The sequence below is a fragment of the Mesoplodon bidens genome (genome assembly GCF_964165515.1).
Source record: "Mesoplodon bidens genome assembly, chromosome: 8".
NCBI classification, from domain to species: domain Eukaryota; kingdom Metazoa; phylum Chordata; class Mammalia; order Artiodactyla; family Ziphiidae; genus Mesoplodon; species Mesoplodon bidens.
In genome coordinates this window covers 104,756,555-104,813,666 of record NC_138165.1, presented here as the reverse complement: position 1 = coordinate 104,813,666, position 57,112 = coordinate 104,756,555, and the positions used below count along the sequence as shown (strand labels likewise).

At 42.7% G+C, this 57,112-nt stretch overlaps 1 protein-coding gene across 2 annotated transcripts; it reads left to right on the top strand.

Moving 5' to 3' along the window:
* Positions 1-20,888: 20,888 nt before the first annotated feature.
* On the top strand, positions 20,889-47,241 carry SLC16A14 (solute carrier family 16 member 14). Of its 2 annotated transcripts, none has more exons than XM_081243333.1 (5): positions 20,889-21,040; positions 27,760-28,031; positions 33,137-33,280; positions 39,645-40,622; positions 47,053-47,241. In XM_081243333.1, the coding sequence occupies exons 2-5, from the start codon at positions 27,773-27,775 to the stop codon at positions 47,202-47,204; spliced, it is 1,533 nt and encodes a 510-aa protein (XP_081099459.1). In that variant the 5' UTR covers positions 20,889-21,040; positions 27,760-27,772; the 3' UTR covers positions 47,205-47,241. The 2 variants fall into 2 exon arrangements, with proteins under 2 accessions (XP_081099459.1, XP_081099458.1); XM_081243332.1 differs by having other exon boundaries at positions 20,889-21,336.
* The last annotated feature ends 9,871 nt before the right edge of the window (positions 47,242-57,112 follow it).

The following is a 57,112-nucleotide window of genomic DNA, read 5'->3' as shown; positions in this document are numbered from 1 at the left end:
ATCAAAAACTTCTGCTCTTTGAATTCTCACAACTTAACAATAAAAAGACAAGTTTTTTTAACATAAATTTGTTTATATTTTTGTTTATTTATTTTTGGCTGTGTTGGGTCTTCGTTGCTGTGCACAGGCTTTCTCTAGTTGCAGTGAGCGGGAGCTACTCTGTTGTGGTGCATGAGCTTCTCATTGCGGTGGCTTCTCTTGTTGTGGAGCACAGGCTCTAGGCATGCGGGCTTCAGTAGTTGTGGCGCACGGGCTTCATTGCTCTGTGGCATGTGGGATCTTCCCAGACCAGGGCTTGAACCCTTGTCCCCTGCATTGGCAGGCAGATTCTTAACCACTGCACCACCAGGGAAGCCCAAGACAAGTTTTTTTAAGGGCACAGGATTTGAATAGACATTTCTCCAAAGAAGACATACACATGGCCAAGAAGACATGAAAAGATGCTCATTGTCACCAGTCATTAGGGAAACATAAACTAAAACCACAATCAAATACCACTTCATACCCACTAGAAGAGCTAGAGTCAAAAGGCAGACAATAACTAGTGTTGGAATGATGTGACGAAATCGGAACCCTCATACAACGTTGGTGCAAATGTTGGTGTAAAATGATGCAGCTGCTTTAGAAAACAATTTAGCAGTTCCTCAAAAGGTTAAACATAGAATTACCATATGACCTAGCAATTTCATTCAAAGGTATAACCCAAGAGAAATGAAAACATATGCCCACACAAAAACTTGGACACAAATGTTCACAGCAGCATTATGCATAATAGCCAAAAAGTGAAAACAACGCAAGTGTCCATCAACTGATGAACAAATAAACAAAGTGGGGTATAACCATACAACAGAGTGTTATTCAGCTGTAAAAGGAATGATACATGCTACAACATGTATGAATCTTGAGCACATTATGCTAAATAAAAGAAGCCAGAAACCAAAGGCCACATATAGTGTGATTCTGTTTACATGAAATAACCCGAATAGGCAAATCTATAGAGACAGAAAGTAGATTAGTGGTTTCCAGGATCTAGGGGGAGGAGGGCATGAAGAGTGACTGCTAGTAGGTGTGAGGTTTCTTTTTGGATGAAAATGTTCTGGTTAGATAGTGGTGGTGGTTGCATGATTTTGTTTATATACTAAAAACAACTGAAGGGTATACTTTAAAAAGGAGAATTTTGTAGTATGTGAACTATAGCAGCTAAAGCTCCATTTTTTTTTTTTTTTTTTTTGGTGGTACGCGGGCCTCTCACTGTTGTGGCCTCTCCCATTGCAGAGCACAGGCTCCGGACGCGCAGGCCCAGCAGCCATGGCTCACGGGCCCAGCCGCTCCCCGGCATGTGGGAGCTTCCTGGACCGGGGCACGAACCCGTGTCCCCTGCATTGGCAGGCGGACTCCCAACCACTGCGCCAACAGGGAAGCCCCTAAAGCTCCATTTTTTAAAAAAAGAAACAGATTAAAGAAAAAATGTTCTGCTCTTTCAAAGAAAGACAATTAAGAAAATGGAAAGACAATCCAGAGACTGGGAGAAAATATTTTCAAAACATAGATCTTATATTTGTAAATCAACTGTACTCCAATAAAAATTTAAAAACATAGATCTGATAAAAGAAAAGTAACCAGAATATAAAAGATCTCTCAGAGTTCAGAATAAAATAAGAAAACAAACAATTCCATCTTTATTTTATTTTTTAAAATTTTATTTATTTATTTATTTATTATTTTTGGCTGCGTTAGGTCTTCGTTGCTGCACACGGGCTTTCTCTAGTTGCGGTGAGCGGGGGCTACTCTCTGTTGCGGTGCACGGGTTTCTCACTGCGGTGGCTTCTCTTGTTGCAGAGCATGGGCTCTAGGCGTGTGAGCTTCAGTAGTTGTGGCACGCAGGCTCAGTAGTTGTGGCTCACGGGCTCCAGAGCGCAGGCTCAGTAGTTGTGGCACCTGGGCTTAGTTGCTCTGCGGCATGTGGGATCTTGCCAGACGAGGGATCGAAACCATGTTCTCCGCATTGGCAGGCGGATTCTTAACCACTGCGCCACCAGGGAAGTCCCAGAACTCTATTTTTAAAATCACTTGAATACTTTACCAAAGAGATAGAGGAAAGGCCAATATGCATATGAAAAGATGCCCAACACCATTAGTCATTAGGAAACCATAAACTAAACTACCATGAGAGACCTCTACACACCTATTAGAATGTCTAAGTTTGCAGCGGGAAACTGACAATACCAAAAACTAGAAAATATGTGAGTCATCTGAAACTGTCATCCTCTGCTGGTGGCAATGTGATGTAGTACAATCAGTTTGGAAAACAGTTGGGCAGTTTCTTAGTTTCCTTAAAAGTTCATGCAGTTACCATACAGCCCAGCCTTTTTATTCCTAGATATTTACCCATGAGAAATGAAAACATGTGTTCACAGAAAAACCTATACACAAATGTTCATAGAATTTGCCTAATAGCCAAAAAATGGAAACAGTACAGATGTCCATTGACTGGTGAATGGATAAACAAGCCTTGGTACATTCATACCAAGAATACAACTCAGCAGTGAAAAGGAATAGTTAAGCTATATACACACTGACACACACAATGTGGGTAAATCTCAAAAGCATTATGCCAAGTGAAAGAAACAAGACACAAAAAGCTACCGAGTGCATAATTCCATTTTTGTGATATACTGGAAAAGCCCAAACTGTAGAGACAGAAGTCAGATCAGCGATTGCCAAGAGTTAGGGGTGAAGAAAAGGACGGCTACAAAGGGGCAGAAGAGAACCTTTTGGTTTTGATGAAATTGTACTGTTCTTTGTGCTGGTGATCATAAAATTGTAAACATTTGTTAAAATACAGAGAACTGTATGTTTCAAAGGGTGATTTTTTTTTACTGAATGTAAATTATACCTCCATAAATCCAAGTTGTTAAAAAACTAAGTATATCATCTTAATCCACCTCCTCTGTCTAAAAAACTATATTGAAATTTATTTTTTTTTAACATAGGGAGAGTCCCATGAATAAGAAGGAATGCCAGGTAGTTTTACTTTCTCAAAAACTTACACTCTTCATTTTCTAAGACACAATTAAGCACCAGTGATCATTCACACATCACCAGCTTTGTTAAAGTTTTTAGCAGTAGACTACTTACTTTCTTGAGAAAGAAATTAGCTTTGCTACGACCGTCTCTCCCTGTTCCTCCCAACTGGCCACACTTGTTTTAAGGCTGGCAGCCCAGCTGTCAGTTGGGAGGATGTTTTCTTTCAAGTGTTTCCACTTCCTCTCAGAGGAGGTAACTGTGGGCAAAAGTGGATAAAATCAGGAGCGAGAAAATTGGATCCAATCTGCTCCTATGAGAGGTGTGGCAAACAAAGTCCATGCTCTGTTCACACTCTCTTAGATCTTTTTTTTTTTATTTCCCCTAGTTATATGCTCTCCCTCCCAGCAACCAGCATCTGCTTCTGTGTTGGAGGACCACCCTCAGGCTGCCCACGTCCACCTGCCTGCTGCACTTTGTAAACCAGATGCCCTCGGAAAGGATTCACTCCCCTTGACTGGCAGATGACAGGACCTCCTCTGCACCTGGTGAGGACAACTCCAATGTACATTTTATACCAGTGCTTCTCACACTTCTAGGCTCAGCTGAATTGGCTGGGGATTGAATCACATGCAGATTCTGATGCAGGAGGTCTTTGAGTCTTCAGTTCTCATAAGCTCCCAGGCCATGCCAAGGCTGCCCTCCAATGGATCCCACTTTAAGCAGCAAGGGTCTCTTTTCAGAGCTCCCTACAGGATCTAGCCAAAGATGACAGGTGTCTTGACGACTTGGTCTACTTGAGTAAGAGTAAATAAATACCCAGGGACAAAATGTGGATGAGATGGATAATATGTGGTTCCACAGGCAGGCTATAGGAGAATCATCTCCAGAAGTTTCCAAAGCATCCCAGGATTTAGGAATTTAGTGGGGTTCTTGAGACGAAGGTATATTCGTGGGCTGAAAAGCTTATGAAATTCCTGCCACCTCCTGCAACTACTGAAAGGCAATGATCTGCAAGATGTCTTTGAGCTGTGGGCAAGGGGAGCTGGGGCCATGCACACACGGGTGAGGCTACATAGGGTTCAGCTCTGTCTGACAGCAGGAAGCCAAGGTGCATTTCAGACCATTTCAAAAATTTTAAAAAGGATTCTGGTGGCAACTAGCAATGGATAGTTCTTGGTGGGCAGACTGGTGTGCCTTTAGGCTCTGTCAGGAGATTACTTTGTTAGACCACGTCACAGAGTACATAGAGCTATTCATCAATCTAGTCCATGGGACAGCTCCACGAAGCAATGACCTGATAAGGTGTCAAGGTTATGAGGCTAAAAGAAGTCCTCTCTTCTGTGCTCCCCTGACACTCTTTAAAACTACTGTTAGGGCTTGCCTGGTGGCACAGTGGTTGAGAGTCGGCCTGCCAATGCAGGGGACATGGATTCGTGCCCCAGTCCGGGAAGCTCCCACATGCCGGGGAGCGGCTGGGCCCGTGAGCCGTGGCCGCTGAGCCTGCGCGTCCGGAGCCTGTGCTCCGCAACGGGAGAGGCCACAACAGTGACAGGCCTGCATACCGCAAAAAACAAAAACAAAAACAAAAAAAACTATTGCTAGAACACTTATTTCTCCCCTTCATTTCATTCAACAAATATTCACTGAGTGCAAATATGTGCTTATTTTAACCTGTTTCCACCCTTGGCCAGATGACCTTCAGGCTAAAAAGTCAGGTTTATGCTCAACTACATGAAGGCAGAAGGGTTTATATCTTTGCCCCTCAGGTGTCTCTGTCTGTCTCTGTCTCTCTCAAGCTTTCTTTATTATTTTTTTAATGTTTTTTTTTTTTTTGATGTCGACCATTTTCAAAGTTTTTACTGAATTTGTTACAATATTGCTTCTGTTTCATGTTTTGGTTTTTTGGCCCTGAGCCATGTGGGATCTTAGCTCCCCAAACAGGGATTGAACCCACACCCCCTGCATTGGAAGGGGACCACCAGGGAAGTTCCTGGACCACCAGGGAAGTTCCCTCAAGCTTTCTTTAAAACACTCAGGACATAACCCAGCAGAAAGTAGAAGCTCACTTGAGGGTCACTGTAGCAGAAGATACAGAAGCTGAAATGGGCAAAATGCTTGGCAAAGTGGGGTTTGCAGTTGATGGTGAGTGATCCCTGCCCCACCACAGACCTACCAAATCAGACTCTTCAGGGATGAGGCTCAGGAAGCTGTGTTTTAACACTTGCAGTGATTTTAATGCAAATAAAGTTTGGGTGCCTTTGTAGCATAAGAAAATGGCTCTAACTCTAGGATGGAAAAATTAGATATTGGGCATGACAGGTCCCCAGTTACATCTTCCACCTGCTGCCCAGATTGTCTGAAGGGCAAGGACCGGCCAGGACTAGCACACAGCTGCAAGGGAAGGGGTCCCACTGTATGAAAACCAAATAGAAGTGGACTCGGTGACATAGCAACACACATGATAACTCACAATGAGTTCCTGACAGCAAGGGGGATGGAAATTGTTCAGCATCAATCACACACACACACACACACACACACACTTGACTAGTACCTTTGTTTAATACTGCAAAATTTTTTTTGGCTGTGTGGCGTGGCATGCAGGATCACAGTTCCCCGACCAGGGATCGAACCCGTGCCCCCTGCAGTGGAAGCGTGGAGACTTAACCACTGGACCACCAGGAAGTCCCAATACTGCAAATTTTATTTCTCTTTGATAAGTTCTCCCTTTGACACAGACTTGAATTATGTCAAGTTATAAAATGGCTCAGTCATATACAAATGATAAATAAGACACTTAGTAGATAATCCACTTTTTCTCCCACAAGTTCTTACCTTCTTCTCGTAAACAGCTTGCCGAGCCCTCAGACTGCTGGTACTAGTTAGGAATATTTAAAAGTGATGGTTCCCATGTTTATATATTTCACATAATAAGTTTTTTATTCCCAAAGCAACTACTCAACAACTCTCAGAGCCAATAGGATATTTGTTGGCCAGGGAAAAGCAAGAGAGAGGAGGAAAGGCAGGTGTAGGGCTCATGGCCCGTATCAGGGGCCATGCAGAGCAAGAGGCCACCATGGCTGTGCTCTCCTGATTCCCAGGGACAGACAGCCTTCCTGAAGCAGATGGACAATCTCCTACAGAAGGGTAGTGAGGACAGAGGTGGAAAATGGATCCTCTCACCCTGCTGGAAATTTTCCAAAAGACCTTCCAGAAAAGATCAAATATCCTCTATCGTCATCTAACACTGATTCAACATCGGGAAAGCAAAGCTGTTAAGTACCATGCAATAGAGAAAATGACTGTGCAAAGCCATAAATTTAGTGTCAAAGCACAGAGGAACCAAATGACACGGCCATCAATGTCCAAACTGAAATCAATCCAGGGTGTGCCAGATAGTTCACCTGCACCATTGTTGTGCAGAGGCCAGGAAGCAACTGAGAGAGGCGGAGCTACAGAGTCAAAAGTGGAGAAAACTTCTTCTTAAAGCTCCTCCCACATGGATCATCTTTTGGATGTGGCTCCTGGAAAAGCAGGGGATACAATTTCAGGACAATATCCCTGGCAGATTACATTTTCCAAGGATAGTTAGGGCAATATCTTCCACCACCACCACCCCTCCGCTCCTCTACAATGTAACTTTGCCACTTCTACCCTTGAGAGGCGGGGTCCCTGTCCCCCCACCTCAAATCAGGGTGGGCTTGTGACTGTGTCAACCGAGAAAGAAACTTCTGAGTGTTCTGGAACACTGGCACTCAGAGCCCTGAGCCACCACGTACATCGTCCAATTAAGCCAAGGCTGCCATGCTGGAGAAGCCACACGCAGGAGCACCAGTCCACGTCCCAGCTGAGTGGCAGCTATCAGCACCGTGACAGCTCAGGTGTCAGAAGGACTGAGCCACAGGGCACGTCCAGCCCGGCCGACATCTGACTGTGTCCACATGAGAAGCCTCAAACCAGAACTGCTGGGCTTCCCTGGTGGTGCAGTGGTTGGGAGTCCGCCTGCCGATGCAGGGGACACGGGTTCGTGCCCCGGTACGGGAAGATCCCACATGCCGCGGAGCGGCTGGGCCCGTGAGCCATGGCCGCTGAGCTTGCGCGTCCGGAGCCTGTGCTCCGCAGCGGAAGAGGCCACAACAGTGAGAGGCCCGCGTACAGAAAAAAAAAAAACAGAACTGCTCATCTGAGCCCTTTCTGAGTTCCTGATCCACTAAATCGTGGGCAAAATTGAAGGACTCTTTTAAGCCGCTAAGTTTGGGGGTGATTTATTACACAGCGATAGTAAAGAGAATATGTGTGTATGCAAGTGAAATCCTCAAGTTGCACAATCTCAGACTTTTCATCCTTGGCATAATTATTTCTCTTCTGCTATTTCATACGCCGTGCATGTGGAGGACAGACCACGAGGTCATGAGCTGACCGCCTTCAGGAGGCTGAAAAGGGAGCATTGGTGGGAACTCCATCTCCCAAGGCTGATTTGGCTCAGCCTGCAACACGACTGAATGCCCTGATTTTCGAGGGTGGACCTCATAAGTGAGCAGAAAAGAGGCAAGTACCCAGGTCATGTGGTTTGAAAGGTAATTACCTCTAAAGCCCTTTACCTCCACACCAACTATCTCTTCCACCAAACTATAAAAGTGTGTGGGATTCTACCATCAGAAATTAGGTCCTTGGGGTTATCTGAATTTTCACTTTTCCGATAAAGTGGTAGACAAAAGAAAACCAAGAAAGCGAATGCAGCTTAACATAAAAAGGAACATTCTAGAATTAAAGAGCTGGTGAGTATTAGGAAGCGAGCTCTCTGTCATACAAGATGTTCAAGAACTGGTCACCTACAGGGGACGTAAACAGGGTTAGGTTGGATCAGGAATTGGCAAGCTTCATCTGTAAAGGAGTAAATAGTAAATATTTTTGGTTTTGTGGGTCATATGGTCTCTGTCACAACTGGTCAGCTCTGCCGTTCTTGCTTTTTTGTAGCGTGTGCACACACACACGCACAGACATACACAATGTACAAACGAATGGGTGTTGTAGTCTAACAAAACTTGATTTCCCAAAAATGGGTGTCAAGCTTGGATTTTGCCCCGTTTGCTGACCCCTGGGTTTTTTTTTTTTTCATTTTTGGGCCATGCCACACAGCATGTTCCCTGACCAGGGATCGAACCCATGCCCCCTGCATTGGAAGCATGGAGTCATAACCACTGGATTGCCAGGGAAGTCCTGACCCCTGGCTTAGATTAATCTCCAACATCTTTTTCAACCCTGAGAGTCTCTGATACATTAACTTTCAAAATGCCAACACCCCCAGTAGTGATCTCTTAACACTCTGAACTTGACCCTGGAATTAGTTCTCGATCTAGGCCCATGAGAATGGACACGGGTGGGCCCCAGGGATGGTCGGGGAGAGGTCAGTATGCAGAGGAGGGGAAAGGGCAAAGAAAACTCTGGTCCTGCTTGACCTGCAGAGTACAGATGATGTAAAATCAGAGAGGGTCCCTACATGGCCAGCTTCTGTTGGAGCCCGTCTGCCCACAACCTCACCCCCGCCAGCAGAAGGAGATCAGGGACAAGCAGGGGGCTACTTGCTTTAATCACTCACATGTTGAAATGAATGACATTGATGTGTGCTCGTAGCAGGAGTGGGAAAAAGGCCAATTTCATCACTCCAGTGGGAAGCCAGGTTGAAAGCCGAAGCCCAGTCCCCAGAGTCGGGCCTCCACTCAACCAAGAGAACCTGCTCTCTAAGAGCAACCGAGAGGGAAGAGTAAAACAAGCCCTCAAAGCCTTAACAACAAGGAAAAAAATGAAGAGACTTCCAGAATTTTTTCCTTTGCCTTTTTTTATTCTTTCTATCTACTGCCTGCATTTTATGCCATTCTGAACTGAGTACATTTCATAGAAATTATCCAAGGAGAACTTGTACCTTTTAAGAAAAACAGAGCGTTCAGGATAACTGCAAGGATATTATTCACTTGTTAGAAATTAGAGGCAAAACCCTGTTCCCAGATGCCCAGGTGTCGGGAGGCTCCTCCTGAGCTGTGTTGGCCCCTCCTCTGCTGCCACTTAAGGCGCCACCTGAAGATGCTAACACGCATCGCAAAGGCTTGGCCGCACAGCCACCCACCCACCAAAGGCTCCGTCGTCACTCAGACCCCAAGAAATCAGTCCCAGTGGCCTCTCCCGTGGGTTCCCGCCTTTGACGGTTTTATTCTTCCACTGCAGTGGCTCCAGACTTCCAGATCTCCACATGGGGGGGACCGCCCGGCGTCTGCTCCCAGCTCCCTGCCTCGTGGCCCTGTGAGACCAGGGCCCTGCGTGGGCCCCCGAGAGGGAGGGACGCAGAAGAGAGCTTGTCTGGGCTTGGTTAATCATCACATTCACTTTTTTGCCTTCCCCTTTCTTGCTTGTCCTCACTGCGGGATGCAGAAGACTGAGGCATGCAAGCAGCCGGGCTTTTGTGGGGTGCAGGGTGTCCATGTGAGGGTACATGGGCCTCTCCTGCCTTGTCTAGTCCAGCATGCAGATCTCACCAGGACCTTAACACACAGCAGATGCTCAAAACTTGTGGATTTGTAGCAAATGGTCTAACTCAGTACTTTTAAATGTCTAAATGCAGGATAATGAATAATAGCTAATTTGTGTAGCAAGCTTAGGTATCCCAGGAGTGCTTTTCAAAATATGTCATATCTGATAAGACAAGGTTACCTACCTTGAGGCGGGGTGGGGGGAGGAATGTTGTAGTGAAGGGCCAGGAAGCAGCTGGTTTTCCTATTTGTCAACCATGATAGAAATATGCCAGCATTTTAATTCCCTATATGGCCATAGTGGGATTATTAGCTGAATACTAGCCTTGCTGTCCCCAAAATGAACTAGAAGGCAGTCTGGGACAGATGTGCCCTTGAGACTCATAATTTAGTATTATCTTCCCAATGTATGAAGAACTACTTCAGAAGGGCAAACGGTACCAAGTTCTCAGTCTCAGGACCTGGCTCACTCTGGAGCTTCTGATCGCAGGAACCTCAGGCTGAGTGCTCCTGGCACGGTAGCCCCTTTATCTCACCCACTCCCTGCAGCTCAGGCTTTCCTGGCCTTGAGGCTTCCCTAGCTGTGAGTCCTCCATGGCTCCCAGCAGCATTCCATGCTCCTGATACACTCATCTGATATCAAAACACCTGCCCTGGGCCTCATCCCCTCAGTTCTCTGTTCTGGAGGGGAAAAGGGGGAAGGGAGAGCTGGGCCACTGCATTGAGAACCGGTGGGCTCCAAAGACATTTGCTTGGTAACTTTGCCCTGGACTGTCCCTGTTCACAGGTGTCATTTCAATTCTGAACCTCAGGTCTTGGTGCTGAGACTTCCTTTCCTTTCTTCTTCTCCACAGTTCAAGAAACTTTCCTTGCAAGTCTCATCCCCTCTACGTTTTTCACACCTTTGGGTTCTCCGTTAAATTTAAACAGAACATAGAGAGGACATTTTGCTGATCTGTGATGCTGTTTAAAATGCCCTGAGGCAAACTTCCTGACGGGAGTACACCCTTCTAATCCCCAAAACAGAGTTTTTCAAAGAAAAGGGGAGCAGAGAAGCCATGATTCTGGACTGAACAAGTAAAAAATGTTTTCCCTCGGCAACTGTTTTGCTGTCGGCAATTAGAGGAAGTTTGACTTCCACAGAAGAAGCAGGACAAGATCAGCAAAGAGAGGAGAGCTTCTGACTCATCCAAGCTTTCCTCGTGCCTTAGAAAGGCCCACTCTGTGCCTGGGGCCACCTGGAATCCACCACACAGGAGAGCCACGGAATCAATCACTGCAAGGCACACAGGCCACGTGTGAGTCAGGATCCTCGAACTTGCAAGGCATGGGTCTCAACTCAAACTGGCTCAAGAGCACAAGTGGTTCATGTAATAGAAAAACACAGAAGATTCTGGAAAGCATGGCTGGGCCCAGCTGCTCAAATGAGGGCATCTTTTCTTTGTTTCTCAACTCTTGACTCTGTTCTCTTTGTGCGGACTTTAACCTTAAGTCATGTACACACGCATTCCCCAATAATTCCACAAGTTAGGAAAAGTTTCCCCGAGTAGTGTGAGGCTTGGGTCCTACCAGCTCCATGAGTCCAGCAGAGACCACCTCTTTCTAAACAAAGTGCTGGGATTGGGGGTGATTGGCTTGGTTTGGGTCACAAGTTCATTCCTAAACCAATTTCTATGATCAGAGAGAAAGAATGCCCCAATAGGCTGGGCCTGGATCCTGGAAGTGCAGCAGAACTCTCACCGGCAACAGCCCCCCAAGGGAACACCAGGCTGCTGATGGCAGGAGAAGGAAGAACAGACGCTGGGCAGGTGGCAACGGCAGAGGTGCCCTCCAGAGGACCAGAGGTGTACAAACCCGTGGGCACACAGAACAGGTCCTGGTCATTTGGATCTGAAGGAACTAGGTTGAGTGGAGTCAGGAAAAAGAGTAAAGAATTAGGGCTTCCCTGGTGGTGCAGTGGTTGAGAGTCCGCCTGCTGATGCAGGGGACACGGGTTCGAGCCCCGGTCCGGGAAGATCCCACATGCCGTGGAGAGGCTGGGCCAGTGAGCCATGGCCGCTGAGCCTGAGTGTCCAGAGCGTGTGCTCCATAACGGGAGAGGCCACAACAGTGAGAGGCCCCCGTACCGCCAATAAATAAATAAATAAATAAATAAAATAAAGAATTAGAAGGGATTCCAGGCTAAGGAAGGAAAAAGCACATGGAAACACGGAGGCATGAACTGAGGAAAATCCACTTTGCCTGGATCACTGATGGCACAGAGATGTAGTAGGAGGTGACACCAGAAAAGTGAGCTGGGCTCAGATCAAGGTCTTTAAACAGCCAGTTAGGGAGTTGGAATGCCTGTTCTTCAAGGCAGCTGTAGCCTGCAGGAACCAGGGGGTGCATCCCTGAGTTTTGTTTTGTTTTGTTTTTGTCTAGAAATATATACGCAACCGGAGGCTGCGTGACGTAGTGGTGAAGTGCAGGGACTCTGGAGCCAAACTCCCTTGATCCAAATCCCAAGCTGTGTGTACCTGGCAAGTTCCTTAACTTGTTCGTGCCCCTGTTTACTCACCTATAATTGGGGGAATAAAAGCATCTCCATTATGGAGGTGGTGTGAGGATTGCGTTAACAGAGTACGTAGCGTGGTGATTACCCTCACTATCCAGCACACACCAGGGGTCGACCAGTTGAGTGGCACCACCTACCAGCCACACTGCCGTGTGACCTACTTGATTCATGATGGGACCGTCCCTCCAGTTCCACTGCTGTAACCAACTTCTTCAATCTCCGTTAACTTAGCGTGCGTAGATTTCACTTCCTTCCTGTAGCCCTTTGTTGGAAAGCTGATTAGAAGCTCTGCGTTCGTGGGCAGGAAAGGATGTGCCAAAGGGTGTGTTTTACCGGTCGTGATTGGGTAGAAAGCCAACTTCTTCATCGGGTACCCCCCAAACATCATTTTTTGCAAATTATTCTTCTTGGGCCCATTCAGTTTCTCCAAAGGAAGTTTCGTCCTGTCTCCTGTTTGAGAAATATGATCCAGACCGCTGGTGTCTTGGGGGGCAGAGCGGGTGAAAGGTGCTGGGGCGTCTCACCGTTCAGTGAGCAAAGCAGAATGCACCCCTTCCCGCTCTCTGCCGCAGCCCCACTTTCTGTCCTGCCTGCACCCACATCTAGTTCAATTTCTCCAGAAAATAACCTCACTGTGGGTTGGGTGATGGGCAGTTCCCTGGCTAATTGTCTGATCCAATTAGTCTGGAGTGTGGTTTGACCATCTGGAATTTTTTAAAACTCCCAGGTGATTCTAACATTCAGCCAATGCTTGAAACCACTGCCTTAAAGTAACACGTTCCAAATGTCAGTTATTTGCCTACCATCTTGCTGAACGATGATCTACTTACAATTTTCTTTAAATGAATTTGTCTTTTAACTTAAATTTTATTTTCAAAGGAAGTGTCATAGCATTAGTGTAAATGGAAAACTAGTCTACCCCTTGCCAAGACCAACCTAAACATATAAAAGAACAATGCAACCCTCTCCTCGCTCCCCTCAGCCTCCTTTGTTTTACTTTATAACACTTGTCACCACCTGAAATATTGCATATTGTATTCTCCCCTAGAATATAGGCTCCATGAGTGCAGAGGCTCCTGTTGACTTTGCCCAGGGTAGCATTCTGCATCACCTGAAACTAAACTGGCACAGTGTAAGTTCTCAGTAACTCTTGTTAAATAAGTGCATAAATAAAGGAAGCCATAAATAAATAAATGAAAACAAACAAGGTTATTAATTCCAGCTTGATAGGGCTACTGCAGGATGACTACTAAGCCTGCAGCCTGCTCTCGCCCTTAATAAATTAGAGAGAGGTGTTAAAGACCTTTTTACTCCTAACTGAGACTTTCTCCTTGGCTATTCAAAGGACTAAACAAGAATTGGTGATGCATGTGTTTATTACTGATTTGTCAGCACCTAGAAACAGTGTCAGGCACCTTGTAGGAGCTCAATAATATTTTGTAATGCATGAAAGAGACTCAGTGTTAGCCATTGCTAGTCACTGCACAGCTGAAAATCACCAGCGTTCCCATCTCAATCTCTGGAAGGCATTGCCTCAAGTCATCCTGACAGACAGTCCTGATACCCAGGAAGAACATCCTCCTATTTTTGCAGCCAACACAACTTCTAGGAACAATGTCCCCCTCACTCCTCTCAGATATATCCAAATTGAGGTGGGCCAGACCATTGTTTCATCCTTCACATTGACAAACCTCTCTCCATGTGTTACCGAAAATGGGGTCTGGCTGCTCACCACTCAAAAACTAATACTCGGGAGCAAGCCTGGTGGAAAGGAAAGTTTGCCTTATTTCAGAGTCTGGCAACTAGGGGAGAGGGCGGACTCATGTCCAAAGGCCAACTCCCCCAGTTGTCGGCCTCCGAAATGAAGCAAACTTTCCTTTCCACCAACCTCTTCTCCCGAGTACTGGCTTTTGAGTGGTAAGCAGCCGGACCCCACTTTTGGTAACACATGGAGGTTTGAAACCACATGAAGTGCGTTTGATGGTGTGGGGTTTTATTTTTCCTTTTTTTTTTTTAACCCCATGTATCCTAAAGACCCCACTCTCATTCAAGTGAGTATGACCCCAGGCTAGTTACACATCCAATACGATGCTGGCCTCAAATACAGTGAAGCCCGGCTAACCATGTTTCATGTAAGAGCAGCTAAGTAACCAAGGTAACCCCTGTCATTCAGTCTACTCACCCCAAGGCAAAAGCCATTGAGAGCTGGGTTCGGGATTGAACCAACCATTCATGACAAGAGTTTTGAAAGACAGCTCCCTCGTCTGGCCATCTTTGTACCCATGGAACTATTCACACAATGAATTGGAAACAAGCACATGGCTTAGGTCGACATCTTTATTTAAACACCCTCCCCCATATTCCACCTGATTATCTCACCCCACAAGGGGAGAGGAGACCACAGTAAAGTACTTAAAGAACAATTCTGGGGGACGCTTTTTTCTGCAAATGTTCACCCCTCTCCGCTGAGCACGTTGCTCTCCTGCTCTGATTCACCCCATCCTGCTCCAGGGGCACAGGTGGGCTCACCTTCCACAATCTGAATGTACAATGAGGCTCGTAAAAGAGGCATATGAGAGGTAGAGAGGGCAGGAGGAACCCAGGGGAACTGAGAGATATTACATCTGAGCAGAGGAGACTCCTTGTAGCTTTCCTGTATTTTCCAGGACTGCCTAAGATCTGAAACCAAAGGCTGGGAAACAGGAAAAGAAAAAGCAGTGAGATTAGCCACAGTTTCCTGCAACACTGTTAATGAAGGTCACAAGAGCACTGTTTGATACTACATGGAATTCGGCACCAAAAAAATTCAGTTAGAAAATAACATGCTATGTGCTACGTGCCAGGCATTGTTCTAAGGACTTACATACTTTCTAAATTCTTCTTTACTCCTAAATACTTCAGGGAGCATTTCCTAAAAACAAGGACATTCGCTTACATTACCACAGTAAATTTTTTCAAAATAAAAAGTTTAACAAAGTTATAATACAGTTCCCTAATCTCTGGCCCTGAATCAAATTTGGCCCGCTGTCCCACTCCAATTGGTAAAAGCAATCCAAGCATCACATGCTGCATTAAGTTGTCATGGTCTCTCTCACCTCTTTTACCCTGGACCGTTCCTGAATCTTCATTTATCTTTCATGACGCTGACCTTCTTGAAGAGTACAGGCCCTGTTATTTTTTAGAATATCCCTTAATTCAGGTTTGTCTGATGCATCCTCACAATTAGATGTAGGTTATGGATTTTTTTTGTCAAGAGTCTCACAGAAGGGATGCTGTGTGCTTAGTGCATCACACTGGGAGGCATGGTGATTGACTTCATCTAGTCTGTCATTTAATACCTCACCACAATTCAAAGGGTTAATCTCTTCCTCCTCCTCTTTTTCTTCATGTTCCCATTTTACAGAAGATCACACTGAGATGCAGAGATGCTAAGTAACCTCATTAAAGGTGAAATAAGTGATGAAAGTTGGGATTTGAATCCAGGCAATGAGGCTCCAGGGTGTATGCTCTGAACCACTAATTTATGCTGCCTCTCCAAAGGCCTCTGCTGGAAGGCAGTTTTCTCTCAGAGGTGGCATGGGTTTCAATGACACCATTAACACAACGTTAGAAACAAGTCTCCTAATTATATGCCAAGCACTGTGCCAACACGGTGCTTTCCATGCATTGTCTTATTTACTGCTTTCAGTATCCCTTTGATGTAGTTCTGCCAGCATACCCACTTGAGGGTGAACGCACAGGCTCCACAGAACAGAGGGGAGGATCGGGGTTTCCAGCTCGGGTCTGACCTCACCACCTGGTTGCCTAAGCTCTGGATGCTCTCAGCTTCTGCCACGCATGCTCTGCTGCTTTGCAACCAGGAAGAGGACATCTCCTGGGTTTTCATAACCACTGGTTACACAGTCCTAAGAGTTTCCTAACGCTGGCCTTTGGCCTTCACAATACAGTGAAATCATCTGATCCTCTCTGGCAGAGGAGCCAGGGTAGGTCCAGCTGGGGGACTGGTCTGGGGCTGGAAGATCCACCAGTGTCTCCGAAAGAGCCCTGGAAGTTCAATGTGTTCTCAAGGTGAAGAGAAAACTGGAGACTTGAGACACAAGGCCAGGTCAACATGAGCAAGAGTCAGCAGGAAAGTCCAAGTCAAGGGCAAGATGGAGCAAAGAGGTCCAAGATCATTGCTACAATAGCTGCAGCCCATTCTGATTCATCTCTGGCTAATGGGTTTCCTAGGTTTATCTGTCCAGCTTAAAGGTACAGGGTAGTAGTATAAGAAATCCACCAAAAATGATCATAGAAAAGAGAACCATCTTCCTCCTATGTAAAATAGAAGAACCTGCTTACTGATTCTCCCTTAAACTATCCATACTTTGTTCTTCAATAGCTTGTACTAATTTTACTAGGTAACACATTTGTCCCACAAATGAGACATGGTTCAAGTACTTCTCCCAAACTCCTTTCCTCTTAAATTTAGGGCATTCACATCTCATGTCTTCAACTGCTTTCATCACAACCATTTGCTCCTGCAAATAAAGGTACAGTGAGGTCGTGACTGACAAGAAAAAATGTTAGGTCTTTCTCATCCAGACTTAGTCCTATTTATTGATGACCTTCTCAAAGATTATGATGTGGAGTTGACTTCTGAATGTTAAGCATGCTTGTTTAATGCCAATGATCTATTTTTGAACACTCAAAATATTTTAAAAATAGTATAAGTTGCAAGTGTGCTCTGTTTCATGGCAAATAAAATTTAACTCCTCTTTATATACTGATATATAAACACATCAGTATATGAGGATTCTTCTAGCCTCGGAAGGATTCATTGCATTTCCATGAGTGAATACTCTGACAGCATTTAAAATTAGATTTGATCTACATGACACTTTTCAGGAAAATGGGTATTAAATAAAAGAAGAAAAGCCTATAAGTGCAAGAAAAAGCCATAATCATTTGCTAGTATCACTGATTTCATTAAAAAAGTTTTTAAATAATTTATAATATTAGCCAACAAAACTATAATACAACCCCCATGAACTAAGCATTACTTCTTTCAGGACATGTGTGAGAAAATGTTTAATTTCCAAGTTAGTGGCGGAACTGGAGTTTTAGACCTTGTACTTTTATGAAAGCATATGCTACTACATGAGGATATTGGTTATTTTTATCAGAAAGAAAAATGTAACAAACTTGGAAGACTAATGTAAGGACAGGAACATGTTGCTAATCTTGCTATGTATCGCTTCACCCTTGATGGGTTCTTTGAATTCGAAGCCAAGGTAAATGTAAGCTTGTAATTACCCCTGCAGGCAGGAGAAGTTTTGTAGGTGCTTTGGGATGAAGTCTGGGGAAGTCCTAGACCAGGAAGAAAATCCTGAAGTGCCTGGGATTTCTCTTACATCCTGCTTGTTACAAACACCCCTTTAGAAAAGCAAATGGGCTCCTCATGCAATCTCATGAACTAGACCTGCAGGAAACACAAGGGCTCTGTTGCAGCATGTCCGTCAGACAGGTATGTGCGGGCAGCGAGACGAAGGGTGAGGCTACAGGAACCCGAAGCAGAACATAGGCTGATGAACTTAAAACTAATACGCTTTTCTATTGATATGCATTAGACAAATGTATAACTGGAACATCACAACCACGATTTTATGGACAATATTGCTTAAGATGAGGCCAAGGAAGGTATTTATTTATTTATTATAAAATATTGGCTATATTCCCTGTGCTGTACAATATATCTTTGTAGCTTATTTTATACATAGTAGTCTGTACCTCTTAATCCCCTGCCCCTATTGTGCCCCTCCACCCCCCACTAGTAATCACTAGTTTGTTCTCTATATCTATGAGTCTGTTTCTGTTTTGCTATGTGCATTCGTTTTATTTTTTAGATTCCACATATAAGTGATAACATACAGTATTTGTCTTTCTCTGTCTGACTTATTTTACTGAGCATAATACTCTCCAGATTCATCCATTTTGTTGCAAATGGCAAAATCTCATTCATTTTTATGCCTGAGTAGTATTCCATTGTATATATATATATACCACATCTTCTTTATCCATTCATCTGTTGATAGACACTTAGGTTGTTTCCATATCTTGGTTTTTTTAAATAATGCTGCTATGAACATTGGGGTGCATGTATCTTTTAGAATTGGGGTTTTCATTTTCTTCGGATATATACATGGGAGTATATGGGAAATGAAATCAGTGTCTTGAAGAGACATCTGCACTCCCATGTTCATTGCAGCATTATTTACAAAAGCCAGAATATGGAAACAGCCTAAGTGTCCACTGATGGACGAATGGATAAAGAAAATGTGATACATACACAATGGAATATTATTCAGCTATAAAAAAAGAAAGAAATTCTGCCACTTGTGACGACGCAGATGAACCTGGAGGATATTATGGTAAGTGAATTAAGCCAGGCAGAGAAAGACAAATACTCTATGATCTCAGTCATATGTAGAATCTAAAAAAAAAAAAAAAAAAAAAAAAAGTTGAACTCATTGAAACAGAGTAGAATGGTGGTTGTCAGGGTCTAGGGGGTGGGAGAGATGGGGAGATGTTGGTCAAAGGGTACAAACTTTCAGTTATGAGATGAGTCAGTTCTGGAGACCTAATATAAGGCAGCATGGTGACTACAGTTAACAATACTGTAAGGTATACTTGGAATCTGCTGAGACAGTAGATCTTAAGTGTTCTCGCGACCAAAAAGAAGAAAGAAAAGATAAAGAAAAGGTAACTAGATGGAGTGATGTGTTCCTTAACTTGATTGTGATGCGGTAGTCATTTCACAATGTACCTGTGTATCATCACATAGCACACTTTAAATATATACAATTTTATGTGTCGATGATACCTCAGTAAAGCTGGGAGGGAAAAAAAGAAAAGGCTTTCGTGGGCATTCTAGTTGTGAAGTACCCATGGTCCAGAGGAGAAGCTTCACAGAGAGCAGATGAGAGGTTGCCTGGGGTGGTGTGCAGTGGGGTGAGGACTGGCTTTCAAAGGGCGCAGAAAAATTCTGGAGTTATTTGACGGAGGTGACGGTTCCACAGACTTATCTGAAACTCATCAAGTTGTACATTTAAATATATACAGTCCATACTTCATCAATCATACCTCAATAAATCTAAAAGGTTTCAGAGGGGGAAAAAATGATTTAGAAATCTTACAGACCTCTTTTCAAACAAGATGGATCATCTGCACTTAAGGTATTTGCCAGGAACCGCCTGGTTGAAATGGGTGATATCTGAGAAGGTCAGGCCATGGGAATACTAACCATCCATTTGCTCATGTTCCCATCAGCAAAAGTAAAACGTTTGGACCACATAAGCCTGGTGCTTCATAGAAATGTCCTCACTTTCTCATAATGTTCTCAATTATTTTTAGTCAAAATTTGATAATGTGAATATGATTTTTGTGCAAAAAAAAAAAAACAGAAACAAGAAAGGAAGGGGAAAAGGAAGAAAGAAGGAAATTTATGATAGCTAGCATAATGGTCCTTCAAAGATGTCCACATCCTAATCTCTGGACCCTGTGAATATGTTACCTTACATGGCAAAGGGGAATTAAGGTTGCAGATGGCATTAAGATTGTTGATCAGCTGACCTTAAAACAGGCAGATTATTTGGATTATCCAATAATCCAATTACCACTGCTAGGCCAAATGTAATCCCAAGAGCCCTTAAAAGTGGAAGCAGGCGGGACTTCCCTGGTGGTGCAGTGGTTAAGTATCCGCCAAAGCAGGGGACACAAGTTCGGGCCCTAGTCTGGGAAGATCCCACATGCCGCGGAGCAACTATGCTGGTGCACCACACTACTGAGCCTGTGCTCTAGGGTCTGCGAGCCACAACTACTGAGCCCATGTGCCACAACTACTGAAGTGTGCACACCTAGAGCCCGTGCTCTGCAACAAGAGAAGCCACCGCAATGAGAAGCCCAAGCACTGCAATGAAGAGTAGCCCCCGCTCACTGCAACTAGAGAAAGCCCGTGCACAGCAACAAAGACCCAACGCAGCCAAATAAATAAATTTATTAAAAAAAAAAAACAGTGGAAGCAGGAGACAGATGTGAGTATGCAGAAAGGCACAGAATCTTGCAGTGTTGCTGGCTTTGAAGACAGAGGACATGGCCAGGAGTCGGGGGATGTGGGCACCCTCTAGAAGCATGAGCGCCCCCCTAGAGCTGCCAGAAGGAACACAACCCTGCCAGCTCCTTGATTTTAACCCAGTAAAATCCATTTCGGACTTCTGGCCCCCAGAACTATGAGATAATAAACCTGTGTTGTTTTCAGTCACTAAGTTTGTGCTACTACATTACAATAGCAATAGAGAACTACTACAGAATCCTTCAAGTGAGGTAAAAATAGCACCGGCTTCATTTATTCACACAGTCATTTAACAAATATTGAAAACTTTCCCTGGGCAAAGCATTGTGTTGGGAACAGAGTAGGTACACGTGGAAATGAAATCTGTACCTGGTACCCACGAATGCAAGAGCCAGTTAGATACCGGGGAAAGAGCAGGGAGAGGTACCACCCAGGGATGGGACAAAGAATAAGGGATTTTTTAGTCCCCTTTGGCTGAGAACACTTGCAGGGCCTGCCCGACTCTTCCCTCACAAACTGCCATATTTTGCGGTCCAGCCTTGGGTGACGGTTTTTTTCATCAGTTCTCCCCTATCTCAGAGAAATGGAAGATACTTCCATTCCCACCTGCATCTTAGGTTTCGGGCCCTTTCCTCCAGTTATAAACGTGCCGAGAGCATTAGCGAGCCTCAGCCAAAGCTGGAGACTACAGCCGGCCACGAGAGTGTGCACGTGAGGTGACTGCAATTTTTTTTTTTTTTTTTTTTCCTGCCAAACCAGAATTAGCCGGTATAGGAATGAACGAGCATGGAGATTTGAAATTGCACGGATTGGAAGGAAGCTCAGGTTAGGTTCGGGCACCTCCAAACGCACCCTTTTTAAAGCCACACGGACTGAGGCCTCGAGCTCCAAGCTCCCCAAAACGGAGCTGGCCCGGCAGCGAGCGGCAGAGGCGCCGGGAGCCCGCACAGCGCGCCGAACCGGGCGGAGCGCCGAGCCGCGGGCACCGGCACCTCCAGGATGATAGGCGACGTCGCCACAAATCTCTCCGCCCAGCCGCTCAGGGGGCTCCGAGGGAAACAGCAAGTTCGGGGGTCGGGGCGGGGAGCCCAGTGAGGCCGCCGCCCCGAGGGCTGCGGACAGTGAGTATCCCGGGCCGCGCGGCATCGCGGGCCCGGGGATGGAGCGGCGCCGGGTGCATCTTGGGCTGCGGTGGCCGCTGCGCCCCAGGCGCCCGGGAAGCGGCGGTGCGGGCCCGGGGCCTGGTAGGGGAAGGCGGCCAGAGTGGTCGAGGGCATGGCTGAGCCGGGGCGCGGGGGTCCCGCCCAGGCCGCCCGCCGGGGTGCTCTCGAGCCGCGGGCGAGGCCCCCTCGGGGCGGGCGGGCGCGCCGGGGCGGAACGTGGGCACGCGCCGCGCTCCCACGGCGGCCAGGGCCCCGCGCGCGTCGTCCAGGGCGCACGGCGCCCCTCGGAATCCCCGCCCGACCCCAGAGGCGCGCTCGTTCCCGCGTCCAGCCTTGCTCCCGCCTCCTCTCCCGGCCCGCGTTAGCCACTCGAACTAGCAGTGCTGGGGGGAGAGGGGGAGACCCGGGCGGGGGCGGGGCGGCTGCGGGACTTCTGGGGGTGCGGGATGCCTCCCCGCGCAGGCCGCCAGCACTGCGATCGGCCTCGCTTCCCTGCGGAGCTGGCGAGTTCCGGGCGCGCGGGGACACGCGGGGTGCCCGGGATGGGGGCCAGGGGTCTCGGGGTGCCGGGGAAGGGGGAGCACACAGCGCCCGGGAGGGGGCCCCGGGGCGGCGGGGGCGGCGCTCGAGGGATGGGGGTTGGCGCCGAGGCCGGATCGCCGTGGGCCAGCCCAGGGCGTGCGGACGCTGGTACCCCAGAGCGGTTCTGATCAAGGCCCCTCGGGGAGGAAAGGAGAGGCTAAAATGGGGCGAGGGACCCGGGGCGGCCATTTCGGGGCTAGACACCGCCAAGGCCACTGACGGTGTTTTAGGAGCTCAATTCTGCTTACCAATTAATTAAGCCGTTTTCTTTCTGCGGAAAAGTTGATCCAGGCTCTCATTAGCAAGGATGAGTAAGGGTTATTATTGGGCATTAGAAAGATTCCTTTTCACCTTGCCTGGCGCGCGCGCGTGCGTGTGTGTGTGTGTGTGTGTGTGTGTGTGTGTGTCTGTGTGTCTGTGAGAGAGAGAGAGAGAAAGATAAAATAGGCTTTGGAATCCCTCAGGCCCGAGTTCAAATTTGGCCTCCACCACCGGGTAGCTTAACCTCTCTAAGCTGCATTGCCCCCATTCTACAAATAGCCTCAATTTCCTCATCTGTAAAATGGAGCATTAATATCAACTGGACAGAATCGTTGTAGAGAAGCCGTTAAGCCCAGTTCCTGACCCATAGAAGGCATTTATATTTTTAGTTCCCTCTGATACAGCGTGAACCTAGATAGGGTTCCCCGTTTCTCTTGCGCTGTGGTCTCTGCATAGCTCAGCTCCCCAGCCTTGGCTACTCCAGCCTCTTCAGCCTGTTGGCCTCAAGTGCGCCCTCTAAAGGCTCAAGATGTCCAGTGCGCGCCCGGTCTAGAGGGCAAATATGGACAGAGCCAAATTACAGATGTGCCCGCCCCACACCCACGTCTAATGAAGAACCTGCTACCAACATACTCTGTCACCTTTGGGGAAGATTGTATTTTTAATTTTAATTGGACGCTTTCCCCTTTACTACTTATTTACAGTGAGCTCACCACATTCTAACATAATCAACAGTAGCCAAATTAAAAATCAATGACTTGCTTATAAAACTCCCTCCCCTAACAGAGTTGTGGAAAATTTAATTTCGTTTTAATTTCTGAAACACTCCAACAGGCTATATAGTATTTTCACTTCTGCCAGTTACCAGGTAAATATGTAGCTGACCTCCATGTCATAGCCTGCGTGTGTTACTTCATTTCCCCCATGAATGGTTTCTCTTTCACCGGTAATAAACTCACTGTAGGGAAGAATGGGAAGTTGACTGTTGATCCCATAATCTTCCCATTTCCTTCCTTCAGCTTCTTCAGTGCAAGACCCTAAGGTTACGTGCAGAGCTTCCATTCTAGGTGAGCCCAGAATGGGTTACATTTTACACATCAATCCTTAGCAGAAACCCCACGCTCACTGCTCCACTTCCCCCAATGTCCCACAGGTGTTGTCATTTTGCATGTGTGTCAGTGTGTGGAAAAGATGGGGGAGCTTGAAGGCCGTATGGTGAGGAAAGACTTGGAGCCTGGCGAGAGGTGGCCCAGAAACCCCTCCAGGTTCTCCCTCTCTCTCCAGGTGCAGAGGAGGGTCCTAATGCTCAGATGATTATTTTGTATCTTATTACATAAATGCTGAAATGCTAAAGCATACTTGGGGGTGAGGGGACAGACGTTTTTTCTTCTGTTGCCTTTTGTTTGTTTTAGTTAATCTGGCTGTACAGTCAGATAACTCTGATTAGTCAAAACAGGAATGACTTTTAGAGAGATTTGGGTGTGAAATGCAGACAACCCCATTGCCTGGAAGATCTTCAGGGACCTCCTGCGGATCTGATGGAATTTTGTTTTACCCACCCATAGGCTCCATCTGATACTATTTTCTACAGGCACAGTTGTGCCTCTTGAAGAAAACTTTTCCATTAAACGCCATTTAATGTTATTTCTTTATGAACAGATAAACTGGAAATGTAAAGAGCAACTCAATGGCAACTGCATCTCTTAACCCATAAGATAAATAATTCAGTGAAAATATAAAGTTCTTAACATTGCTTAGAAAAGTGCTTACTATTTCAACTCTTAAGCTGAAAAAATATGACTTTTGTATTTTTATTATTTCAAAGTCTTTCTTACATGTAGGTGGGCTTTAGGAAAAAGCCAAGTTGTGTGTTTTATCTCATTAAACATATCTCATTAAACACAGATTGTAAAACAATGTTGTTATTATTCATCTAAGCCAGTCACACCCCTTATCAAGCTGCCTGGTTCTCCTCTTTCTGGCTCCTTGGGATTCTGTGTACAACTACCAGGGGCAGAGGGAAGACAACCATCAGACACCCCTTCTGAACCCTTTCTAGCTTCATCCTCCTGGAACTTTTGACAGGGTAGCTCGGTTATGGGCTGTGAGCTTTGGAGAGCAAGGGCTATCCCATCCCTTTCTATCGCCAGGCAGACTGTCCTCTCATGGGGAGAGAGGAGGGTGGTGGGAAACACACACACAAGCCTACAGCCCAATGCAGACTAGACTTCCCAAGGGAAGTGGCTCTGAATTGCCACTAATCTACTGTAGGCAAGTAGCTGAACCAGATGATGTTTAAGAGATAGAGAGAGGGGCCTTGACTTTCTTATAATAAAGTTAATTACGTTTATTTAGAATTTTTTACCAAAGAGATAAAGAAGAGGAAATTACTTGGAAGACGATCGTCCAGAGAATAATCTCCATTAACATTTTTGTTTCAGTCCAGTCTTTTTTTCCTACAGATACATATTTTTAACAACAACAACAACCAAAAAGGAATTATTTCATGTGTCCCGTTTTGTGACCACCGAGTATAATTTAACCTTAGCGTGACCTTCTTTCTCTGTCTTCAAAGAGCCCGTACAGTTTTATTTTTGATGGTGCACTTGCATTGCACGGCTATACCATGATTGACTGATTTAACATGTACCCTAATGTTGGATATTAGAGATGTTTGCAGGGGGGTTGTTTCCTCATTATTTCAAGGTTTCACTATTAGAATTTAGTTGAATCTTAAAGGATGAGCAGAAGAGGACCAGGAGATTAGAAGGAGAGAAGTATGTTCCTGAAAGAAGAGAAGGTCGTGCACAAAAGCTTGAGAGACTGTGCCAGGTTCAGGGAGCTGCAGGTGCTTCCATGGGGCTGGAGAGCAGAGTGCAAAGCTGAGGAACAGGAGAAGGGACCTGGCAGAGTGGCAGATAATGCGAGGGGAGAGCCTGGAAGCAGACAGGGCAGTTTGGACTTAATCCTAAAAATAACTTGACCGGGTGGGGAAGTTACATGGTAAGATAGCATTTTCTCATTCCCAGCATCCTCGGTAATGGAGAGGTGAAGGGAAGAACCCAGCAGAGAGCAGCAACATGGGCAGGAAGTGTGGTGGCTGAGCACTGGGTATCTGTTTAAGAGACAGAATAATTTAAAAGATAAAAATAATGGGTATGAGAGAAATGAAAAGTCAAGATGAGCCCCAGGACAGATCCATTAAATTGCTCTTCCACGGGCATCCTTGGTTCCTTAGCACCCGTTTCTTCCCAACAAACTCTTCATCTGGGGATTAGCGAACTTTTCTTATAAAGGGTCAGAGAATAAGTATATGAAGTTCTGCAGGTCACATAGCCTTTGAAAAGGTAAAAAAAATTCTTAGCTCAGGGGTGTACAGAAAGAGTCTGTGCAGATGGCACAGTGTGCTTCCCTAAAAGAGGCTGGGAGCTGGGCCCTTGGCCACAATTTGCTTCTCTGTCATTTTGTCCACATCACAACACTGCGGAGAAAAGCCCCATGGTTGGAGGTGTTCCGAGGGTATTTGGGACTGTCTTTTACCCCACTTTCCTCCACTGCAACAAAATGGTTTTCAGTGATAATCACATGTCATGGTCAGCAATAATCATTATTTTCTGATTTGCTCCTCTTTTAAAATAATTACTTGAAACAAAGAATAGATTTCCATTTTAAAGTCATAATTCAGATTCATGTATCGACTACAAATTTCACGTTCCAAACCATTGTTTTCACCTTGCAGTCTTGGCACTCTGTTTTGCTCTTTTACATGTTAAACAAAACTAAAGTCTCCAGGTGCGCACATAGAGTAACAAAAGTCAAGTAGCTGGCGTCCTGGTCTTCGTCGCCACCATCACGGTGCTATCACAGTCCATCTTGAATGTCCTGCTAAAGGCAGGGAGTGATGTGTGACACTGCAGGCACTGCAGACCCAACCTGAGCCAAGGTGTGCACCAGCAGTTCTGAACTCTTAGGAACTTACTCTCAAAACAGATATGTGCGTTCAGATGGCCAAAAGGCACATGAAAAGATGTTCGACATCGCTAATAATTAGAGAAATGCGAATCAAAACTGCAATGAAGTATCTCACCTCACACTGACCAGAATGGCCATCGTCAAAAATCCCACTACTTACCATCCTTTCTCCATCTACCCCCTGCTTCCTCTAGTCTCAGAGGATGGGTCAGTCTTCCTGATCAAGACCAACCCTGTCCCACCACCTCTGGGATTAGTCATTCTCTCTCTCCTTATCCTCAGTTTTTATGCATACATTCCATTCTCATCCTAAAATATAAAACAAAACCAGAGACTTCCCCTGACCTGGCATCGTCTCACCTCTAGCTCCATCCAACCCCCTCCTCTTGTTTGAACAACTTGAGAGACAGATCTATGCAAAGCACAGGTCCCATCTTATCTCTTCCTTGTGCAAATGCAGCCACCAGCTATTCATTATATACAGGATAAACTCCAAAATCCTTATCTGGCACATAAGGCTCTTCAAGATCTAGCCCCTGGCTCCCTGGTAACCTGTATGCCATTGTGGTATCCGAATTTCTGTAATCTAATTTCCAATTTTCTAGCTTCCCAGGTAAATGCTGGGAATGGGAATGGATGGAGGGGGTGAAAGTATGTTTTGTATATCAGACATAAATATCACCATTATTAGAAGACTCTGTCTCCCATTGTAAGATCATAAATTGGCCTTCTCCTTTACCAATCTCTCCTGAGTTGGGTTCGTATGAGTCGGTCTCCCTGAGGCTAACGCACTGCTGCATTGAACAAATTGAACACTTGGACCCACAAAACTGAGAACCAGAGCCTCTGCCAGGCGCCCACCCACCCCCACCCCCAAGGCCAAGCTACCCTGTCTAAGGCCAGGCATCTTCCTTCTCTAACATCTTTGTTGTCACCTGTCAGTTTCCATCTCAATAAGGGACACAAGGCATGGGCTTTGGAGTCAGGAATAGCTGGGTTCAATTCCTGGCTTCCTGTCTAGCTATTATATATACTATCTCCTGGCCATGAGAATTTGGGAAAGGCACTTCACTTCCCTGAGTCTATTTCCATTTCTTTAAAATAGCCATAATAATACTTAAATATAGGATGACTGTAAATATGAAACAGGTTTCATAAAAGCATTTGGTCCTATGTAAAAGTGAGGAGTGTTCCCAAATCTGCATAATGAAAAGATTAATCTAGGGCTTCCCTGGTGGTGCAGTGATTGAGAGTCCGCCTGCTGATGCAGGGGACACGGGTTCATTCCGCGGTCTGGGAAGATCCCACATGCCATGGAGCAGCTAAGCCCGTGTGCCATGGCCGCTGAGCCTGCGCATCCGGAGCCTGTGCTCCGCAACAGGAGAGGCCACAGCAGTGAGAGGCCCGTGTACCGCCAAAAAAAAAAAAAAAAAAAAAAAGATTAATCTAAAGGTCTAATATGATGGTGGGGCCACTTTGGTTCTGATGGGTAGCTAGAGCCTTCCAGAAAGATGGGGATTTTTTTGTTTTGATGTTCAGTGAAATTATTTGTCATATGTATTTCAGAACATCTTGGAAAATGTATACAAGTCATGAAGACATTGGGTATGATTTTGAAGATGACCCCAAAGATAAGAAGACACTTAAACCCCACCCAAACATTGATGGCGGATGGGCTTGGATGATGGTCCTTTCCTCTTTCTTTGTGCACATCCTCATCATGGGCTCCCAGATGGCCCTGGGAGTGCTCAATGTGGAGTGGCTTGAAGAATTCCATCAGAGCCGTGGCCTGACGGCATGGGTCAGCTCCCTCAGCATGGGCGTCACCTTGATTGTGGGTATGTTTGCATGTGGCCTGTTGTAAAACTGAATAATTATAAAATGACAATTCCTCACTGTAAGTAATGTTTTATATTGTTGAAACGTTAGATATTACATTTTAGTGGATGTTGCTGTTGTTTTTACTGTGGTCAAATGTACATAACATACAGTTTACCATTTTAACCAGGTGTAGAGTTCAATGCCATTGAGTACATTCATCACCACCATCCATCTCCAGAACTTTTCCCATCTTCCCAAAGTAAAACTGCACACATTAAACAATGTATTTTGTAGTTTAATCTAACCACCTAGCAATCTATGAAAGCAATTCTTTTCTAGTTGGAGATACTAAACAAGGAAATTATTAAAAATATGATATGTTGCCATGGCTAATGTGTTTCAGTTTGAGAACTAAACAGCTTTTACTGCCAACTGATATTTAATAAGCACCTATTATATACCAGGTGTTTTCCCTTACATCATCTCATTTAACTTTAATTCTCTCAACAGTCGTAAGAGGTAATTACCACTATACCGTAAAGCTGTTCACTTCCTTTACTTGAAAGTAAAAGCCATACTTTTACGTATAATTTTTTTTTAATTTAAAGGGTTTGTGATATATTTTATACTAGAAACATAATAGGCCTCAAATCTCTTCCTAGTACTGTGAGAGTATGCGGATGACAGGCATATGTGTGTTTGACAAGAGTCTGTGTCTTGTCAGTGATTTCCACATTGGTAATTAATTGCTTGAATTCAATTCAGAGATTTGTTGATCTTGGCTGGTATTCAGCCAATGTTATTTTGGATAATACCAGCGACATTAATAACAGTGGCAGTGGTAATGATAGAAAACAGGACAGAATGTTACTTCTCAAGATGTGTACAGGGGGTATGTGTTTATCACAAGGAATTATTACTGATCTAGTTTTTAAATTAAATAAGGGCACCATTCTGTGTGTGAGAGAGAATTGTTGATAAATCACTTTTGCCTATAACTGTAATGAACTGACTCTTCAACCCTGCCTTGGCCTTGTTCAAACCAGGACTGTTTATCATATGAGAAGTGCAGGTAGGTTAACCTCAGTGCAGGGAATTTGCTAGTTTTGTGTTGGATATAATTCTACCTTCTTAATAAGTCGGTAAAGAAAAACTGTGCTTCTAAAATATGGGTTGACCAAAAAGTTTGTTTGGGTTTGGCTGTAAAAACCCTAATGAACTTTTTGGCCAGCCCAAATACTAAAAATCCAGTTTTCTTACCTTTTTAAAAATAAATGTTTAGAGGGTAGAACAAGATACTTACAGATTCAATCTAGAAAGTGTGCTCAAACAGCAAAAAAGAAGATTCAGCCAAAGACCAGGATATCTGTCCCAGTATTTTCCAAACCATCTAAGAAGGTTGTCTTCGGTATTACTTTGTGTTTCACAAGTTCTACAGGAATAAGCAATGGAAATCAGTCCTGAAATTATTGGATGTGGTTCTGAAGATGATCCCCCAAATAAGAACACCTAACTCATAGTGGTGTTGAAATGTGATTGTCATCTTTAATTAGGAGGTAACTGTGGATTTTGAATTCTGTTTGAGAGTCCTTGATTTCCAGACAGTGGAACTTTAGATTGTAGACTAACCTTTCTTCAGGAAAGGTGGCTGCCAGATAAACATCGTTTGTCTTGCAGCTCAGAAATTATAGCACAGCAAGGCTCATAGTTATGTAAATGAAATGTCTTTTATTCTGCTTATCATGACCCTAAATTGCTATTCATTATCTAAGCTGCTGGTACAGGTGGTGGCAGATATGTTGTTTGCTTGGAAAAGCAAAAAGGAGCTCTCCTTTATTTAGCACTTACTGCATGCCAAGTGCGTGTAATGTACATGATCTCATTTGATCCTACAGCAGCCCTGGAGGCCAGACCATCATCTTGATCTCACAGAGGAGAACATGCAATGCTCAGAGACATTAAGTAACTTACTGAAGTTAACTTGTAGCCAGTAAGTGTGGGACAGGCTTCAAACCTGGTCCACTGGACTCTGAAATGGTGTCCACTATACTGCACTGCCTGCCATGACATTAAATGAGAACTAAAAATATGTTTGAAGTGAATAAATATAAATTGTTTTCATTTTCTAATCATTGTTAGGACATTGAGTTACCTCTTTCAAATTTAAAAATTCCATGAATTATGTTACAGAGTTAAAAGCATTCTGTTGGGCAGTGACTTGCACATGGGAAATTCAATTCATTCTTGTTTCATTCTTTGCTAGCATGAATTTTGCCAGTTCCTGCAGAAGGTCCCAATTGTTAAAAAAATGTAATCACCTTGGTAGTATCTACAGCAGCCTTTGTGATAGCCCTTGGAATAATTCTTGGTAGAAGCCATGTTGTTAGGGGTAACTATAGGCTGCAAAGTTCATTTACTTGCTAAGTAGATTTAGAGCAGTGGCTGTCTATCTTGGCTACACGTTAGATCCACCTGGGAGCTTTTAAAAACCATGCCACTTGGGCTGCACCTGGAGCATTAAATCAGAATCTCTCAGGATGGGACCCTAGCATCAGGATTTTTCTTTAATGATTTTTTTAAAGTTCCTAAGTGACTCCAACAATCAGCCAAGGCAGAGAGCCATTGATTTATTGCAGGGAAGGGTTACACCAAGAGACCAGGTATTCAATGAACTAGCTACTTTCATCCATGATTGTATGCCAAGGCTCACCTCAGATTGTTTCTCTCCTCACCTGAGCTTTTTTCCAACCTATGAGGTGCTGGGATGGGCAAGAAATCATGACTTCCTCAGCGTGTTCCTGCAGCAATGCGAGGCTTTATTATGTGGGAAATGGGCCAAGATTCAGATTCCTTCCGAAGAGGAGAAAGTCTGACAAGGTGTATAATCTCATTCCAAAACAATGAATTCCTCTACAAAAGTGGGAATCTTAGCCAAAGGACTGCATCTCAATCTTATTTTCCCCTCTCCTTAGACTGGGTGTGGAGTTCTTTTCATTTTGTTGAATGGCAATTCTATCATGGAGATGCCAACTGACCATCAGTAAACAATGCATAGAAAATGAAACTAAGGATCCAAAAGTTTGGGTCTGACTTCCTTTTTTTGATAAATCTATATTATGTAACCATGGAGGAGTCACAGCATTTCTGGGGCTGACTTTGCCCATCTGCGCATCATAAATGACTGTAGCTGCAGCACACATGGTGCCAGAGTCAATGAACTAAAAAGCCAGACACCGTTATCATCTTAATGTTCTTTTCAGTAAAGCAAGCAATACTTTCTTTTAGATATATAAAATTCCTCCAGATATGAATATCTGTACTTATTTGGGAATTTTCCCCCTTTTTCCCCCAAATGCTTTCTTAATGCAGTGTTTCATAAACATGCAGTATCACAGAAAAACTTGCTTCTGGGTCCTTCCTGTAATGTGGGAAATATCATTCTACTGAACTGTCAACATGCATTGACCCTTCATATCTTAAAAGACCTATTAACAGCAAACCAATGAATCATGCATTTTTCTCTTTTTTTAACCCACTCATCTGAGATTTGAAGTGGTGAAGTGACTATGGGTTTAGGAAAATAAAAATATTTATAGAGAAATAAAAGACACTCTTCAACTTATGGTTTCTGAATTTCAGTTCCCCCTAGTCATTTCCTCAGATGTTTATATCAATGTGCTTAGCTTATATATTGTTTATATCATGTGCTTATTTTATAATATACATAATACAGTATATTTGTATAAGATGTTTACTGTATTGTCTATTCTAAGAGGTTTATCTACTGAATTATTTTCTGTAATACAGCAGGATTAATTAAATTAGTAAGTCTCTATCTTCTTAGTTTTGAGGATTGGATCCTCTCAAAATCACTAGACAAAAAAAAAATTTTATTAGCAGACTGTACCCAACTATGTACATGAATATTGTTAGAATTGTAAAGGAAAGTTTTATTTCAGTTTGGACAAGAGGAAGCTCCTTAGACTTCAGCAAGTTTTTAACCTGAAATAGTCCCATCTGAACATAGGGTTTGATAACTATATAAAGTAATAATGATCCAAAAAAAGATGATGTTTAAAGTGCAATGCTGAATACAGCCTTGAACTGTATTACTAAAATATGGATTGCTATTTGGATAAGGAATCACTGACCTGAAGGCAAGCATTAAGCTTCAATGACACCAGAAGCTGCCACAAAATCAGGAAGGAAACAAAGAGGTTGACAAAAACTAGAGCATCATATAAAGTAAGCAATGAGAAAGTATATCATATACTGCATTGCTGTGAGTATTGGCAAATATTGTACAACCAGGGGTAGACCTGAGTCTCCACACAGTGTCATAAATGCATAGCCTGATGGGTCCAGTCAGGGACTAAGAGTCAGTAGAGGCTGAAGTATGTATGAAGCAATGGAGTTCTTTCCGGCTTGGTTTGCATCTGGATATCCTCATGAAAACAGGCTATAGGTTCCTTTCTTGAAGCATGGAGGTCCTGAGAACCCCCCTTTCTGTACTCCCTTTAGATCTACGGTAAAAAATTCAAATGTATACAGAGGCCAAACAAGTAATATAAATGAGGGCAGGATGTCAAATACAAGGCTGCAGGGAAGGGTGGAGACTGCAGCAAACTAGAGAGGGTGGGCCACAGCAAAACAGGATCAGCTGCTGCACAGGTCCAGCTGCTCTGGACTGTGTGGGAAGGTGTTCTGTGTGGCCACTGTATTTTTGTGAATAATCTTAATTTTTAAATGTTGGCAACTGATTCAAAACATTTTTAAACTTTGTTCTGGATAAACAAAATGCATCCACAGGCTGGATGGAGCACCTAGACCACTAATTTAGGACCTCTGCTGTAGACAAGAGAATGAAATCAACTTGTCTTTATTTCAGGTCTGTCTTCCTTGAAAATCTAGAACCTTGTGCTCTCCAGTGAAATTACTGAAACCTATCTTTGCATGCCAAAAGCTTTCTGCACATAAAGCAGGGGTGTGGTTTTGGTTTGTTTTAGTTGAGAGCTCTAGTAATATTGTATTCTTTGTCTTCATATGAGGACTCCCTAAGGAAGTAGGAAAATAAAATGCCATTAGTCATTTTAGTCATTCTTTTTTCAATGTTCTGTGACAGGACCTTTCATTGGCTTGTTCATTAACACCTGTGGGTGCCGCCAGACCGCGATCATCGGAGGGCTGCTGAACTCGCTGGGCTGGGTGTTGAGTGCCTACGCTGCAAACGTGCATTATCTCTTCATTACCTTCGGAGTGGCAGCCGGTAAGTGTAGTGATTTTCTTAAACTTGACTTTATTTATTTATTTACTTTTATTTTTGGCCACTCCACGTGGGATCTTAGTTCCCCGACCAAGGATCGAACCTATGCCCGCTGAAGTGGAAGCGTGGACCCCTAACCACTGGACCACCAGGGAATTCCCTTAAACTTGACTTTATATGTTTCTGTTGGGCATTTTGGCAATGAATTTCACTGTAGAGAAAAGAGACCCATTAAATATTTTGTCCTTTTGTCTCCTCCACCCCAACCCAACCATATCCTATCCTCCAGGAAATACTTTTTAATATAAGATATTAAATATGCCTTAAAGGGGCTTCCCTGGTGGCCCAGTGGTTGGGAATCCGCCTGCCAATGCAGGGGACACGGGTTCGTGCCCCGGTCCGGGAAGATCCCACATGCCGCGGAGCGGCTGGGCCCGTGAGCCATGGCCGCTGAGCCTGCGCGTCCGGAGCCTGTGCTCCGCAGCGGGAGAGGCCACAACAGTGAGAGGCCAGCGTACCGAAAAAAAAAAAAAAGCCTTAAGCGTGAGGAAACGGCCTAACAGCTGTACTTGGCCTTCCTAATAGATTTTAATTAAAATTTCTATACCTGGTTCTAAGTGCTAGTCCCTTCTCTTGTAACAAAACGGGCATATTAATAACATTCATCTCATTTAATAACTGCAGAATCCAGCGTGAATCAGAGAAAAATCATTTTCTCCTTCACCCCTGTTCAAATTAATGGAATAGCAGCAAAACCCACATAGATGTAGAGACTCTAAGAATCAAATCTAGAGCAAAGTGTCAGTCCCCAGGAGATATATAAAAATTGGCTGCCAGGCAGCACAGTTTACATATCTGTTCTGCAAAATGTATTCCCGGCCATAATTTCCTTTATCAACAGGTAGCAGAATGCACACAGGTAAGTAGTTTCTTACTCATACAATTGTATTTCTGTGAACCAGAGCCAGCCTGACTTTTTTGAGTACAGAGCTCTAATCCTTATAAGTGGCACACTGATGGCAGTGTTTGCATAAGAGTTCAACGTTAGAGGTTGGAATTCTTGCTTTTTTCTTCCACTTGCTATCTGTGTGACTTTGGGAAAGTTACTTAACTTACTTATGCCTCAGTCTCCTTATCTGCAAAATGGGATAATTGAGTGCTTGGTTTACAGGGTTGTTGAAATGATTACATGAGATCATCTCTATGAAGCACTTAGCACAATGCTTGGCACATAATGAAGTCTTGAGCAAATGTTAGCTAATATTTAATTGTTATTGTATATAACATGTTTATTATATTATAAGCTTAAGTATATGCTTTATGGTAGCAGGAGTGAACATAAAAACTCACTGTCCATATAAGTTGACAAGTTGGTTCTCTGTAATGTACATCTGTCCACATATACACCTAAAGCGCTTCTGTATCCTGTGAAGCTGAGTTTGGAAACCATTGATCTGAAGGACTTGATAATAGCTCTTAAAGAACAACTCAAGATATTTTCCCTGAGGCATTTTAGAAACTTTGCCCCATAACAGTCCAATGAATAGAGCTGGCACGGGGATTTTTATATTCTAGGTGAGGAAATAAACTCCTTCCCCTGAGACTAAGGAGCCACACTGGGGTCTCTGGGCAGACATGTGGGAGCCCCTAGGAACTTGGTCCGTGGGGTTCGGTTATATGGACTATGACTTGATCCCCATAACTGGGACTTGAAATTTATTCCCATCATCTAGAGATGTCTATGGTTAGAGACTCTTTGTTTAAATGGAATTTTATTTCTTTCAGTTAGTTGCTTATTGGTTCTCAAATAATATGGTCTCCATATTCATTCATTTGTTTATTCATTCACTTATTTAATCAACAAATATTTATGGATACAAGGAATTCGGAAGAACAATCAGGAGGCCAGTGAAAGGAAAGTGTTTCTTGAGACACCTCATTGCTCCCTCTTTTTAATACAGGAAACACTCAAAGAAAGTCTCTGAAAATAAATGTATTCACCTCCTCCACAAATATATATATATAATTATGTTTAAGTGGAAAATCCAGCTAAATCAGTTAGCTTATACACCATTGGGCTGTTCTTAGTGAGGCATGGTGAAGCTGATTGACCCCTATTTAGTAGAAAAGAAAGAAAGTTAGATGCAAAGATCTGCAAAAAGCAAGTGATTGAAACAACAAAAAAAAAATTAAAAAAATTTTTAAATAAAAAATTTTTAAAAAGCAACTGGTTGAGATATATATATATGTATATCACTGTACAATAATGTATATTTGAAAGAGACTTTGTTGACATCTTTCTTCATTACAAAAAGCATTTGAGGCAGATTTGTTTGTATTTGTTTTTTAACGTCTAGGCAATTAAAATTGCATGGATGTCCTCCTATTAAGCAGAAAACTAACATGTTTGAGCGATCTTACTTAGCCAGGAGAATCTAGACAAATTTCTTCACCTTTGCCATTTAAGAGCTCCATTCTCTTAAACTTGGCTTCTGGAGACAGCTTTGCCCCGCTATGCATGCTTTTTACTCAGAACCACAGGATCTTCTCTCTCCCTCTGGGCCTTCTTCTTCTGCCTGGCTTATCTGGGTACAAGCCCGGCCTCTAAACCTGAGTATGGTGAAGAATTGTTCCAGGGCCCTGCTTGACCGCTGGGCTTGAGCCTCAATATCCCCAAGGCCCGTTCTATATGCTCATAGAATAATTGTGCTGATTACGAATCACAATGTCACATTAGGAAGGGGAGATGCTGTTAAGGACATGGAGAGGGCAGTAGATGCTTGTAGCATTAGGCATGGATTTTTTTTCTCACACATGGGAGCATTATTATTAAAACGAAGTTATAATTGGTGCTACTCTTATGCTTTGTCCCTCAATTCAGTTCCTATTAGTTATTTCATTCTGCTGCTGTTTAGAGATCCATAACCACATTAAATTTAGGTTGCTGGTTATTGTCAGTGACAAATCAGATTTTAAAAAGTAAACTTTTGTGCCATCAGCAAAATGCAGAATGGACAAATTGAACAGGACAAATGATCTAGTTTCCTCAGCAAGTAAATTGTGAGAGAAAAAAAAGAGAAATTAAGACTTAAAATATGTATCAACAAATAGCAATGTGTGGGCCTTACTTGGATCCTGATTTAAACAAAATTTTTAAAAATATGGTCATTTATGAGAGAATTGGAAATTTGAACACCTTTGGATATTTTATATCAAAGAATTATTCATTTTGTCAGATAAGATACTGATATGATTATGCAGTTTAAAGAATTCTATTTAGAGATTTATACTAAAATATTTGCACATGAAATGATATATTTGGGATTTGTTTCAAAATAATATGGAGGAAGGAGTGTGTGTGTGTGTGTGTGTTGGGGTAGAGGTGGGATTGAGGCAAGAATTGCCAGGAGTTGATAACTGTTGAAGCTGGGTGATGGGTATGTGGGAGTTCATTAAACCACCTACCTGGTTTTTAAAAGCTTACTCTGAATCTGATTCAAACTGTTTCATTAACCAATAGCCTGTTATAAGAGGTAAGAGGGTAACATTAATTGACAGCGTGGTATCACATAGGTGTATTGCACTTATGTATACATCAGGAACACAACACCAGTGAGCTGCATGTTTAACTGACTTGGTCAAGGTCACATGGTTACTTATGGGGGGAGGGGGGGTGGAGCCAGGATTTAAACCCAAGGCCAGCTAGGTTCTTTCTACTACACATCTCCCCAGTACAATCATAAGGACAATAATACTGTGCCACAATATTTAATATCAAAGAATTTCTTGGTTCTTGAACAAATAATTATTTTTTCAAAATAACCACTGATACACTAATTTTTCAGCTAAGTGTTTTGTACCTTAACTGTGGAAGTATCAATTTAACCTGTATGAAAAAGGTGGCTATTATTTCAAAATATGATCACTTTACTTTCCCATAGAACTTTCTTTTATTCATTCCATTCCTTTGTTATGTGCCAGGCACAGTCCTAGGTGCTTGGAAGAGATGTATCAGTTAACACAATAGAAGAAGATCCCTGCCCTCATGGAGCTTATAGTGGTAGTTGTAGGGGAGAAGGGGTCAGATCATAAACAATACACACAATACAAAGTAAATTATACTGTCAAGTACTTACTATAGGAAAAAAGAAAAGTAGGGTAAGAGAGATTGGGAATGGGAGTGGGAGGCAAGAGGGGCTTGCATTTTAAAGTAGGATGGTCAGCTGTATACCTGAAACTAACACAACATTGTAAATCAATTATACCCCCACCCCAATTTTTTAAATAAAAATAAAAAAATAATAAAGTAGGATGGTCGTGTGGGCGTTACTGAGAAGTTGAACCGCAAGCAGGAGATGGGGCCCAAGCCCTAGGGCTCTCTGAGGGCAGGACCATTCCAGCAAAGGGAACAACCAGATTTTATAAAGAGAGAAGCTCCTCACAATTCATTTTAGCCAAAGAAATCTTCAGAATTCGATTAATTTTCTCAAACAGCATGCAGATAACTGGAAGTCAACCAACTGGTCAGGATATAGGACCAATTTATGGACTATTGGATGTTTTTCTATGTCCCTTTTAAATATTAGGAAATTAGAGATTTCTGCCTTTTGTGGACTTCAAACCCATAAAGGTTAATTCAGAGTTTGGTTCAAAATTAAGGACAGCCGTTTTCTTCATGCTCCTCTCCCCCTGTCACGCAAATGATCGCTATGTTGCCGCCCTCGCTGAGGCTTGGCAGGTGGCTTGGGGACCTGCCCCTGCTTTCACTGGGAATTACTTGGAAGCTGGCTTAATTGTTCTTAAGACAAGGGTATCCATCTAAGGAACAGTTGGTCGAGGATCACTGGGCCCTGACAGTTGCTGTAGATTATCACTGCTCTAAGGTAAATAAAGGAGGCAGGTTGCGTCTGGGAGCTTATTTTAGAAACTGAAGCAAAATCCTTCTGCAGCAATCTGCTGGCAGCCGGGCAGATGAGCAGTGCAGGATGAGAGGCAGTGCAGGCAGTGGAAAGGGACCAGACTTCTGCAGTTGGGTCTGAATTCCAACCCGGATTCTCCAGTTACCTGCTGCAGGGTCTGGTGAAAATTTCTTAATCTCCATGAGGTTCAATGCCCCCTTTTATAACATGGGTATAACCACAGGTAGCTTTTGGATTAGTGTGAAAACTAAATCAAATAAAGCCTGAAAAGCAACCGGCACATCCTCACCACTCAATTAGTGGTAATTGTTATTATGTTTGCATGTATGACCACTCTGCTCTCCTTCCAAATTCAAGTAATTCTGAAACTATTAAATGATGCTAAACTAGGGAAGCTTCTCGGCTTTGGGGAGTGCTATTGGTCCAAGTCTCTTTTCTCCTATCAAGCTGCTATCCTAATGTCAGGAGGTTGTGAGCATTAGAACCGTGTGTGGCCCCATGACCACCTGAAGCGGGGCTTATGGTTTCCTTCTGTGTGTACCTAGAAGTTAAGAACACAACCCTCAACCTCTTGGCCAGCATTTTATTTGATTTCATATTTATTTTATTTTTAAATAGGCTTCATTTATAGAGCAGCTTTAGGTTCAGCAAAATTGGGCAGAAAGCACAAAGCACTCCCAGTACAGCCTGCCCCCAACAGACACAATCTTCCCCACCAGCATTTTAATTTTGTGCCCGTAAATCACAAACCGTTCCTATTTTCTAAGAAAGATACCATTAAAAACCAGAGATGCAAATGCGTATTAGGTGATTTTGACATCTAGTAGCTACGTATCCTTAGAGGTACATTTTAATTCCTTTTATTCTTCTAATTTATTTGGGAACACATTGGCCCATTCCTGAGGCTTCTGTAAATTGCCTGGAGTCACTCTTCATCCCCTTGTACATGAGCACTTTCCTGTGTATTAAGTGCAATGAACGCTGACAGCAGAACCCTCCGAATCCATTCATTCTTTCAACAAATCACGAAGCACACGCTGCATGTTCTGAGCAGTGCCCGGCATACCAGGGGTGGTAATACAGGCACAGTCCTGCCCTGGTGGAGCTTATATTCTGATGTGAGAATGCAGACTTATTTTATTTAATTCTTTTATATATATTTGTTATTTATTTATTTAATATAATAGTTGTTTATTATTATTATTATTGGAGTAACCTATGCTGAAAAGCCTGTTGGGGGAAATGATGGACTAGAAGCGGGCTTCTTTGGGTGAATCTTGGTACTTACCCCTCGAGCTCCTTTTTTACGATCATGATTATTTCTTTGTTTGAAAGAAAAGTTATAGAAACTAACATAATGAAATGCAGATGATCTTTAAAGGCTGCAGATTCGGGCTATGGCCATTTACGCTGTGCCGTGTGCCTTTTCTTCCCTCTCGGGTGCGCAGGCTTTGGCAGCGGGATGGCCTACTTGCCGGCCGTGGTCATGGTGGGCAGGTACTTCCAGAAGAGGCGCGCGCTCGCCCAGGGCCTCAGCACCACCGGGACCGGGTTTGGCACATTCCTCATGACGGTTTTGCTCAAGTACCTGTGCGCAGAGTACGGATGGCGGAATGCCATGTTCATCCAAGGCGCGGTGTCCCTGAACCTGTGTGTTTGCGGGGCGCTCATGAGGCCCCTCTCTCCTGGGACGGATGGAGACGACCCAGAGGGGAAAGAGCCACACGTCCTCCCGGCTCAATCCACCGACTCTGTTCGGTCCAGTGGACAGCTGGGCGGAGCGGAAGAGAAGGGGGGCGGCCCCGGCACCGAGGACTCCCTCGGGGACGTGCCAGCCCAGGCGTGCCACGAGAAGGCTGCACACAGAAAGGACATGTGCGCCTTTCGGGTTCTGAAGACCGTGAGCCGGCTGACCATGAGGGTCAGAAAGGGCTTCCGGGATTGGTACTTGGGCTATTTTGGGACAGCCTCGCTCTTTACTAATCGGATGTTCGTTGCCTTTATTTTCTGGGCTCTGTTTGCATACAGCAGCTTTGTCATCCCTTTCATTCACCTCCCAGAAATAGTCAATTTGTATAATTTATCAGAGCAAAACGATGTTTTCCCTCTGACTTCGATCATAGCAATAGTTCATATCTTCGGAAAAGTGATCCTCGGCGTTGTGGCCGACTTACCTTGCATCAGCGTTTGGAATGTCTTCCTGATGACCAACTTCACCCTAGTCCTCAGCATTTTTATTCTGCCCTTGATGCACACGTACGCTGGCCTGGCAGTCATCTGTGCACTGATAGGGTTTTCCAGCGGTTATTTCTCCCTGATGCCGGTGGTGACTGAAGACTTGGTGGGGATTGAGCACTTAGCCAACGCATACGGCATCATCATCTGTGCTAACGGCATCTCTGCGTTGCTGGGACCACCTTTTGCAGGTAAACCATTCAAGGCTTTAAGAGCTTAGAGTGCATGTAGAAAGTCGTGTTCTCATTTATGTTAAAAGTCCAGGATGAATAAGAAGAAAGTTTCCATTCGTGTACATGGTCCTTTTTTTTCCCCATTCCTGCCCCCAATCTCTGTTATAAATTTTAGCAAGTTAAAGGTCATTCTTTCATGTAGAATGTAGACGAACTTTTGATCCCTAACCTGTGAGATCAATGGCCAGGCTGGTAAAGCGCACAGTGGAATAGTGCAGAGCCCCTGCCCCGTCCGAAAGAGACAGCCTCTACCCTGCTCCAGCTGATTTCCATCACCAAGAAATACAGAAAATCATTGCTAGCTCTTCTATTGTTAGCTCCGTCCCCTATCGCTGTCCAAGAGAAGCTAGGACTCTGCACTCTTAGGTAACATTTCCAAATTTTCAAAACACTGTGTGCAGGTCCAACAGAGCACTTCTGTGGATCTAGCCCTGTAGTAGTTTCCTACTGGTGCTGTAATAAATTGCTACAAACTTAGTAGCCTAAAACAATACAAATGTATTATCTTACACTTCTAGAGGTCAGAAGGCTTAAATGGATCACAATGGGCCCAAATCAAGGTGTTGGTGGAACTGCATTCCTTCTGGAGGCTCTCAGGGGGAATCCATTTCCTTGCCTTGTGCAGCTTCTGGAGGCTTCCTGCTTTTTGGCTCTCGGCCCCTTCCTCCATCCTCTAAGCCAATATCATAGCATCTTCTCATCTCTCTAATTCTGACTCTCCTGCCTTCTTCTTTCACTTTTAAGATGCCGGTGACATTGGGTCCACCGGATAATCCAGGATAACCCCCATCTCAAGGTCCTTAACTTAATCACATCTGCAAAGTCCCTTTGGCCACATAAGGTAACATTTACAGTTTCCAGGGATTAGGATGTGGGCATCTGGGGAGAGTTGGGACATTCTGCCTACCTCTGGCCCAGAGGCCACCAGTTGGCAACATCTAGGGTGAGATCTCTCACATGTATTCACCTCAGTTCAACGGAGATTTTGCTTCTTGCATCGGGCATACCAGAAGCCGTAGGCACCACCAAGGAGTCCTGTGTCTGGGCCAGGTACCTCTCTGAGCCTGTCATTCTGGGCAGGTTTTAAGCTTTGTGGTAGGCAGACCCAGTCCCCAAGAGGCCAGGTACTGGGCAAAGGTGACAAAGTCTACCCACTGTCCAGGGACTGGAGGCAGGAGCCCGCAAAGTGTGGCAGGGGCTGGGGCCAAATGTCAAAACAAAGGTGCTCTGTGGAGGTGGCTATTAGGGCAGCCAGGCCAGGCAGGACTGGTGACAGTTGTCAGAGCTGCCAGAAGTTCTGTGTAGGGTTTTAAGCTAACCTGGTAGAATCTCACCTATTCAGATGCCCCATCCTCTGCTTATCTGGCTGCTCCAGGCCCTTTATCCTCATATCCTGTGCAGAAATACTTCTTCCCAGTGGATGGGGAACCTCATGGGTGCAGAACAAAGCCCTCCCCACCCCTTTCTTCCCAGTCTCTCTACAGAGCCTACAGTCACCTGTCCTAGAACTACGCTGGCAGAGGGCTTATGCCAACACAACCATTTTTAAGTCCCCCTCAGGACTGAAGCTCAAGAAATCATAGATTTTTACCTATTCAGCTGACAACACTGACAGCTGGCTGACAAAAGGTTTAAGGCCCAAGAACTGCTTTAGGAAACCCAGAGGCTACATAAGGGGCCCCTCCTGGATCAAGCTGCTCCTATTTTCTGCTCGTACACAGAGATGCAGGCCAGCATTTCTAGGTGACAGTGAGTATCTATAGTAGTGCAGCAGACTATTATATTGGCAGCAGAAGAGTCAGTACTGCTCAGTGATCTTATAGTATAGAATTCTCTATCAGTTAGGGATGCATTTGGTTATAAGAGAACACCCTGACAATGGTAGCTTAAACAGAGATTTGTGTCACATAACAAGAAATCTAGAATTCAGAGACTAGATGATATTGGGGCAGTGTCTCAAGATCCTCTTGGCCTTTTCCTCATGCTAGTGGCCTCATGGTCACACAATGCCTGCAGTAGCTCCAGCCACTACATCCTCATTTATAACAAGAAAAAGGAAGGAACAAAAGACTCAGTCCCAGAAGACTTCCACTTATATCTGATTGGCCAGAACAGTGTCACACAGCTAGTCCAAACTTCAAGGGGAACTGAGAATTGGAGAATTTTACTTTCCAGCCTCTGTACTAGAGGAAGGAAAGGAGAAAAGGACTGGGATTGGGGGGTTGGATCAGTCAACCAATGGTAACTTCCAAAGGAGTTAAATATCCATTAAGGGGATGGGGACATTATCAGTGGCTCATCCACCCTCTTGTTGGAAGTCCTTCAGATATATTGTATGTGGAAATAGAAGCTGCCATTGATGTTTCTTTGCAGGATCCAAGGGGTACTTTCTGCTTCTAATGGTCAGTCTGCGATTATTTTATACTGATCCATAAGATTGCAATAGCAGTATCACAACACAGCCGTGAGGTGCAGCAGAAGTAATTCATGATCAATGTTAATTAAAGCACCAAGGTTTGCCAGCGTGGTTTCCTTATCCCATCCCTATGGTCATTTCCTTTTCACACATTTGTATTCTAGTGCACTTTCTTGAGTGGAAGAGGAAGGAATTATAACTAGAAGACATGGAGTTATACCCAACCCTCAGTCACCAGTTCTGATCTCTGCTTGCTTCAACGTTCCTCCCTAGAAGTGGAGTCTGTAGCTGAATTTGATCCACCATAGATGGTAGAAATGATTGTATTACAAACCTGACATGAATATATGTCACATGCTGCCATGGGGACTCTAAAATCAATGTTCTGATGTACATCTCCAGGCCAGCAAGCTAAAGGGACTTCTCCTTTTTGTTTGTTTCTTCTCCTTCCACTGAATTCATGCACTGAGGAATGCTGAACAACATGATTAGCTAACTGTATTGTGTTTAATTCATTGACTTTCCAGGCCAAGGAGCCAATATTGCAAGAGATGCAAGGCCAGCCTTTATGCATGGTAGTGCCGAAGTGCCTGGCAATATGAGTGACTAAATAACCACATTAAATTCTTGCTAGAAATTCCAGGTTGGCTAGAAATTGTTACTTAGCTTGATGTGCTAGAAGGAAAATTACTGTTCACATTAGCTTTTTCTTTTTTAATGGGTTTAGAAATGAATGTGTTTTCCATTTTTCAAAGCGGTTCCTACTGGCACTAAAAAGTCTGGTACAATTTAGTAGCATGTTAGACAATCACACATTTCCATTTAGGAGAAGAATGTGCAATCAAAGATATTGAACAGACATTTCAACCATGTCATTCAGCAACCTGAACTTCACGATGTAATTCATTTATAATGTTACTGGGCATTCAGTTCATCACTTTTAAAGATATAATAATAGTACTTTTCTAGATGTTTCCAGGGTAAAGTATAGCAAAACTCAGCCACCAGATTTGACTGACCAAGGACCTACATGTATCTCCAATATTTGCATAAAGTATAACAGCCTAACAACAATTGGTACTGTTTTTTCACCAAGAGCTGGGAACACTTATTTAATAAGTAAGAAAAATAGCCGTCACTCCTCATTTGACAGACTCAAATGAAAAAGAAATGCAGTTTAATAGGGAACCAAATTTTACTTTGAAGCTGTTGATTTCAGTGGATGGTTGGATCAGGATTGCCAAGGATCCAAGCTCCAAACCAAGGGACTGATGAGTTCAGACCTACAGGGAGAGATGGTGAAGGATGAATGAGGCGGGCATCTTGTCTGAAACATCTTGTTTCTAAAGAGTTATCGTCCCCATGTGTTGGGCCAAAGCACATGGCAAAGTACTGTCTCCTGACCTGCTTTGCATCTGACTTGGGACTGGGTTGAGTTCAGACTAGTGGAGATAGCAGGATCTGGAATTGTTTCAGATAAAGGTCGATTGGAGGAACCTATGGGATTAATTTAACATAAAATTGAGGACTACTCCAATTTGTACCAAACTTGTTTGGTAAAGTTGAGTGCACTTTTTGAAAAATTTGACTTGTGAGTTACTTTAAAAGAATGGGGTGTGTGAAGATGCTTTTACAAAAGTTTATACTTTTAGGGGAAAGATGCAAGATCTTAAAATATAATTAATTCAACGTAAGGCTGTAACAATATGTAACATACTTAGCACACATTTTCTATAGTCTGCGGAGACAAGAGGGAGGAGGGAGCAGTGGGAAGGAGATGGTAGGGTGTTCTAAGGGTGACGGGTTTATTACTGTCCCCCCAGAAGGGGGAATAGTACATGTACAGACAAGGTGTCAAGACAAATGTGTTTGAAACTCCAAAATATTCAGAATGGCTTGTGCTTGTGGTTAAGCTCTGGGCAGCAAGAGAGGTGGGCAGGGGCCGTATCACAGAGCCCTGGAGCTTGTACTCAAACACTTGTAACCAAAAAGTACATAAATAGTATGAACTAAGTACAAATTAATTCTCCAATGAGGATTTTGTCCTGTCTCTGAGTCCGTGTTAGACAGTGATGGGAAATCAACTTGTTTCAGCTGTTGGTTATTTAGAGGCATCATTTCCTACTCTCAGTCACTTGATCATATGAAAAGGGAGGATTTAACTGTTAAACTGACAAGATCAGCTTTTGTATGGGATGAGTGGGGTATGAGAACCTCATTTATGTGTATTGATTTTTTAGAAATTGTAGCTGAAGATAATGCTGTCATGTACTCTGCTTATAGAGACACACCACTCGGCGTTATCTGCAAGTGAATTATTCACTTCATCATAATTCACAGTGGTCCACAGCTGACAAATGGTGGCACCGAGCAAAAGCTGGGTGTGTTTTTGTTCATATGTCACTGTGTCTTTCTGATGCAATGCTGAAGCTGAATCACCGTTTCTGGATTATATGTTTAATCTTATCTGTCCTTCTTGTCTCAAACTGGAAATTAAGAAAAGATGATAGAACATTTACTCAGCCATATCTAAGGACTCTGGTATTCTCTTCTTTTATATATCAAGTAACAAACTCAAAAACTTGGTTTACTTTTAAAGTATATCCAGGATTCATAGCTTTTGAGGGGTTTTTTAAAAGTATACATTTTTGATGCTATTGTTTGTTTTTCTTTATGACAGCCTTGACTCATCCAGGCTAAGCACTAGATACAATAAACAAGAGATACAGATAAGCCACAGGAAGTCAGAGATACTAGTTTACACATTTAGCAGTTGCTTTTGTGTAGCTGTTTGTTGGTGGAAGAAGGATATAAGTTGTATTTATGCATTCATTTGCCAATTAGATACTTTTTAAAAAAGATAATTTTCTTAAAGTGACCATGGAATACTGTGTTTGATCATTAAATCATTTATATTTTTCTTATGCCTTTGCTAATTAATGCACTTGTTGAAATGGAAAAAGTGAATGCTTATATTTACATTTTTACCATAAATAAAATTCTGTGTATAGCTTAATCCTCTCAGTTTGCATAGCTGGCTATGTGGGGACCAGGACATGTGACTGATCCTTAGAATTAATAACTGAAATGAATGAAACATTGTGCTTCATAGTTTCTGAGACTTTTTTTTTTCACATTTTAATATCTCTGAGATCAGAATACCTTGTACAAAGTTCTAAGAAAATATCAAGTCATATTTTAATTGATGATATATTTCTTTTTTATTGATACATAAGATAATGATGCATCACATAATTCATGGTGTCTTAGAATCCATGAAATATGGTAGTATCTTACAGGTCCTAGTAAGATCATTATATGAAAGTATCAGACTATAATAGTAAAGTATTTTTTTTAAAGAACTGATAATTTAGTTAGCATTTAAGGCTATATCTTTGGCAATTTAAACTTTCATAAATTTAAATATATAAAAGGTTTATAGCTGTAAATGTGAATTTTATAAAACCTGGAAATTTTGATTCTTTCTAGAACAGATATTTACCCTTATACTTCAGAATGAATGAAAGTTCAAATGTCTTCTGCTCAGCCTCTTTGTATATACATGAGAAACTTCTTCAGAAGAGTTTTGAGGTTTTAGAAAAGATTTGTGTTTATATTTGTGTACAAAGAAAATCATTAGATTCACTTTTTGCTGCTGGCTTTGTGCCGGCCTGAGAGTTACCCCAAGGGCTGTGGGCCAGAAGATTCTCCCTATAGGTCGGCCAGCTACTGTTTCAGTGCCTTTAAAAGTACCCCAGTGACTTCAAAGATAAATGCAGCCATCCCCACGCACCAAGAACTCTGGTTCCAACAGCCCAGACTTAAAAATGGCTAAATGAACTGTTGGGGCATTAAATGACATATAATAAATCCTTAGAGAATTATTTATAGTAGCAATAAATGCTTGCTTTGTGTTCTTGACTTCATTTTCTCAACTTCATTGCACTGAATATATTCTTTTTTGTTTTGTAGGGTGGATCTACGACATCACACAAAAATATGATTTTTCCTTCTATATATGTGGTTTACTCTACATGGTAGGAATACTCCTTTTACTCATTCAACCGTGTACTCAAATTATAGAACAATCCAGAAAAAAATACATAGATGGTGCAAATGTGTAGTGTCCTGTTATGTTCCATGTAAGATTTCTTTGTCATACTCATGCCTACCTCACATGGTTGCTGTGAGGAGCCTGTGACATATCATGGGAAAGTACGTTGTCCCATAACTGGCACAGTCGTTTGCAAATGCCACTGTCATGGCTTCGTTTGAAAGCAGCACTGCCTTTCTGTGCAGGGAGAGGCATTAAGGACTACATGCATCTAAGAGATGGCCGTGTCCTGCAAAGACAGCCTATTCAATCATTGGTAGAAACGCCCTTCTAAAAAGTATCTCATCATCCACTAAGACTAGGGTTTTAGAAACAGTTTTTAAAACAAAGACAAAGCTTTTCAACCCAACTACTTCTTTTTAAGGTGAAAATAAGGTATCTAAGTGCTTCTGGAAATCTTACAGATACAGGTCTCCCCTGCTTTTTGAAAGCGCTTTCCACTGGTTTGCTTTTATGCAAGACCTACGTTAGTACCTGTTTTCACTCACCAGAAGAAACGCAAGGAAGATTTTCGCTTTTACAAAAAGAAAAGGGGAACCACGTTCAGCATTTGTTTTGCTGTGAACCTTTATAGAGGCAGCTCGCCAGAGCAGCAAGAGTGGCACCGTCAGGCTCCTTCCGGGGAACCACATTCAGCAACTCAGCCTCAAGTCGCCATAGCTTTGAACTGTGTCTGTGAGCGTCTGTGCTTGATCTCGATTTATTTTGTGCATCCATGAGCAAGATGTGACCTAAGGTCATGGCTTCTTTGCTTTATGCCATTTCAGTTAAGGTTTCATAGATCGCTCTGCTTTCAGATCGTGGGGGAAAACCTGTAAATGGGTTTTAAGCACAAGAATATGCTGGATTTCAGAAATTGTTACGGGGAGCTGTTGATCTACCGGTGTAAAACAAAGGCAGGCTCTAACTTCAAAGGTAATACATTTAGTACAATTAAAGAAACACAGTTTATATTTTTATTAAAGAATTCTGCAGCTAGGGCATACAATTTCTAAATCTTTCTCTAAGAAAAGCATGTGCCGTTACTCCTAATTCAATATTATCCAGTTATAAACTGAACCTTGAGACAAAACCTTAACAAATAAATAATATTAATAATCTCCTTAGTGAAAGTCATATTCATGCATACAACCACTGAATCAAGGGCTACGATTCAAGCACTTTTATTCATTTCATTGGCCTCTTAGTTTATGAGCACGATCTGAGGCCTATAGAAAATTTTTTTTCTGAGTTTCTCCTGCCCAGTAAATAAAATAGAAAACTACTGGTTAACATGTAAAGTTCGTGGTTAAATCATCTGTCAAGCATGTTGCTAATCCCAAATATGAGACTATCAGGTTGTGAGGATAATAAAATGCCCTTGGTCCAAATGTCTGTGCACTTGACATTGCAGTAGTGGTAACAAATAGCCCTTCTCCAGTGTCTTGCTGTTCTATGGACAATTCATCTGCCTGAGCTCAGCACAGTTTTTAAAATAGTTCTCTTGATTGATTTCAAACAGAAGATAACTGTGATCCATGACATCACATAATGCTCTTCCTTTATCAGAGATCTCTATTTTTCTAAGCCAAACATGTTTCAGACTGCAGAATGTTCTTCCCAGAATCATTCTGAAATTCCTGGCTGCCTTACTTGTTTACACATATTTTAGAACTATTTAAATTTCCACTTACAATTTGCTCATCACACACACACAAAAATGCTTTAATATCATGGCCAGTGTCTTGGGTCAAATTTATCTAAAGTGAGTACAGACCATTCTCAGTTATCCTTGGTAATTAGAGGCAGGAATGGTACTAGTAATTGGAGTCACAGGATGTTACCCCAGCCTAATTTTAGCCAGCCATTTCAGTCTTTTACTCCACCAAACCCTTTAGAGCTGTTAACAAGTGATTACATGGACACGTTTCCTTTTTGTTTCATCTCCACTATTTCCTGCTCTAATGTCTAGTGGGAGGGGCTGGGTAATGAAAGGGACCACCAAAATAACAATAATCATAAAAGGCAGCTAACGGAAAGGAGAAACAAAAGCATGGCTAACATATGCAATATTACCTCCAATGATTCAAGAATTGCCTGTAAATTATTATAGATAATAAATTGCATGTCATACTCCATTTGGTCCAACACAATGACCTGTTTGTTATCATGACATCTTTGGCTGCTGTGAAAGAACCCAGCTCTCTGTTTTTGATAAAGGTAATCTTAAATGCTGAGGCAACGTTTTTCTCTCTATATATTTACCATTAAATTAGGATGATAGATTGAAAAATATGTTGTGTGTTTTAAAACTGACTGCATTACTCCCTTACTTTCATTTACTGGCAATACCAAATTAACAAGAGGCGGTGTTAAATATTGGGAATGGTGCTATACAGCCGATGCATTTTGATGCTTGCACTACTAGTTGTGCATCACAAATACGAACTTTTTATCCAATGACCCAGCTTTAGTTAAATATCCAAGTTAGACCTGCTTATGTTCAGTCTGTCCAGTTGTTTGTTGATTTACCATATTTTTAGAAGTGGTGATGTCTACCAAATCAAGTCCCCGTTTTACAAAGACAAAAGTAAAACCTACTTGCAATATTCATGTTGCCAACAGAAAAAAAAGAGAATGCTTATAAAGAATTACAGCAAATACATTATTTCCTGTTTAAATATATCCTGATGATATTATATAGGGTTGATTGTATGTTTTTATGTTATGTGCTTTATAGGTTTCCCCTCACATATCCAAATACTTTTTATTTACATACAACTTAATAAATTTTGTCCTCTTTAAAGATGGTCAGTGAGTTTTTGTACAAAATCTTTATTTTCTTAGCTTTAAGAGGAAAACTCCTAAAAGATAAGTGATAATTATCTGTTTGGTTCTTTCCCCTGGAAGAGTTTTTCTCTAGGTATGGTTATAAAACCACCTAGAGAGAATCACTGAGAGTGATTGTTGGAAGGGCCAACCAAGTTCAGCTACAAACTTTAAAATGCACACACCCTATAATCCAGCAACTGCATTTCAAAAAGTTTTTCCTACATATGAACAAAGACAAATGAACAAGGATTTTTTGATGTATTGTTTGCTATATAAAAGACTGGAAATAATTTAAATGTCCATCAATGGGAACTGTTAAAGTATGGTATTTATGCAACTGTTAAAAAAAAAAAAGACCAATTCATATGTAAAATTAGACAACAGTATCCAAGATATATTGCTAAGAGAAAAAAAAGCAAGACATGTTTAATGTACCCCCAATTACGTTTTTGCTAACTACAAAAAAGGTTATTCATATGGCTTGTGTATATATATATATATATATATATATATATATATATATATATATATAGAACATTTCTGGAAGGAAACAGAAGGGAACATTAACCGTGTTCAGCTCTGGGGAGGGAAGTTTGGGCTCTGGGGTGGGCCTGACTTTTTCCCTTATGCACATGATGATTTTTCAATTTAAAACTTGTATCCAAAATTATTTTAAATGAAGATTCCTGGGGCTATTTAAAACCTAATGAATTGGAATCTTGGAGGATGGGACCAAGATATCTGCCTTGTATTGGACTGGCCAAAAAGTTTGTTCGGGTTTTTCATACGATGTCACAGAAACACCCAAAAGAACTTTTTGGCCAACCCAATAAATAAGCTTATCAGTTGATTTTTATGCTCACTAAAACTGGAGACCAGCTCTCAGCATATTTAAGTGTAAAACATTCCAATCGATTTCTTTCTTTTTTTTGAAAAAGCAAAAGTGAGTTTATTAGCATTGTTTTTTTCTTTTGATAAATGACTACTAGTGTACCACCTTGATAAAGAGAAGCTTGAGAGCTACTACAATATTTTAACAAATTAATTTGTTTTCCTGTTACAAAAGTATTATGTTACATGTTTATTAATACACGGAATTTGGTAAGCAAATAAGTATATATTAGTATATTGAAGTGAGTGTACAAATAATAAGAAAAAATTTAAATGTACTTCCAATACCCAGATATAATCATTGCGATATCTTTTATACCCTTTTACTGTTTGTGCATGTGTTTCTCAAAAACAATTTTATACTTTTAAAGTAAAATTTATAATTAAATTTTATTGTAAATTATAATTATAAAGCAAATTATAATTTGTTTTTTGCATGAACACTCTGTCAAGGACATCTTTCCATATCAGTAGATGTGCATCTTCAGTACAGTGGTCTCAACCATTTTTTTCACTCCAGCACAACTGAGGCATTAAACACAGTTTTGATAATGTTATTCTGTCAACTCTTTTTTTAAGGGGTGAGGAGATGAGGCAGAGAGGAGGGAGGAAAAATGGTCAGTTTAAGTCAAAAAAACTCCAGATGACAAATACCTGTCTGCAACGTCATTTTTAATGATTGTATAAACTATAATGTTTTAAAAACAAATTCCCAATTGTTAGCCATTTAGGTTGCTTCTAATTTTTGACCATAATGTATAATATTGTGATAAACACTCCTCCCCACCTCCAATCAATTTCAAATGCTTTTCCTGACTCCCTCACATTGATTATTTCCTTTTATGCATATGACATTCTGATTAATTACTATCCATGGAGCACTCCGAGTGTATAGTATTTTTATTCCACTGTCTGTCTCCCTAGTCTCTTTCCATTCAACAGATGTAAATTGGGCTCCTATTAGAACAAGGCAGGCTGATGCCAAGTGCCTGCCCTCGAGTGGCCCGCGTGCAGAGGAAGCTGCTATTGCTGGAAGTGATGATGCAATAACAAAGCTAAGGGAGATGAGACTTGTAACCTGTTTAAATGAAACTAATTAATAATATAAAAGACACAGAGAGGTTCAATAAAACGAATGCAGAACTATCCTTAGGTATGTCTGTTTGTCAAATGAAAGATGCAGACAACTTTTTTTTTTTTTTGCAGTATGTGGGCCTCTCCTATTGCAGAGCACAGGCTCGGGACGCACAGGCTCAGCGGCCATGGCTCACGGGCCCAGCCGCTCCGCAGCATGTGGGATCTTCCCGGACCGGGGCACGAACCCGTGTCCCCTGCATCAGCAGGCGGACTCTCAACCACTGCGCCACCAGGGAAGCCCCCAACGATCTTTTGTTTTTGTAGGCTGTATCTTATTGATACTTACCGTATTAGAAAGTGAAACTGAGAAACTTAAAAAATTATTTAGTATTGATTCATTTTAAAATAATAATGAGCCTACTATGTTAATCTAAATAACATTTTTTTGAAAAGTAACCATATTTTCCAAAAAATTTTTTAGTAAGAATAGCAGAATTTTTTTACATTTTTGCCAGTTTCTTTAATATCTGGCACAATAGAAGACAGCTGGATTCTCATGTTTGCTTCTGCGTTCAATCTGTTTTGATATATGGTTTTGATTGACATATATGAAGGAAATTCAGCCTCATACCTGTATGTAGTTGGAAAGAGAGGAGTATTTATTTTAATAGTCTTTTCAGATCATTGTAGTTTGGGTTTTTTTTTTTTTTTGATACCACAACAAAACTCAACAAGTGGTATTTCTTAAAGGTTATTTGCACGGCGTAATCTGACACCATATAACTTTTTGTAAAACGTTACATTAAAAGCCTGTTATGCACTGTGAATGGCTCTTTTGCCCATTTATGATTTTGTAACATAATGCTTTAGTAATTTGGAAAATACTAATCTACTGAGTTTTGTAGATCTTCCAAATGTTTTCATATCTCAAACAATATTTTTTAAAATCATGTGATAATTGTGTGGTTCCATTTATATGAAATGTCAAGAATATGCAAATCCATAGACAGAAAGTATATTAGTGGTTGCCAGAGGCTGGGAGGAGAGAGGAATTGGCACATGGTATCTTTTGGGGATGACAAAACTAGATAATGGTGTTAGTTTCACAAATTTTTGAATATATAGAAACCATTGAATTATATACTTTAAAAGGGTGAGTTTTATGGTATGTGAATTATATCTCACCTGGGAAGTGGACAAGCTCATGGAGGTTGATATAAGTTTTCCAGAATTCTTTTTTTTTTTTTTTTGATGTTTTAAAATTTTTTGCTTTATAACAAAGTGAATCAGTTATACATATACATCTGTCCCCATATCCCCTCCCTCCTGCGTCTCCCTCCCACCCTCCCCATCCCACCCCTCCAGGCGGTCACAAAGCACCGAGCTGATCTCCCTGTGCTCTGCGGCTGCTTCCTCCAGAATTCTTATTTCCTTTGGAAAGCTTAAATATTATCATTGGCAACAAATACTGCAGTTATTTTCCTTGAAGTGACAGCCTCATTTTCACTGATGTATCTGCCAGACATAAACATGGTATTTCAGGAAAAATCCATAGTTGAGTTTGCAACTCAGTTACACAAGTGCTTTTCCTCAAGACAACCAATGGACTTCGATTTGCAGCTGATGTGCCTTGTGCATATTTTCCATTTCGAAACCAAGCAGGACCCTGCAGGGCCTTCCCAGGGACAAACACACCCCCACTCCACATCCCTCACGTCTTATTTGTAAAAAAGCTCTAGCCTGCTAGGCCTTCCCTGAGTTCCAAAGAGCAAATTTAATCAGAGAACTGAGAAAATGCAGAAAGAAAGGAAAGCACTCAAGCACGTCACAAATAATAATGGGTTAGCCATAAAACAAAGTCAAGGACCTTTAGTTCTTCATCAAGGGCTATAGATAACTTCCCAAGCCATATCCTTGAGTTGTTTTGCAGATACTAAAACCCCCACCAGGTGGAAGAAGTTAACTGCATGCTGACCACCAGCATGTAGACCCCAGACGAGTTGGAACCAGAAGGTTGATGACTGAGATTCCCAAAACATCACCCTGTTAGGTCACCATCAACCAATCAGAGAACTGTGTGTGAGCTGACCACACACCCTGTGACCCCCTCCCTCACACTGTCTTTAAAAACCCTTCCCCGAAAGCTATCAGAATTGGGGGCTTTTAAGTATGAGCTGCCTGTTCTCCTTGCATGGTACCCTGCAATAAACACTGCACTTTCCTTCACCACAACCGGGTTGTCAGTAGATTGGCTTTGCTACTCAAATGAACCCACGTTTGGCTCGGTAACAATTTTGTCATGCAGGATATTAAAAAGGTGTGCAGTCAAGAGTAAAGACTTCATAAAAGGTGGTCATTTTTACTGTTTCCTCAAGGATGTCCTTAAGTGAATCTGGCCATTATTTAACTGCAAGCATAGCAATGAAAAATACAATGACCTCTGGTGCGTTTTGCTGGCATGGCTTTGACTTGTGCCGAGACATTAGCAGCACCCACCACTGCTGCTGCACCATCAGTGCAAACCTCAACACAGCTGCTCCAGGATCAACCACGAGAGTGAATCAAGTTATTCAGTATTTTGAATGGTTCAGCACCCCTTGTGTTTGCTTCCAAGCATTCACATAAAAGATCTTTGTCTAGTTGGGGTGATACTAGATGAACACAAGCAAAACAGCGAGTCCAGCCACATTTGTTGATTTGTCCATTTGTGAGCCAGAAGTACGATTCTGCAGAGAAGATATTAACTCAGGCTTCCTGTTTGCAGCTAAATCTTTGATCTGACAAGCTACTGTATCATTACAAAGTGGCGCTGCTGGAATTTCTTCTGCGGACTCTCCAGCCAGCCAGCGTTCAGCAGTGTCAGCTGTAAGGCTCACATGCCTTTCTCTGGGTGCCAGAGGCACTTCCTGTGATGAAGTACCCTGCACAGTCACCTACCCTGCAGGGTACTTCAATGGCTTTTCCTCTCTGGGTTGAAAAGTTGTAACAATCAATTTTTGGCTTTTAATGAACTCATCACATTTACATTTAAAATATTCAATTCCCCTTTCTTTAGACTCTGAATGATGTCTCTTAAAATGATACCACAACTTAGAAGGTACCAAAAAGGTAAAATTTTAACATTATAAAGCCATGGAAGAGATAGCTTTTGAGTCCTATTTTGTTTCATATTTACACTTTTTTAGTAGATTTCTGATTCATCTTTTTCTTCATGTTTAGGCTTAGATGGTACAGCTGTGAGCTAAGAAAGCGAGATTTCTAATCTCCCTTTTTTAAAGCTAATGAGGGCTTCCCTGGTGGCGCAGTGGTTGAGAGTCCGCCTGCCAATGCAGGGGACACGGGTTCGTGCCCCGGTCCGGGAGGGTCCCACGTGCCGCGGAGCGGCTGGGCCCGTGAGCCATGGCCGCTGAGCCTGCGCGTCCGGAGCCTGTGCTCCGCAACGGGAGGGGCCACAACAGTGAGAGGCCTGCATACCGAAAAATAAATAAATAAATAAAAATAAAAATAAATAAATAAAGCTAATGAGCCATCAGCATCTAAGAAAGGGAAACTGAGTCAGGGCAGAGAGCAGATCACTGGCAATGCATTAAAGATGCTATAGATGAACTGCGTGGACCTCCAACAATGAAAACAGAGAGAGTCGGGCCAAAGGTCTCAAACTGGCACTGGGTAGCCTCTTCCATTGTCAGGTGAAGTGGAAAGAGGTGCGAGTTCCTTGGGAAGGCCTGGTCCCCAGTGGAGGAAAGTATCAAGAAGAAGAGAGGACTGAGTTTGGGAAGGCCCCGGTGAGCCATGTTCCACTCTGTTATTCAGTCCTTTCCCCGGTTGTCCCTAAGAGCATGTAAAGGCCTTGAAGAAGAACATACTTATTAGTATTTAAATAAATTTACAATATTTGTTTATAGAAAAATGGGCAATAATTTAGTTCATCAAAAGCTTGGAACATTCTCTGGCCAACTAAATTAGTATGGTCTCTCATAGTACGCTCAAGGTCCTCCCCTTTATAATTTCAAATATGACCTTGGGCAAATTCCATCACCTTTTCAAGTTCCACTGGCCAAACGTGGTTTTGGCTCTGAAAGGAGAGGTGGTGTGGCGTTTGTGGTTAAGCACATAGACTCAGTAGGTATAGAGTTGAATCTCAGCTGTACCGCTTATTAGTCATAAAACCTTTGGAAAATTAACTTGCCCTCCCTGAGAATAATTTAGGCTTTGCCGGCCGTACAGTCTATATTGTGGCTATCTAGCTCTGTCACTGTGTGTCATAAACCGTGGCACAATAAAACTTCATATACAGAAACAGGTGGCTGGTTAGATTAGACGTATGCCATAGTTTATAGACCCCTGGTCTATAAGACAGAAATATCATCACTTACCTTCAAGGGTTGCCGTAAGAATTAAATTGGTTACTACCTGTTTATTTCGTGGTAACCAGTAGACAATCAATGGAAGTTGCTATTATTATTATTGTTCCTGAGGTTATTCCAACTCAGTCCATGACCATGATCTATGGCTCCCAGACTTTCTGGATGGGCAGAATAGATTTCCCAATGGAAAATAGCTTTTCTGAATGAAGATCTCTGTTTGAGGGAACGTGATAAGCAGGAAACAGCGAGTCCTCCATAGGTCCCATCCCTGAGGGCTCCATGTTGCCAGGGCAAAAGAATGCTATCCCCGTGTGCGGATGATCTCATTTCAAAACAATAAACATGTAAAGCTAAGATGTTAATTTTACTTTGTAAAATGACCTGCTACGTAATAGAATGCTTTTAATTGCAGGTGCACACCTTTCTTGAGTATGGTGGTAGCCTGTCTATTTAGCATCCAACCAAAGGCATCCATTTCAAGTTGAAGCCAACTGTTCAGAGTGGAAAAGCTTGGATTCTCTCTCACACTGTATCATATCACAACACAAACTGAAGATAGAGGTCATTACACTAAAGCTCAGAGCAAAAACCTATGCTGCACAGATGTTTTATGTAAGGTCCTTTGATATTATTCTTCAGCAACTGGGCAGTTGGTTTGGGTAATAAATGAAGGCTGATGACCATCGTGTACACAAGCAGCTCAGAAAACAGCAACAAGTGGTAACTAGTGATTTGACTCGACCCCTGCTTCCTGCCCCTCCCCCAAATATAA

What these genes read in the sequence shown, in the direction of transcription:
- SLC16A14 (XM_081243333.1), top strand. Translation starts at nt 27,773, where the DNA reads ATGTATACAAGTCATGAAGACATTGGGTATGATTTTGAAGATGACCCC. An exon ending in GGGCGTCACCTTGATTGTGG is followed by an intron (nt 28,032 to 33,136) that starts GTATGTTTGCAT and finishes GTTCTGTGACAG; the next exon opens with GACCTTTCATTGGCTTGTTC. An exon ending in GCTGGGACCACCTTTTGCAG is followed by an intron (nt 40,623 to 47,052) that starts GTAAACCATTCA and finishes TTTGTTTTGTAG; the next exon opens with GGTGGATCTACGACATCACA.